Source organism: Scyliorhinus canicula, chromosome 7 (genome assembly GCF_902713615.1).
Source record: "Scyliorhinus canicula chromosome 7, sScyCan1.1, whole genome shotgun sequence".
Taxonomy (NCBI): domain Eukaryota; kingdom Metazoa; phylum Chordata; class Chondrichthyes; order Carcharhiniformes; family Scyliorhinidae; genus Scyliorhinus; species Scyliorhinus canicula.
The window spans coordinates 105,685,462-105,757,550 of record NC_052152.1 but is presented as its reverse complement, the minus strand read 5'-3'; positions in this window follow the sequence as shown (position 1 = coordinate 105,757,550).

Below are 72,089 nucleotides of genomic sequence, written 5' to 3'. Positions count from 1 at the left end.
AAAGCAAAATACAAACCAATGACATGAAACTGTAAACAAGCAACAGTACAAGGAAGTTACCAACATAGCACCCTTACAAAGGAGACCAACCAGAGAGCAAAACAACAGAAAACAATAAACAAGCAACAAAATAATGCAAGCACATAGCCCCCAGATAGCCGCAGTACCTCTCACCATACTCTTCTCAAGCTCCAAGAAGGCTATCCTCTCTCCCCCCCCCCTCCTTCAGTCTGGTAGCAAGGCAACCGAGCTACACTGCTCCCCCCCCCCCCCCCCCCATCCACCCCCACCCCAGCCAAAGAGGTAGAAGTGGTAGCAAAGGTTAAACAGAGTGAAGCTGCAACCAGATGAGAGCAAGAGCCTCAATTGCAGCCACTAAAGAACTGTGAAACCGCAGACTGATGTAACCTGCCCGGACTCGAATGGTTAGGGACAACCGATTACCCCTTGGAGAGGAATTCAGCCTCGTGACAGTTCCCATGTTCAACGGAAATAAAGCAAATCATAAAACAATAACACAAAACAATAAACAGGCAAAAAGACAATGAAGTCACCAAGGAGACAGTGAAATACAGGACAGTAACAAGTAACACTGCTATAAAGTCACCAGCGTCAGGGCAGCACGGTGGTGCAGTAGTTAACACTGCTGCCTACCGCGCTGAAGATCCGGGTTTGATCCCGGCCCCGGGTCACTGTCTGTGTGGAGTTTGCACATTCTCCCTGTGTCTGCGTGGGTTTCGCATCCAAAACCCAAAGATATACAGGTTAGGTGGATTGGCAACATTAAATTGCCCCTTAATTGGAAAAATATAAATGGGTACTCTAAATTTATAAAAATTAAAGACACCAGCAGCAAAGTCGACCCGCTGCTTCTCTCTCTCCAACAGCACCCGGCCGCAGGGCATGGTAGAAGAGCGGGCCCTTTCCGGATACTAGACTTAAGACAAAAGGGGTCGCAGCAGACAAGCACTCGATTGCCAGCCAATGCTGCTGAAACTCTTCTCTCCCCCCCCCCCCCCCCCCCCAATCCAGAGTAGTAGACCTGCATCAGTGGAAAACACTCCATCGGAAAAGTCACACCAACAAGGAGTATAGCAGAAGAGAGAGAGAACACCCCATTCCCCCTCTCCAGCACTGGCTGTGGTTCCAGGTACTCCAGGCCACAGATCAAAAGGGGCTGCAGTGTACAAACCCACAGCCTCTAGGCAACAAACATAAACAACAATATGATAACAGGCATACAAAATCCAAACACGAAAGATAAACAGACAACAATACAAAAAAGCACCAACAATGTACACTGCCTCCCCAAATTCAAAAAAAACACCAGCAATGTACACGGCCCCCAAATTTGGAGCAGAACATAGTCATCAACGTATAGAGTCACCAGTGGCCCACAAAGGTATCTCGCCACAACCTCCGAATTGCGCAGTGGAATCAGGCCACCACCTCTCCTCTTTTGCAGTACTGGCATCTGGTCACCTGACACCATCCAGTCCAAGGTCCGGGCCACGGGAATAAAGGAGGCAGTAGCAAGTAACACACACCTTCCAAAAATGAAACAACAAAAGTCAATAAACGAGCAACAGTCCAACAAAAAAGAACAGCAAAGAGCAAGCGCAGGCCGCCCCCTTTCTTCAGTCCGGTAAGAGGCCAGCCAAGTCCTTCCCTTGCCTCACCGCAGGTCAAAGAAGCAGAAGGGACAGAAATAAGCAGGCACATAGTCCCAAGTAGTCACAATGGTAATCCTCTCGGCCCCTCTGGCAGTCCCCAACAGCAGACTTTCAAGGCAGAAAAAATGATTATCTGAAGCCACACAAGCACAGAGCATAGAAGAGGGGCAAGAAAAGCACGCTGCCTCTGTCTCCAGTCCGGTAGCAGGCCAGCCAAATCTTCCCATGCCTCAATCCAGGTCAAGGAAGCAGAAGGCACACAGTCCCAGCATCAGTGCTAGCTTCACATTTTTAAGTAGGTATACTGAAGGGCATCCGTGTGATCACTCGCTGGGGAGCCAGTTAGATCATGGGCGGAGGTTAGATAGGGGGTCCATTCTGTTAACGATGTGGAGATTGGCCTTAATTGATGATTATTGGTTTATGACCACGTTGCGGTGGTATCCAGACCGCGAGCGGACCGGTTAGATCAGAAACCCATCAGTGCCCAGCATGGATCCTGCATTCGGCCTCTCCCGTGAACTAACCGGCAAACTCGAATTCTGGTCAGGTGCAACGTGGCAATTAGATCGTGCCCGAAAGGTTTGAGATAGGGGTCCCACACGTTACAGAATGCATCAGGCTTAGAATGGGTTAAAGGCTTTTTAACAGCATTCTAAGTCCATAATTACTTTTGAATAACACCACTGACCTCAAAATAAAATCATGGTATTTATGGAATGTCAAATATTCCCCTGTGATTAAAAAAAAATTCCAGTGGTGGGGTTCTCCGTCCCTCAGCACCTGGTGCAGCGCGCCCTCACTAGCAGCGGTATTCTCCACCCTGCCAGCTGGCCAATGGGAATTCCCATAATGGGCAGTCCCGAGGCGTCAGGAAATCCCCAGGTGTGGGTGTGCTGCTGGCATAATGGAGAATCCCAACAGCAGAGAATCCAGCCCCATGTTTTTAGAATGGGGTGCGGAATTCTCTGAAAATAGGGCTATTGCCCACACCCGTGAGAAAATGGGCGTGAATCATTCTAGACTTTTCTCTAGATAGTCCAGAGTGATTCTCCTTTTTGAAGGGGGCTGGCAGGGCCCTGGAGTAGTCCTCGCAGCTCTGGTTGTCGATACGGAGCCCTGCTCTTCCGGCTGTGCATGCGCGGACCCACACAGCGGGACGGCCCCGACAATATGGGACCGCCCACCCCCCGATCGCGCCTGTCCCTCCGATCGTGAGCCTGGCCTGCAGGCCTCCCCCCCCCCCCCCCCCCGCCATGACGGATCCCCCCACCAGGACGACCGCGGATTAGGTCCGCAGCCACCACTCCAAGCTCTCGCCGGGTGGAACCATGAGTGAACCACGCCGGTGGGAACTCGGCCAGCTGTCGGCGGAGAATTGCCGCGGGGGTCTCTTTCAATGGCCCCTGACCAGCGCCACCTCGACCACGCGCGACTGATCGTGAGAAGGAGTCGGACACCGATCGCGGGTCTGATGCTCCATTCTCTGCCCCCGTGCCGAGCACGATTTCGGCGCGGAGGGTTGGAGAATCCCGCCCTTGATATTTCAGCTTCTACCTTAATTGCACGCATGTGTACAATCATTTTTTTTACTGTCTGTAAAATGATATGAAAGAGAAGTGTAATCGGTGCATTTTATTTCCTGCTTTGCTCTCTGAGGAATCGTCAATGTGACATGCTGCTTGATGACATATTTTCTGGATGCCTGGAAATCCCCTTGACTTGGTGCTAAATTAAAATGAATGTCAGAAAGGTGAAATCCACAGCGCCGAGATTTTAGATCTTTGTAGGCGAGTGTGTGCTATGCTTTGCCAACGAAAGCAAAATCTGGGTTATTACTTGTTCAGTTATAGGAACAAACTTTCTATTGTAAAGAATCTCAAACTCCATCTTAAGTCAAGTTGAACAAGTTGCATTTTCAGGGTTTCAGTATCATGGGCAGTTATTAATAAATTTGGACAAGCCGACTTCCGGTTGCGGCTATGACTAGCTAAGCCGCACATTTGGAAGCTCCTGCAACAAAGGTGTTTTTGGGCCAATTGGAGGGCCCCAACGGCGCTGAAAAAACGAATCCCGGTGGGGGAAGGTCCCCTGAGGAGAACTAGACCGATTTTATGGTCGGTACCCGGAGCGGAGCGGCAAGAAAAACGGCAGCAGCTCCCCAAAAAAAGCGGGGGAAGAAAATCAAAATGGCGGCCGGCGGTGCATCGGAGGAGTGGAAGAAATGGGCGGAGGAGCAGCAGGCCACTCTCCTCCGTTTTTTCACGGAGATGAAAGTGGAGCTCTTAGAGTCCATGAACGCGACGGCCACCAGGTTGGTGGGAGCCCAGGCGATCCAAGAGGCGTCGATTAAAGATCTGCAGCAGGAGATGACCGCGAGGGAGGAGGAGGCCACAGTCATCGGGGCAAAGGTGGAGGTGCACGAGGCACTCCACATGAAGTGGCAGAGCCGCTTCGAGGAGCTGGACACTCGGATGAGGAGGAAAAATTTGAGGATCCTGGGCCTGGAAGAAGGCCTGGAGGGGTCGGATCTCCCGGGATATGTGGCGGAGATGTTGAGCTCCCTGATGGGGGAAGGGGCCGGTCCGGCGCCCCTGGAATTGGAAGAGGCATACCGGGTCATGGCCAGGAGGCCTAGGGCAAACGAGCCCCCGAGGGCGGTGCTGGTGCGGTTCCAGCGGCTAAGTGATCGAGAGAAAGTCCTGAGGTGGGCAAAAAGGGAGAAAAGCAGCAAGTGGCAGAACTCGACGGTAAGGGTGTACCAGGACTGGAGTGCGGAGGTGGCAAAGCGGCGGGCCCGGTACAACCGGACAAAGGCGGTGCTACACGCGAAAAAGATCAAATTTGGAATGCTGCAACCGGCGCGCTTGTGGGTCACCTACAAGGACCAACATCATTATTTCGAGTCCCCAGAGGAGGCCTGGACCTTTGTACAAGAGGAAAAGTTGGACACGAACTAAAACCTGGGAGCACCGGCGGTCGTAGCCGCCGGGGGACTCTTGATTGAGCAAGTGGCCCTTTTCTTTTTCAGGCCAGGTCGGAACTGGGTAACAGTTTCGTGGATTGTTTGGGGTGTTTTTTCTCGAACGGTTGACTTTTCTGAATATTTTGAAGGTTTCGAGTTGTTGGGTGTGTCTGTATATTTGTACTGTTGAAATCTCTATTGTGGGTCGTTGGCTTCTTATGGGGTGTTTCTTCCCGTTTCCAATTTCCCTTAGTTATTTACCCCTCTTACCCTTTTTCTTTGGGTGCTTGGGGGGGTTTTTGTTCTTTTTTTTCTTTTCGGGTTATGGTTATCTGCGGTTATTTATACTGTTTGATGGAGGGTGATGGTTGGGCACACTGTTAGTTGATAGCTAGTTAATTATTTTGTTATTTAAGTATGTAGTTAAGTATTTATGTATTTAGTTGCCATTGGGTATTTATATCGTTAAGTTGGGGAGACGGGACGGGGGGGGAGCGGGTTGATTATGCGGGTCTTTCTCGGGGGTTTTAAGGGGATCTTTCACGGGCGCAGATGGGGTGAACCGGGAGGAGTCGGAATGTGGCAGGAGCAGCCGGGTCAGCGGAGACCAGCTGACTCTCGGGAGTACGATGTGGGGTACATCGCGGCTAGGAGGGGTCCTAGCCAGGGGGGGGGGGGGAAGGGGGGGGGGGGGCGGGGGGGGGACACCGGGTTGCTGCTGGAAAGACCAGGGACGAGAAGGGGAGAGCCGGGGGGGTGGGGGGGGGGGGGCCATCGCTATGGGAAGCGGGTCAGAAAAGAAGGGATGACCCGGGGCGAGCAAGGGACAAGACATGGTTAATCGACAGGGAGTAGGGACGGGTCGCTCTGCGACCCGATTGATCACGTGGAACGTAAGGGGGCTGAATGGGCCGGTCAAAAGATCAAGGGTCTTCTCACACCTGAAGGGACTGAAGGCTGATGTAGCAATGCTGCAGGAGACTCATTTGAGGGTAGCAGATCAGGTCCGCCTGAGAAGGGGGTGGGTGGGACAGGTGTTCCACTCAGGCTTGGATATCAAGAACCGGGGGGTGGCGATTTTGGTGGGAAAGAGGGTGTCGTTTGTGGCGGCAGAGGTGGTGGCAGACAAGGAGGGCAGGTACGTGATGGTGAGGGGTAGGCTGCAGGGAGAGAATGTGGTACTGGTAAATGTGTATGCCCCGAACTGGGACGACGCGGGTTTTATGAGGCGCCTGCTGGGCCTCATCCCGGGACTGGAGGCAGGGGGCCTGATCATGGGAGGGGACTTTAATACGGTGTTAGACCCTGGGCGGGATAGATCGAGTTCCAGGACGAATAGGAGGCCGGCAGCGGCAGAGGTGTTAAGGGGGTTCATGGAGCAGATGGGAGGGGTAGACCCATGGAGATTTGGTAGGCCTAGGGCGAGGGAGTATTCTTTTTTCTCCCACGTCCACAGAGTGTACTCTAGGATCGATTTTTTCGTATTGAACAGGGGGCTGATACCGAGAGTGCAGGACACGGAGTACTCGGCCATTGCGATATCGGACCATGCACCACACTGGGTGGACGTGGACATGGGGGAGGCGCGGGACCAACGCCCGTTGTGGCGCCTGGATGTAGGGCTGTTGGCAGACGAAGAGGTGTGCAGAAGGGTGAGAACGGGCATTGAGAACTATCTGGGTACAAATGACACAGGTGAGGTGCAGGTGGGGACGGTCTGGGAGGCCTTGAAAGCAGTGATTAGAGGAGAGCTGATCTCCATAAGGGCACACAGAGAGAGGAAGGAGAGGCAGGAAAGGGAGAGGCTGGTGGGGGAGCTCCTAGAAGTAGATAGGAAATATGCGGCGGCACCAGAGGAGGGGCTATTAAGGGAGCGGCGTAGCTTGCAGGCCAGGTTCGACCTACTGACCACTAGGAAGGCGGAAATGCAGTGGAGAAGGGCGCAGGGTGCGGCGTATGAGTACGGGGAAAAGGCGAGCAGGATGCTGGCACACCAGCTTCGTAAGCGAGATGCAGCCAGAGAGATTGGGGGAGTGAGAGAGAGGGGTGGGGACGTAGTGCAGAAGGGGCAAGAGGTGAATAGGGTCTTTAGGGACTTCTATAGGGAATTGTATAGGTCTGAACCGCCGAAGAGGAGAGGGGGAATGAAGAACTTTCTCGATAAATTGGGGTTCCCAAAGGTACAGGAGGAGCTGGTGGAAGGGTTGGGGGCGCCGATAGAGCTGCAGGAGCTAATTAAAGGGATAGGTCAGATGCAGGCGGGGAAGGCGCCGGGGCCGGATGGGTTCCCGGTGGAGTTTTACAGGAAATTTGTGGACTTGGTGGGTCCAGTGCTGGTGCGAGCCTTTAATGAGGCGCGCGAGGGGGGGGTTCTGCCCCCAACAATGTCGCAGGCCCTGATCTCCTTGATTTTGAAGCGGGACAAGGACCCGGTCCAGTGCGGGTCCTACAGGCCCATCTCCCTCCTGAATGTTGACGCCAAGCTGTTAGCAAAGGTCCTGGCAACCAGGATAGAGGACTGTGTGCCAGGGGTAGTCCATGAAGACCAGACGGGGTTCGTGAAGGGACGCCAACTTAACACAAATGTCCGGAGATTGTTAAATGTGATTATGATGCCAGCAGTGGAAGGGGAGGCGGAGATAGTGGTAGCGCTAGACGCGGAGAAGGCATTTGACAGGGTGGAGTGGGAATATTTGTGGGAGACGCTGGAAAGGTTTGGGTTTGGGGAGGGATTTATCAAGTGGGTAAAACTGCTCTATTCAGCTCCGATGGCAAGTGTGGTAACAAACGGGAGGAGGTCAGAATATTTTGGGCTCCATCGAGGTACTAGGCAGGGATGTCCCCTATCTCCCTTACTCTTTGCATTAGCGATTGAGCCGTTGGCGATGGCACTGAGGGGTTCAGGGAGGTGGAGAGGACTGACAAGGGGAGGGGAGGAACATCGGGTCTCGCTCTATGCGGATGATTTGTTGTTGTATGTGGCAGACCCGGAGGGGGGAATGCCGGAGGTAATGGGGATACTAGCGGAGTTCGGGGACTTTTCGGGATATAAATTAAATCTGGGGAAAAGTGAGGTCTTTGTAATACACCCGGGAGACCAAGGGGAGGGAATTGGGAGGCTCCCCTTCAAAAGAGCAGTTAAAAGTTTTAGGTATTTGGGGGTGCAGGTGGCAAAGAACTGGGGGACCCTCCACAAGTTGAACTTTTCCAGACTGGTGGAACAGATGGAGGAGGAGTTTAAGAGGTGGGACATGGTGCCGCTGTCGCTGGCAGGGAGGGTGCAGTCAGTTAAAATGACGGTCCTCCCGAGGTTCTTGTTTTTGTTCCAGTGTCTGCCCATCTTCCTCCCCAGGGCCTTTTTCAAGAAGGTAACGAGTAGTATCATGGGGTATGTGTGGGCACATGGCACCCCGAGAGTTAGAAGGGTCTTTTTGGAGCGGAGTAGGGATAGTGGAGGGCTGGCGTTACCCAACCTTTCAGGATATTACTGGGCGGCAAATACATCGATGGTACGAAAGTGGATGATGGAAGGGGAGGGGGCAGCCTGGAAGCGCATGGAGAGGGCGTCCTGCGGCAGCATAAGCTTAGGGGCACTGGTAACGGCACCATGGCCGCTCCCTCCCACGAGGTATACCACGAGCCCGGTGGTGGCGGCCACCCTCAAGATCTGGGGGCAGTGGAGGCGACACAGGGGGGAAGTGGGAGGTCTGATAGGGGCACCACTAAGAGGGAACCACAGATTTGCGCCGGGAAACACAGGAGGGGGATTCCAGAGCTGGCAGAGGGCGGGTATTAGACAACTGAGGGACTTGTTTATAGAGGGGAGGTTTGCGAGCCTGGGAGAGCTGGAGGAGAAATTTGGGCTCCCCCCGGGGAACACGTTCAGGTACCTCCAAGTGAAGGCATTTGCCAGACGACAGGTAGCGGGGTTCCCCGCGCTCCCCGACAGGGGGGTGAGTGATAGGGTGCTATCAGGGGTCTGGGTCGGGGAGGGGAAGATCTCGGACATCTATAAGATTATGCAGGAGGTGAAGGAGGTACCAGTAGAGGAGCTGAAAGATAAGTGGGAGTTAGAGCTGGGGGAACAGATAGAGGACGGGACATGGGCAGACGCCCTGGAGAGGGTCAACTCGTCGTCGTCATGTGCGAGACTAAGTCTCATTCAATTTAAGGTACTGCATAGAGCCCACATGACGGGGACAAGGATGAGTCGGTTTTTCGGGGGTGAAGACAGGTGTATTAGATGTTCGGGAAGCCCTGCGAATCATGCACATATGTTTTGGGCATGTCCGGCACTGGAGGAGTTCTGGAAGGGGGTGGCAGGGACGGTGTCGAGAGTGGTGGGGTCCAGGGTCAAGCCAGGATGGGGACTTGCGATCTTCGGGGTTGGGGTGGAACCGGGGGTACAGGAGGCGAGGGAGGCTGGAATATTAGCCTTTGCGTCCTTGGTGGCTCGGAGGAGGATCCTGATTCAGTGGAGGGACGAAAGGCCTCCGAGTGTTAACACCTGGTTAAACGACATGGCAAACTTCATCCAATTGGAAAGGATCAAATTCGCCCTGAGAGGGTCGGTGGCAGGGGGTTTTTCCAGGCGATGGCAACCCTTCCTAGACCTCTTGGATCAAGATAGAAACTGAGGCCGTGACAGCAGCAACCCGGGAGGGGAGGGGAGGGCGGGAGGGAGGGGGGGAGGAGGGGGGGGGGGAGGGGGGACCAAAGACGAAGGAAAGTACGGTAGCGGTGGTGGCACGGGCAAGGCCTGCCGAGGACGCTGCTAGAAATGATAAGTTGGTCTGACTGTCGGTTCGCCGGCGTGGGTGTGGGGGGGGGGGGGGGTGGGGGGGGGGGGGGGGGGGGGGGGGGGGGGGGGGGGGGTGGGGGGGGGGGGGGGGGGGGGGGGGGGCGCGCGAGTAGGGGGGGGGGGGGGGGGGGGGGACCTTTTTTCTTTTTCTTGTTAAGTAGGGGGGGTTTGACTTTGTTTTGTTATAATTTAAATGTAAATGTAGGGGGGGTTAAAATGTTTGTATTTTGAAAAATTTCTTCAATAAAATTATTTTAAAAAAAAAATAAATTTGGACAAGCCATTATTAAATATTATACTCATCAATTACATTATTTAAAGAGGGCAATATTCTAGCAATATTCATGAGGGCAAAAAGAAGCAAAGATCAGGAAAAGTGAGTGTGTGGTCGGTTCTGACGGATCATAGATTACAATTTAATTAAAAGGCAAAATAGAGGACAGGAGGTTGAAAAATGACTACAGAAGGATCAAAATGATGAATGTGTTTGTGTTTTTAATGATAAAAGATAAGGCAGCCAAAATAAACAAAAACAAAGGGCTACATTTGTCTTCAGATTTCCCCAACAATACACAATTTCTTGTTGTACGTTGTTTAATCTGGTTTGCCTTTTGGGTAAATGTTACATTGAACAGGTGCCCAGTTTATGCCCTCAGTACAATTTTAGATCAAAATTATTTCTAAATATATTTTTCTTTTCATGCACCCAATTCAAAACTACAAACCGCAAAGAAGGAAAGTGCAGGGTGGAGTACTTTCATTGCAAAATAATCCCACTTCAGTTACTCTGAAAAATAGTTTAATTTCTGGCCACATGTTGGTATTTTTAACTTGAATCCTTTTTGATCCAGCTCACTGAGAATGCCAATTGGGTTTTAGTAGAAACCTACACTCCTGGTATGGGAGGCTTCCACAAATGCCCCCATGTGGACAATCGAGTTGTCAGTGTCTATGGCTTTGACCTCGATATAGAACCTAAACTTGGAAAAGTCTCTATTGTTTGCATTGTGCTGTGAACTTGGCCAGTTCTGAATTTTTCCACTTCAGAATGTTAGGAAATAGAAATTGGTTAAGTTGTATTTGAGTGTTAGAAACAAGATATAGCTTTAAGTTTAATTGAAATTCTTTATTTGTGAATTTAAATGGTGAAATTGGTCCCGTTCAATTTGAGTGGAGTCAGCAGGTCTGGAGCCTTTTATGTTCTTGCATTTTTTAATGGAGTTTTATGACTCTTAAAGTTAAATCAAACATGGTAGAAAAAACTGCTGTTGCCTAGCAACAGAGGTCTAGAGAGTGGGACCCACAGAGACAGAACAACATTTTTTAGTTCAGTTGGTGATTATGCTCTCAGGTAAAAGGGGGAGTTTAAGTCTCTCTCTCAATCTAGTCATGCTAGCAGATTGCTGAGGAAAATAAGTCTTCAGTGAATGTCGAGTGAGACCTGGATCTCAAGGGGGATATCAATTTGTCACTGGGAGAGGGAACTGTATGGAGTAGGTCGTAAAGGAAAAGGAGAAATGTCCCAAAAATAACTTTTTAGGTTAAAGGAAAAGAACATGAATTTAGAAAAGTCCTGTTAAGTGAAATCAAAAGCGAGGAGCAGAGGAATGCTCCAAGTTTGAAGTCTGGAAGAAGACTTGGACTAAAATGGGCTTGCAAGAAGCCAGAATCCTGATGTGGAGAATATGTGCAAGAGGTGCTTAAGGGGACCAGCAAACCACATGCATATGTTTTGGTCCTGCCCGAAGCTGGTCAGGTTTTGGGCATTGGTATTTGGGACTGTGATTATGGGCTGAGGCTGGAGCCATGCCTATTGGTGGCAATTTTTGGCATATCAGAGTTGCTGGAGCTGCGAGAGGGGAAGGTGGCCGATACCTTGGCCTTCGCCCCTCTGATTGTCTGGTGACGAATCCTACTTGGATGGAGGTCGGCGGTGCCACCCAAAACTTTGGCATGGTTGGGGGATGTGGCAGAGTTCCGGCAACTAGAAAAACTCATGTATGCCCTTAGGGGATTGGAGGAAGGGTTTCATTCGAGGTGGCAGCCATTTATCTAGGTCTTTTCAGATCTGTTTGTCGCCAGCTATGTTGTTAACAATTAAGAGGGGAGGGGATGGGGGTGGGGTGGGGTGGGGGAGTGGGGAAGAAAGGGGGAATGGAGCTTTTGTTTGGGTTATAATTGGTTTACAAAGATGAAAAATGACAAACTGTTGCAATGTGCCAGTATGTGTTTTATATGATTGTGGGATTTTCTGTATTGTTTGATTTAAAAAATATATATTTTATTCCAATGCAAAACAGGTACAGTACAGAACAAATGTCATTGCAAACATAGGAACAACCAAGACAGGATCAATTTAGAACAAAGATTTAAGGAATTAGTGCCTCCAGTTTTGACATCAATTCAATCTAAAAACAGATTCATATTAAGGGGGAAAGGAGGATAAGGCCACATAAATATGTAAGGCTAACAGTTCAGGCCACGCTCCTTTATGTATTGCGAGATCAAAACTTACAGTATGGTTCACAGAAACCCAACAGGAGTGATTCAAATAAGGTGGAGCCGATAAATTTAAGTTAGGTATCCCATACTTAGGGAATGTATCAGACTTAGAGGAGATCACAGATTTCAGGAATCCCAGAGGGATACATTCCATAACTATTTTAATGCCCGTTTTGAATTGAAGGATATTTGTAATTTACCCAGGAGCATAGGATATTCTTGTGAGCTGCAAAAGTTAGGGGATGGGATTCGCCATTTCTGAGACTAAGTGCAGAGGAACCGTGGTGTTTTACGTGGACTAAATCAGTGGCACCGATGCTGCGACCGCGCCAGGTAAAACACCTGGCCTCCACACAATAAATGGCCGTAGAATTGCCGGGTCTGTGGTCGTGCATGCGCACAGCGACGACCAGCAGTGGTCATACCGTACAACATGGCACCGGCTGGGGGCGGACCCGATTTGCCAGATAATGCCCCCTAGACATCCCTCACCATCCCCCACCAGTCCCCCCCCCCCCAGCCCTCACCGAAGGCCCCCCCCCCCCCCCCCCCCCCCCCCGGCCAGCAGCTCGGCTCCCGCCCAACTGTGGCTTCGCTGGACACAGTCCACAACACCACGCCGGGTTCTCGGACGGCTGGGACCACACGTCCCCCGTGCCATCGTGAACGCGGCCCAGTGGGGGCGGAGCATCGGGGGAGGGCCTCCAGGTGACGTCCTGAGGTCATCCAAATGGTGCGCAGTGCGCGCCGCGATGACGCCGTTTCAGAGGGGGCGTAAAATGCAAAACCTGCATAAAACAGACGCCGCCCCCGATTCCATCATAAAAAGGGATTCTCTACCTGATTGCCGATTATGAAATCAGCATCGGGAAACGAAGCATCTCGCCCTAAGTGTTGACGGAAGAATCCGTGGACTTTTACGGCAGAAAAACTGCCGCTGGACTTGGATCGATTCAGCAGCTGTAGAGGAGCTGGCACCGGTGACATGTAGAACTCAATCGATTCCAATGAAAAATGATGAGGAATTCGCAGGGTCCGTGATTGAGGGGGGGCTGACAAACTGCAACCGCATATACACATTACAATCCCACACACACTCATCCCAGCCAAAGCGATGGTTGTGCTGGAAAGTGCCCATACATTCTAGGGTCGGCTGGGGCCAGAGGGCACCCAGGGGGGTTTCCTGGGGGGACACCTGTATGACCCGTGGCACTAAGTTCAAAGTGGGCTGGTTGTGGTGTGCACAACTGCATGGCTGTCTTGGCAGCTGCGGCAATGGTGTTCCGTGCCCATCCACCCACCCCCACAGCCCACCTTGCCACCATCCCACTACTCATGGCCCTGGCCGAAGCCCCAGAGCCAGCAGCAAAACTATGGCAATGTTGGACACTTTCCATACCTCCTCTCTTTCCCTCAGCAAATGCCATGACGGTTTCACGATTTTTAAAAGCACAAGTGAACCACGCCATCGGGAACTCGTTCCATCGGAGGTGGAGAATCGTAGAGGCCCTGGAGAATACCGGTCGGTCCCGCTAATAATATGCAAACAGTGTTTCCAGTAGGTGCATTCCGGAACGTATTAACGCCAGTGACGAGGTGCTGGAGCATTGCGATTTGGCGTCAAATCGCCGTCTGCCGCGATTTCGGCGTCAGAACTGATTCTCCGCCCAATCGCATTTCCCAATTTTGCCATCAGCTAATGGAGAATCTGGCCAAGGAACGTTTACAGCTTTTTTCATCAGCCTAAGTAATTCTCCCATTTGGAAGACCCGGAATTAGAAATATAGAACTTAAGGCTCTGTCAAAGATCTTCGCCGGTTCTCTGACTGCACCAGATCAATAGGATTGAATTTCAACATAAATTCATACACAGTATATAATCACCCTCGACCACCAAGCACATTAGACACATCGGGATATAGCAGGATCAAACCGCGTCTAAGACGAGATGTGATATGAAAGTGGTGCAGTATCTCAAATTGAGTCTCCTTCATTCTACTGCAAACAGAAATAATCCCATATACTGCTCCATGTCTCCTCATCAATATTAGTTGCCGAGTCTTTTACCCAATGTACTAACACAGAATCTAGAACATAAAGTACCATAAAACTTGCAGATTAACTGTTTAGGCTCCACAGAATTCAGGATGTTTTTCCACTGGGGAATAGAGGAGTCAAGATGCAAGGTTGTCTTTGTAAGGATAAAGGGCGGGATGTTCCACATCCCAACCATCAGGGGTGCCAGCTTATCCTTGAATTTTTTATAATGTTCCACCGGAAACCCATCCGGCCCTGCCGCCTTTCCCGACTGCATCCTCCCAGTCGCATCTTTTATCTCCTGCTCCACTATCGCTCCTTCTAATGTAGTCCTGTTCCCATCCACTAACCTTGGGTGCTCCAGCCCATCTAGAAATTCTTGCATGTCCCGGCCTCCCCCAGGTGGCTTTGACCTGTACAACCTCTCATAGAATTCCTTAAAGACCTTGTTTTTTGTTTTTGTTTTTTACTAAAAATAATTTTTATTGAGATTTTCAAAAAATATCAAAAACAGAAAATAACAACAAGAAAACAGTATTAACAACAACAAAAAGAAAAACACAATAACCCCCAAAACCAAACCCCCCCCCCCCCCCCAGTAACTACAAAAAGAAGAAATATATAAGCACCCGGCATATTCAATATACACATTTCTCCCCCCCCCCCCTCCCTCTCGCCCCCCCCCTCCCTCCCCCCCCCCCCCCCCCCCCGGGTTGCTGCTGCTGCCGGCCTATTTTCCTACTGTTCTGCCAGGAAGTCAAGGAAAGACTGCCACCGCCTAAAGAACCCCTGTACTGATCCCCTCAGGGCAAATTTCACCCTCTCCAATTTGATGAACCCCGTCATATCATTGATCCAGGCCTCCACGCGTGGGGGCCTCGCGACCTTCCAATGAAACAAAATCCTCCGCCGGGCTACTAGGGACGCAAAGGCCAGAACACCGGCCTCTTTCGCCTCCTGCACTCCCGGCTCCACTGCAACCCCAAAAATTGCAAGTCCCCAGCCTGGCTTGACCCTGGATCCCACCACCCTCGACACCGTCTTTGCTACCCCCGTCAAAACTCCCCCAGCGCTGGGCACGCCCAAAACATATGGGCATGATTTGCTGGGCTCCCCAAGCACCTAGCACACCTGTCTTCGCCCCCAAAAAACCTACTCATCCTCGTCCCAGTCATGTGGGTCCTATGCAGCACCTTGAACTGTATAAGGCTAAGCCTCGCACAGGAAGAGGAGGAATTCATTCTCTCCAGGGCATCCGCCCACATCCCCTCCTCAACCTCCTCACCCAGCTCATCTTCCCATTTCCCCTTCAGTTCCTCCACCGAGCCCTCGTCTACCTCCTGCATTACCCGGTATATGTCCGAAATCCTCCCTCCTCCAACCCACACCCCCAAGAGCACCCTGTCCCGTACCCCACGTGGGGGCAGCAAGGGGAACCCCTCCACCTGCCGCCTGGAAAACGCCCTAACCTGCATGTACCTAAACATGTTCCCCGGGGGGAGCCCAAACTTCCCCTCTAGCTCCCCCAAGCTCATGAACCTCCCCTCCACAAACAGGTCCCTCAACCGACCACATGTCCTTTGAGGACATCCCGGACCGGGCATGCAGGAGGAGACTGCAGGTGAGCAGGGAGACTGTCAGACATATCTGTCACATGGTGGCACACCTGGCACCGCATGGGAATGGGGGAGGACACCTGCTCCCGGTGGCCATCAAGGTGACGGTAGCGTTGAACCTCTACGCGACGGGGTCTTTCCAGCTGCTGAGTGGGGACCTGTCTGGAATCTATCAGACATCGGCGCAAGCTACATCCGCACCATTATGGACGCCATGTATGCCCTTGCAGACCAGTACACCCAGTACCCAGTGCACCGCGCCCACCAGGGTGCCCGGGCAGTGGAGTTTGTTGCCGTCGCCGGGATGCCCCGGGTCCAGGGGGTAATCGATGGGGTGCATGTCAGCCTATGGTCACCAGCGGTTCACGAACAGGAAGGGGTACTACTCCATGAACATTCAGGTGGTCTGTGACCAACAGCTGCGGATCCTGTACATCTGCGCCCGGTACCCGGGCAGTGTACATGACTCCTTTATACTGGCACAATCTGTGATCCCAGCATGTTCCAGAGACACCCCCATCCCCTGCTGCGGGGCTGGTTGCTGGGTGACAAGGGTTACCCGTCACGGTCATGGCTAATGATGCCTATATGGAGGTCGCAGACCAACGCAGAGCACCGCTACAATGATGCCCATTGTGTGACCATGGGTGTTGGCGAGAGATGCTTTGGGGTCCTGAAAAGCACTTCAGGTGCCTAGACCGCTCTGGAGGCGCCCTCCAGTACGAGGCCAAAAGGGTCGGCAGCTTTGTGGTGATCTGCTGCGTTCTCCACAACATAGCCCAGCAGGAGGATGAGGGGAAAGGGCCGGCCTCGTCAGACAAGGAGGATGAGGGGGAGGGGGCAATGAGCGGTACATGGGCCTGGCCAGACTCCGGAGGCTGCACAACGGTACTGCCAGGGCCAGCGCGCATGGGACACATTAATCGAGACACGTTTCAGCAACTAGGAGCGAGGAGGTTTGCTGGTCAGGGGCACGGACACCCCATCACCACCGAACACCCTCACCTCCCACACCACCAAATACCCTCACCTCCCACACCACCAAACCACCCGCATGCACACCTCCCTCCGTTACATATACCTGCGGCACCGAGAGCCGGAGGCACTGGGTTGGCAGTGACCGCGGGTCTGGTCCATGGGATGGACTTTGATGTCAACCCGCTCTGCAATGAGCTCCATGCTCAACATCGTTTGACAATGCCCACAGTAGCACCTTCCACCTGGGTGATCACTGAAAACGACCTGGCCAGTCCATCACACGGCCCTATCGAATAGCTGGGGACAGAGTGATGGGGACAGTCGGGGGAGGGGGGGCCAAACGGTCCACCCACTGGGCTTCACTCATCCACCACCCCTCACCCCAGGGGTCATCACTGATTGCCCCACCCCCACACCCATCAGACACCAAGGCTGATTTTCACGGTGTGAACATTTGTTTATTCTGAACAATTATATACAGACTGTGCCCTAGCCCCTATATCTAAGCTGTGCCTTGCACCCGTGCCAACTTAACTGGTGTCTAACTTTCTGGCCTTATGGGCCATACCACTATGCCTTTGTGTTTCCCCAGACGGTACAGCAGGAGTGGAGGCGGCCTGCTGTGACTCCTGCCCTGCGTCTAGGGCCCCCGTTGGCGCATGTCTCCTGGGGCGGCCCAGCCTGGATGCGCCTGGTTGGTCCTCGGGCGTCCTGGGTGGTGTGGTGCCGCCTGTTCTGCCCTCTGCCCACCTGATGCACCAGGGACAGGAGGGGTGAGGGGAGTCCGAGGTGCTGTGGTTTTCCGGAACCTCCCCTGCAGGATTCACCGGCACGGGCCCCATCACCTTCTCCTCCGTCGGGGTGCCCGATGGTCCCCGGCTTCTCCATGTTTCAGGGGTGCGAGCGGAGCCATCCCCCGAGGCCCCACCACCACCTGGCCCTGACAGTCCTGGAGGCCCGCTCTGGTACCGATAAGGGTCTGAATGTTCGCAACCATGGAGCACAGGGAGTGGAACATCTCTGTCTGGGGCTGCACCACATCACTTTGCGACTGTGCCATGACCCTGAGGGTCTGTGCCACATCAGCCAGAGTGGACCACCTCCCTCTGGGACTAGATCACCTCCCTCTGTGTCTGTGCGACGCAAGCCAGCACCTGGGCAATGCCACCGATGCTCTCAGCAATGGCCTGCTGTGACTGGGCCATCTCCTGGGAAATGCCACCGATGCTCTCACAATGGCCTGCTGTGACCCGGTCGCACAGAGGAGCGCCGCTCCACTCTCCAACTGGCTTCGGGACATGGTTCCCGTGAGAGGTTTCGGCCTGGGTGGCACGCATGACCAGCATCAGCCCCTGCTGATGGACGCCTCCACATGCCCTCGCAGGTGCTGGAAGCCAGCTGTCATCCCCTCCTCTCGTCCCTGGATCTCTGAGTGCACCTGCACTATGAGTGGGACTGAATGTTCCATGAGCCCGGGACCCGTCTGGGCGGCAGCTGGTTCCTGGGGCCTCTTTACTGCTCCTACCTCCACCTGCTGTACCGGAACAACTGTGTGGTGCACATCAGTTAGTGTCCCAGGAGCCTCTTCACTAATTTCGAGGTGATAGTCTCGGAGATGGTGGACAGTGTAGGAGACAGCTGTGACGGAAAGTCAATGTCCTCCTCTGACCCGAACGCCGGGGTCTCCTGGGTCTCGGGCAGAGGGCTGGCTTTCCGGCTGCTCTTCTCCTCGGTGCTCGGCTATCTGGGGAGCACCGGCTCTGGCACTTGCTGGGAGCGGGGGCCTCGGGTGGGCCGGGCCCATCCCCAGTTGATCCTGTAAGACATAGATGGCATGTATGGTTAGACAGCGGGACGGGTGAGCGTGAGGTGGTGAGGGCTGATGTGATGGGTTTGGGGGATGGGATGACGGGGTTTGGGGGGGTGGGGTGAGGGGGGTTAGGGGTGGGGTGAGGGGTTGGGGGTGGGGTGGTGGGGATGAGGAGGGTTGGGGGGGCACACATGTGTCATGAAGATCTGCAACTGGGCAATGGGTCTCACTTTGTGGCACGCTGCCGACCTTCGCGTCAGTGACCTCCCACTCCTTCGGCCCGCTGACAATGTTTAGTGCCCTCTGCTCGGGCACGGTGAGGGGACGTAGGTCTGATAGTCCCACTCCGGTCTTCTCCCGCTCCTGGCGGTTGTGAGTGGCCTTGCCTGGGCTGGGGACACACAAATAACAACACTGTTAGATAGTCCGGCGCATGCAGCCCAGGGTTTAGGTATCTGATGGCATCTGTGGCCAGGGCATACGGCCATTGTGGCTGGCATGGGTGCTGCATGTCCGGGTCACATGTGTATAGGGGTAGGGTACTCACTGTGGCCGCCCTGAGGACATTGTGCAGTTTCTTCGTGCACAGGTCTCCAGTCCGGGCCACCTCCCCGACGGCGCTGACGGCGCCTCCCACCTCCACCCAGGCACGGTGAATGATGGCGCCTGGTGACCTCCTTCCCAGCCCGGGGTACAGCACCAGCCTCCTCTCCTTCACGGAGTAAAAGAGGGTCCAGTTCGGCGTCCCGGAGCGCGGTGCTACTCTCTTTGGCGGCAATGTTGGCTGCAACGCTTATGTGTGGGAGGGGAGAATGCATTGTGTCCAGCCGCGGCGGAGCGTCAATCATGGAACCAGTGAATCGGCCGCCGTTCCGGTAATGGAGTGTGGCGTTGCACGTTACGCCTTGGGAGCGGTTGAATTGCTGCAGCTGTGGACCCGATCATGCCATCGTGAAACTCCACAGTTTTCACAACGGCATCAACACTTGTCTCCAGAATGGAGAATTCAACCCATGGTGTCTGTATGTCACTGGAGTAGCCTGGGGCCAAAGATCTTGACACTTTTCTAAGAATTATTTGTTGATTCACTTATGTTGCGACTCTGGGTCAAGGGGGACTGGAATTAACCGCGCAGTCACCCAAGGTATTGTAATAAATAAGGTATATCATAGAATTTACAGTGCAGAAGGAGGCCATTCGGCCCATCGAGTCTGCACCGGCTCTTGGAAAGAGCACCCTACCCAAGGTCAACACCCCCACCCTATCCCCATAACCCAGTAACCCCACCCAACACTAAGGGCAATTTTGGACACTAAGGGCAATTTACCATGGCCAATCCACCTAACCTGCACATCTTTGGACTGTGGGAGGAAACCAGAGCACCCGGAGGAAACCCACGCACACACGGGGAGGATGTGCAGACTCCACACAGACAGTGACCCCAGCCGGAATCGAGCCTGGGACCCTGGAGCTGTGAAGCCATGGTGCTATCCACAATGCTACCGTGCTGCCCTCAAATGAAAATCGCTTATTGTCACGAGTAGGCTTCAAATGAAGTTACTGTGAAAAGCCCCTAGTCACCAAATTCCAGCGCCTGTCCGGGGAGGCTGGTACGGGAATCGAACCGTGCTGCTGGCCTGCTTGGTCTGCTTTATAAACCAGCGATTTAGCCGAGTGAGCTAAACCAGCCCCTTAATTATATAATTGCAATCTCACTGAAACAAATCGGCTTCTGAGTGGACATGGCAGGATAGATGCTGAACTGTTGTATCCCCTGGCTGGAGAATCTGGAACTAGGGGGAAAAGTCCAAGATAACGGGTTGGCTATTTCAGACGAAGAAGAAGATAACTTTGTTCACTCAGAGGGACGTGAAATTTTGGAGTTATCTATCAGAGGATACTCAGTTATTGAGTAAATTCAAGGCTGAGATGAATAGATTTTTGGACTCGAAGGGAATTAAGGTTATATGGAAATTGTGCAGGAAAGTATTGAGTTGAGATTGAAGGCAAGCTGCGGTCTTCTGCCAGAACAGGTGTAACAGGTCTACAAGCCTCCTGCTAATCGTGGGACATGTCTTTGAATGCAAACTAGGTGCTTTCAACAACTTGTCATTCACAACAAATCCATCTCCTCAAGAGCATTTATAATGTCATTTAGGATCAATCCCCATTAATTAACTAGACATGAATTCTCTTATGTTTTTTTAAGCTAATTTTTACAGGATATTTGGCGTCGCTGGTTAGGCCAGTATTTATTGCCCATCCCTACTTGCCCTTCAGAATGTGGTGGTGAGTTGCCTTCTTGAACCGCTGCAGCCCTTGAAGTGTAGCTACATCCACTGTGCTGTTAGGGAGGGAGTTCCAGGATGTTGCCCCAGCAACAGTGAAGGAGCAGTGACTTAGAGGGCAACCTCCACGCGGTCTTGTCCTTCTAGATGGTAGTGGTCATGGGTTTGGAAGGTGTTGTCTAATTAACCTTTGAGTTACTGCAGTTCATCTTGTAGATGGTACACAAGGCTGCCACTGTTCGTTGGTGTTGGAGGGTTTGAATGTTTGTGGAAGGGGGAGCAATAAAGCGGGCTGCTTTGTCCTGGATGGTGTCGAGCTTCTTGAGTGTTGTTGGAACCGCACTGGTACAGCCAAAAAAGCAATATGGCTGAACCCATATTTTCATCTTCATAAATATTACTTGTGACATAATTACTTGCAATATTCTGGCATGGAACACAGTAAACTCTGCACTATAATTTTCTGTATATAGCATTTTAAAGGAAAATAAACTTGGGCTATTAATTATCAAGTTAAATTTCTGAAGAACTCTTTATTTTCATTACAAATATCATCAAATCCCCCTTCATCTAACGTAAAAACAGTAAGTTAAGGAACATAATCATAAATAATTTTCTCCAAGAATTACAGAAGAAATGTTATTGCTTTCCTGGCATTATTCAAAATACATATAATGCTTTTCTATGAGGCGATGCAACACAATAATAGACACTAGTCTAAAAATAACAGTTGATCCCAAAATATCGACTTCTGGGTGAGAAGTGCTCTTGCTTGCCATATTGGTCAAAGCAGAAAAAGACATCAAGGGTCCCTGCCTGAAATCAGCATTGGGTCCTTTCCATGTACCTGTTTGAAGGTCCTTTTACAAAATTAGTCTGCCTTGAATGCAGCCAACACTCAGCCTGGCCAGCAGTCTTACTGAATTTGGAGCCAGGAGGAAGAAGGGTGATTCTCCCATCTCCACCATTGGGCTGAGAAATGTTGCTGCTACTGCTCCCCCCCACCACAATCACCTCTCTCTCCCATCACCTCCTCCCTTCAGATCATCTTGTCTTTCCCAATTGACGCCTACTCTCAGTCACTTCCCTAAAATACCTGAGGGTCACTTTCAGGAATGAAAGCTTATTTGCTGGCAGGCTTCTAAGGATGCCTCTTGTGTGTCTGTAGCTTGTCAATCTCATTTAAATAAGACCTAAGACCCAATATGAAGCCTGCCTTGGATCTCTGTCTGTTCCAGTGCAGGGATTATTCCTTGCACCAAATGGCCAGTGCAAACATTTCTGGGCAGCAGGATCTAATTATTATTCAATGACATCAATAATGCCCAGGAGCCTTTCTGCACCAAAGTGTATCTTGTGCACAACCTTAAGTGTCAGCTGCTGGTAGACAGTTGCCAGCATGTGGTTTTGACACCAGAAGTGACCTCATGATCAGCAGTCCAAAGACTCATACCTATGACTGTGCATTTCAGAAGAAAGCATACTATCTGTATTGCAAAGCCATCAGACTAACTCTTTCTCACCACAAATAATGTTAAGACAATTTATTTTAGCTTATATATTCAGTTAATTTTGTTAATTTCAGTTAACAATAACTACAAAAATTACTAAAGTTCTGCATGTGGCAATTTTAGTAACTTGTGGCACGGTCGCACCATTACTAACTGAGCTGGCTGAGCTCTGAAGGACACATCTGCCAGACTGAGCCTACAGCACATGGAACACAAGGGTGGAGGGGGAAATGGTGGGGAGATTGGGGGGAAAGGAAATGGTGGGGATGGGGGAGGGAGGAAAATGGTGGGGGGGATTAGGGAGGGAGGGAAATAGTGGGGGGGGGGGGTATTGGGGGGAGCGAAATGGCATACGCTAAGAGTGGGAGAGATTTCAGATCGGCATGTGGTGGAAAAAACTTTGGAACCTCTACCATATGACTAGAGCGAGGGTAGGTCCGATCAAGGACAGTAGCGGGAGATTGTGTATTGAGTCTGAAGAGATAGGAGAGGTCTTGAACAAGTATTTTTCTTCAGTATTTACAAACGAGAGGGGCCATATTGTTGGAGAGGACAGTGTGAAACAGACTGGTAAGCTCGAGGAGATACTTGTTAGGAAGGAAGATGTGTTGGGCGTTTTGAAAAACTTGAGGATAGACAAGTCCCCCGGGCCTGACGGGATATATCCAAGGATTCTATTGGAAGCAAGAAATGAAATTGCAGAGCCGTTGGCAATGATCTTTTCGTCCTCGTTGTCAACAGGGGTGATACCAGAGGTTTGAGAGTGGCGAATGTCGTGCCCCTGTTCAAAAAAGGGAATAGGGATACCCCTGGGAATTACAGGCCAGTTAGCCTTACTTCGGTGGTAGGCAAAATAATGGAAAGGGTACTGAGGGATAGGATTTCTGAGCATCTGGAAAAACACTGCTTGATTAAGGTTAGTCAGCACGGATTTGTGAGGGGTAGGTCTTGTCTTACAAGTCTTATTGACTTCTTTGAGGAGGTGACCAAGCATGTGGATGAAGGTAAAGCAGTGGATGTAGTGTACATGGATTTTAGTAAGGCATTTGATAAGGTTCCCCATGGTAGGCTTATGCAGAAAGTAAGGAGGCATGGGATAGTGGGAAATTTGGCCAGTTGGATAACGAACTGGCTAACCGATAGAAGACAGAGAGTTGTGGTGGAGGGCAAATATTCAGCCTGGAGCCCAGTTACCAGTGGCGTACAGCAGGGATCAGTTCTGGGTCCTCTGCTGTTTGTAATTTTCATTAACGACTTGGATGAGGGAGTTGAAGGGTGGGTCAGTAAATTTGCAGATGATACGAAGATTGGTGGAGTTGTGGATAGTGAGGAGGGCTGTTGCCGGCTTCAAAGAGACATAGATAGGATGCAGAGCTGGGCTGAGAAGTGGCAGATGGAGTTTAACCCTGACAAGTGTGAGGTTGTCCATTTTGGAAGGACAAATATGAATGCGGAATACAGGGTTAACGGTAGGGTTCTTGGCAATGTGGAGGAGCAGAGAGATCTTGGGGTCTATGTTCATAGATCTTTGAAAGTTGCCACTCAAGTGGATAGAGCTGTGAAGAAGGCCTATGGTGTGCTAGCGTTCATTAGCAGAGGGATTGAATTTAAGAGCCGTGAGGTGATGATGCAGCTGTACCAAACCTTGGTCAGGCCACATTTGGAGTACTGTGTGCAGTTCTGGTCACCTCATTTTAGGAAGGATGTGGAAGCTTTGGAAAAGGTGCAAAGGAGATTTACCAGGATGTTGCCTGGAATGGAGAGTAGGTCTTACGAGGAAAGGTTGAGGGTGCTAGGTCTTTTCTCATTAGAACGGAGAAGGGTGAGGGGCGACTTGATAGAGGTTTATAAGATGATCAGGGGAATAGATAGAGTAGACAGTCAGAGACTTTTTCCCCGGGTGGAACAAACCATTACAAGGGGACATAAATTTAAGGTAAATGGTGGAAGATGTAGAGGGGATGTCAGAGGTAGGTTCTTTACCCAGAGAGTAGTGAGGGCATGGAATGCACTGCCTGTGGAAGTGATTGAGTCGGAAACGTTAGGGACCTTTAAGCGGCTATTGGATAGGTATATGGATTAGGTAGAATGATGGAGTGTAGATTAATTTCTTCTTAAGTGCAGCACGGTGCATTGTGGATAGCACAATTGCTTCACAGCTCCAGGGTCCCAAGTTCGATTTCGACTTGGGTCACTGTCTGTGTGGAGTCTGCACATCCTCCTCGTGTGTGCGTGGGTTTCCTCCGAGTACTCCGGTTTCCTCCCACAGTCCAAAGATGTGCAGGTTTGGTGGATTGGCCATGATAAATTGCCCTTAGTGTTCAAAATTCTATGATTAACCTAGGACAAAAGTTCGGCACAACATTGTTCTGTGCTGTATTTCTCTATTTTTTTATTTTCATACACTATCCTTAGCTCCAGACTACAACATGCATGTTGTGGTGACTTGCCTGAAAGCAATATTGTAGATAGCTGGTGGTGTGACCTCCAGCCAGCAGGTGGCAGTACAGACCCACCATGCCGTCTCGAGACAGGGATCATTGACAAGACACTCGGATATAAGTGCCGGCACATCCGGTGATCAAGAGATGGTTATAAGACGTACAAGAGGACAGTCGTGCCTAGTTGGTTCCAGGGGAGTACAAAGAAACTCCATGATAACTTGCTCTGTAACAGATCGCTATCTTATCGCGTGTGATTCAATAAAGATCCTGGTTTGGACAAGTCAGAGGTTGTTTGGTAGATTCCTGGCTAGATATTGAACATCGAACACAACATGGTACCAGAGCACTGAATAATAATAATAATCTAGATTTGAAGATAACGATGGCAGTGACAAAGTTGAGAATTCGACAGAAAGACCAATCTTTTGAACCTCAACCTTTGGCAACTCGACGCACTAGAAGACACTGAAGCACGAGATGGAAGGGTTGAAAGCCCACCACCAGCTTCAGATATCCGGTAATGTAGATGAAAACTGGTAGCTCTTCCAGCAACAGTTCAAACTCTGTGTTTCGTCCCTGGGCCTGCAGGGCCTAGGCAGATGAAGGCAAATCGGTAGCTGGTGCTCAAGCAATTGAACTATATAATACATTTGCATTTGACAATGAGGTGGATAGCAAGAGATACGATGAAGTCATTGGGTACTTTGATCAGCATTCCTCCCCAAAATGAATGAGACATTTGAGAGATATATGTTGCGTAAGTGTACCCAGAAACCTGGCAAATCGTTCAACAGTTTTTTCACTGGGTTGAGACTGAAGGTCCAGTCATGCAACTTCAGTAGCCTGAAACCTTCTTTGATCCACAACCAAATTGTCTTTGGTATAGTTAATGATAAGCTCCTTGAGAGGTTGCTGCGGGAAGAGGATTTGGTATTGGGACAAGCAATAAAGATTTGCAAGGCGAGCAGGGTAGCTGCACAGCAAATCAGCACACTCTAATCAAAACATTTTGTCGCCAACTCAAAGGAAGATGTCAATGCCATTAGTGCTATGACGCACGTCATGAAGAAACATGGGGCTGGATTCTCCGCACTCCGACCCCGAAATGGCGCCGGTTCCCTGATTCTCCGGGCCCCGAAAAATATGCCACGCTGGGTATCACCTACCTACGGCCATTGCTGGAGGCGTGCTCTGCCATTCTCTGCCCCAAACAGGCTAAAGTCCCGACAGCGTGGACCAGTCATAGTCCTGGCAGTTGGGATACAAGGCGTGGCGGCTGCGGACTCAGCCGCCAGCCACCATGATCGGGGGCGGGCCGATTGGAGGGCAGCGAGGACCTCATATGGGCCCGGGGTATTTTTGACCGGGCGGTCAGGGTCGGGCACGCGGCCGATCAGAGCCACTATTTGGGAGGTCCAGCTCCGCAGTCTGAGTCGCCATGGAGCATGGCGCGGCCGCTGGAGGCCGCTGCATGCACAGCCTCTGACCCGGAGGTGCGGGGGCCCGTATTTACAGCTAAAGCTGCTAGTTTCGCACCAGGTCACTGCGCGCCACCTGCAGGGCTATGAATATGTGGCCCTTTCACGCCAGTTTTTCTGTTGTGAAAGGCCACAGTTTTCAAGACAGTGTGGGGAAGTGGTCCCAAAAAAAGAGAATCCAGCCCTTGGTCTCAGCGCGGGCGGCCATTTTATGTGGCCGCCAGGATCCCTATCTTGTGCCAAGAGTGTGGCACTCGACATGGCTCCATGGCAATGTCCAGCAATGGAAAAGTCTGTTCAAGGTGCGGCCGTATTGGGCATTTTGTGAAACAATGTTTTGCGTGTTCCACAGTGGACCATGTCAGATCAGTGAATGTAGTTGATGAGATAAATATCGATGAACAGTTCTTCATCAATCTCATTGCAACTGAGGATCAGAAGAGTCTGAAGAAAAAGGATGAAGACACAATTTCAAAAAAGACTGAAACGAGTAAGAACTCTCCAGAAACCATTAAAACCAGGCTGAAATCGATGGGGCGGAATTCTCCGCAAGGACCGACGCCGTCGTGAAACCCGGAGAGGTTCACGATGGCGTCGGAGGTCACTCCTGGCCCCCTATTCTCCCCCCCCCGGGGGGCTAGGAGGGCCGTGCCCCATACTCACCTTTGGCGCGCTGTTCACGCCGGCAGCGACCAGGTGTGGTTGCCACCAGCGTGAACCGGTCGGGAACGGCAGGCTGCTCGGCCCATCCATTTTGGGGGGGGTGGGAGAATCGCGGGAGGGTGCCAGAGCGGCCCTCCCGCGATTCTCCCACCCGGCGTGGGAGCGGAGAATCGCGCCCATGGTGTTCCTGAATATCTCATTATTACGATGTGACTTTGACACTAAAACGAAACCCAACCAGTTTCGAAACCCAACGAAAACCAGTCGGCCTGCTTTGCACAAGCTGAACACGCAGCTGAAAGTTGCTGATCGGCCGGGGCTGCCGCTGTATTACAGAACATGTTAAGTCCATCATAAGAGCAGGATTAATGTTGGAACTTAGTTGAGGAACTGTGTGGCCCAGAAGACGGCTGGCTGGCTGAATACTACAGTTCCCTCCAAGATATCAGTGTGATATGAGGATTCAGAAGAGATCCAGGCAGTGGACGACAAATCAGACAAAGAGCTAGAACAGCCAGAGAGCATACCGCAATTCTGGTTAACAGTCTTCAAGAACCTGCACGTGCTCAGTGGCATGATACAGGAGCATGACGAGCCCGTATTAGAACATGAGAAGCTGAGGAGCTTCACTCTGGAGTTTAAGTTCAAGCCCAATGAGTATTACACAAACGAGGTGATTACGAAAATCAGATGGATTTGCGGCCGCTTGAATCATTCTTTGATGAACCAGAAATCATGGGGTGCACAGGCTGTAAGATTGACTGGAGGGAGGGGAATAATGTCACCTTGAAAACAATTAAAACTAAACTGAAGCGCAACTCGCAGAACAGTTAGGAAAACTGTACCAAATTAATCGTTCTTTAATTTCTACAGTCCTCCTGAAGTTCCACAGCGTGGAATGTTAAGCAAAAACTCGGCAGCCAAACTTAATGCTGACTTTGAACTTGGAGACCCCATGCGTGAACACATAATTCCATGTGCAATGTTGTATTTTACAGGTTAAATCATCGCAGACGATGATGAATCCGATTATGAATACTATGAATATATGTTTGAAGACTTTGAAGAGGATGCAGAAGGTAATAGCGTGGGAGGTGAGACAGATGAAGACCAGTATCAACTGCTCGTAAATCTTTTTCACAGGAGCAAGGAGGGGCTTAATGAGAAGGCCCAAGGAGCCCTACTCCGGTGGTTTGGAAGGAATGAAGAGGTGGTCACGGGTTCTCGCCCAGACCATTGTGGACACTGAGAAGAGCGGAAGCTCTGAGATGGCGCACTCAAAAATAAAAACATGAGATCGAAGTTGCTGATACCACGGAGGACCAGCCACTGAACAAGCTAGAACCGACAACACCATCCCAATCTTAAAGAAGCTTGCTCCAGAGGTACTTGGTGAATCGTTTCAGGCCTCTTAAATGATTCCCGTATTTGATTCCCTGATCCTTGAGGACGCTGAGGATGAATGGGAAGACATTGATTCTTTTTTAAAAATTTACCCAAATATTTTTTTTTCCAATTAAGGGGCAATTTAGCGTGGCCAATCCACTTAAACTACAAATCTTTGGGTTGTGGGGGTGAGACCCGCACAGACATGGGGAGAATGTGCAAACTCCACACGGACAGTGACCCAGGGCCGGGATTCGAACCCGGGTCCTCAGCGACGTAGGCTGCAGAGTTAACCACTGTGTCACGTGCCACCCTGTGGGGGGGGGGGGGGGAGAGAGAGAGAGAGGGGGGGGTGGGGGTTGACGTTGATGATACATACGATGATAGCAACTCTGATGTTGAACAGATTGACGACTCCAAGAATGAAACAGCAGAGATCTTTGAGGATACTGGGGATGAGTGGGAAGAAATCGATGATGAATACGATGATAAGAACTCTGATTTTGAAGAGATTGACACCTCTGAGAGTGAAACAGTGGAGGAGCTGATGACTATCTTGCTATGCAGCTCAATGGATCAATCATATATTATCAAACAAGACCATGATGACCCAAAGCCTGGATCATCATGACCAGAGAGTGTCAGCGTAGTTATTTTCAGTGACGAGGAGCCATTGAACGATGCTCCAGTGAGCCAAGAAGGGGTGGCACCTGTGTTCGTAGATCTAACCTCCACCCAGGCACCAGAAAGCAAGGTGCTCCAACAACCCATTGATGCGTGGTCACACCCAGTGATGACTTATTGGTGCCTCAGGAACCACCTGAGACTCCTCAGACCTCCAAGCACAGGGTGCAGACCAGCACCGAACCAGGGGCTGCCAAGCCCAAACATAAACACAGAAGAATTTGCAAACTATTTATCGAAACAAGAAGGAGAAAAAAGAGAAGACTGGGAGAGCTATCTCATCCCACTGACAAAAGTAAAAAAGGAAGGTGAGGTCATGTCTGATAAACCGGAGACAAAATAAACAACAGACACACAGAGAAGCAGCAAACAGCGATGTGGCAAGAAGCGAAAAAGAAAGAGGCTGGTGACATACGCGTTGCAATCATGGACACAGGCCTTCCAAAGGCACAGAGTAAAGAGGAGAATGAGCAAGAGGCTAGCATGCAAACCAGTCTTCAAAGAGGCTGGCAACAGTTCACATAATCACAGAGGTGACCCTGTGAGGGAGGCACAATGACCTGTGCGAAAGAGGCAGACACTGACCAGGCATATCACCTTTACGGACACCCTTGTTAAACTTGTTTACATTGTTTAAACATATCACAAATGTATAAAGTTAAAATAGTAATAATGGTTGTAAACAAACAATGTTTTCTGAGGAAGTGGGATGTGGTGATATGCCTGTAAGCAATATTGTAGATGGCTGGTGGTGCGACCTCCAACCAGCAGGTGGTGGTACAGACCCGCCATACAGTCTTGAGACGGGGTCGTATGACAAGGTATTCAGATATAAATGTGGACACATCCGGTGATCGAGAGATGGTTAAGACATACAAGAGGACAGTCGTGCCTAGGGGTAGTTCCAGGGAAGTTCAAAGAAACTCCATGATAACTTGCTCTGTAACAGATCGCTAGCTTACCATGTATGATTCAGTAAAGATCCTGGTTCTGTAGATTCCTTGCTCGACACTGAACACCAAACGCAACAGATGTAAATGCATGCTGCCATAGTAACTCGGACTTCTTGAGTGAACTGCAGTATGCCACTGCCACACAAGGTAATAGTTCATTGTGTTGAGGTAATATATCAGTATGGATACATGATTGACTAACAAGAAACAGTTGGGATAAATGGATATTTTTCAGGTTGGCAAACTGTAACTATTAGGATGCCACTGGGATCAGTACTGGAGCCTCAATTATTGCAAATCAATATTAATAACTTGGATCAAGGGGCCAAGTGTATTGCAGCCAAATTTGCTGACAGTACAAAGATAGGTACACAATCAAGCTGTGCAAAGAATATAGGAACCTGCAATGGGAAATAGATTGATTCAGTGAGTGGGCATAAATTTGGCAGATGGAGTATAATGTGAGAAAATGTGAGATTTTCCACTTTGGTGGAGGAATAGGGGAGCAGAATATTATTTAAGTAGAGAGAGTCTGCAGAATGCTGTGGTTCAGAGAGATCTGAGTTTCCTCATGACTCACAAAAAATTAGTATGCAGGTACAAGTTATTTGGAAGGCAAATTAAAGGTGTGTCCGGATTGCAAGTGTGGGGAGTGTAATATTTGGGAGGTCTTGCTGCAATGTAACAGGGCATTGGTGAGACCGCACCTGGAGTAGCATTTTGGTCTCCTCACTTAGGAAGGGATCAAGTTTCATTGGAGGCAGTTCAGCAGGCTGATTCTGTTATGAGGAGAGTTGCCTTACGAGGGAAGGTTGAGCAAGTTGAACCTACATTCATTGGAGTTTAGAAAAATAGTAGGTAATTTTATTGAAACAGATCAGAGTTTGAGGGGCCTCTGCATGCTGATAGATTCCCCTTGTGGCTTGTGGGGGAATCGAGAACGAGGGGCACAATTTAAAAATAAGGGGTCTCCCATTTAAGACAGAGATGACAAATGTCTTCTTTCAGGGGTTAATTAGTCTGTGGGATTCTTTTCCTCAGAGAGCAGTGAAGACTGGTCATATTGAAGGCTGAGGTAGGCAGATCTTTGATCTGCAAGGGCACCAAGGTAAATGGAGTGGGCATGGGGGTAGGTGGGTGGCAGGGGAACAATTAAAGCCGCACAGTCTGATCATCCATGATCCTATTGAATGTCAGAACTAGCTTGAGGGGCCGAATGGCTCACTCCTCATATTTCTTCTGTTCTTATGGCATAAGTAATTTTGGTCATTGAAAAATTAAGGCTAATAAAGTGACAGTGATTTAGCAGGCAGTAATCTCATGAAAAGGTTCTTGCTCAGATGACACAAACAAACTAAGGTTTTCCCACTTTAATTTTGGAGATATTTTTATGCTCTTTTAGATGAGAGATGTTTGTGTTTTTTATTTATTTGTTATCAGCATCAGACACCCAAAACAGGTTTTGTGTAGCCAAGTGTAGATTACAGTTATGTCAACGCGGTCCTGAAAATGTGTTTCAACATCAACCACAGCAGGGCACACCGTTCACTTCAAGGACATTTCCAGTCGCTACGCCAGCCACTCTCTTGAAATTAACGGTTAAAATCAACGCAGAGATGTCTGTGCTCTGAGCTGACATGAATTGGGTTGAAGCTTTCAGAAGCTCAAAAATTAATTAAGACATTAAACGTGGGTCGGCTATGTGTTCATTCTTTGATATATTGAATAATTGTCACTACGGAATATAGCAAAAAACAAGAGTGAAAGGAAAGAGCGATTCTGATGTAGGAACTGGAGGTACGTGCCATTGCACGGTCAATGTTGTGAGGGTTTTCAGCTCTATTTGGAATTTCAAAGGGTCCTGAATGCACCTACTGTTTATTATTTAGTTCTTTTATTGAATGGCTGTTTTTACATCCATAGAGTAGAATTCCTGAAGCTGAATGGGGTTTGCATATTACTAAAATGGTGATGCCTGGGATGCAGACAGCGTTGTCAATCCGGTAGTTACTGCCCATCCTAGTCGGATTTTAGAAAGTGGTAGTAGCGGACCTGCGCAGCACTGAAGTCGATTTGTGACATATGTTCCCCTAATGCTATAGTGGGGAGTTCCAGGATTTTGACCTAGCAGGAATGATATGAAAAGTTCGATTTTAAATCCTGGCATTTCGAATCATATGTTCTGCTTGGCATGTTATTGATGTTCTAATCTAATCTCAACGATCTCTGTAAAATCGAATCATTTGGATTTTAATGCCAAATTCACCCCATAGTATTTATGCTGGAGCGCAATCAAGGCGCATGCTGTAATTACTATAACTGAAGTCATATGCTAATTCCCTGTTGCGTGTCTTAAACTACAGATAAAACATTCCCGATATCTCCTATTGGGAATCTTCTGAAGGGGTGTCGCCACATCAAACGGGTGAATTCCTTCTGGAGGGAGTTTCCAGTATATAGTCACATTCATAAAAGTGGAGAGGCAAACATTCTTGCAAATTTAATTCTAAAGAAAATATACCACCCAGCAATCTTTTCCCTCGCCCTATATCGCCCTATATAATTGATGCATCAGTCAGGATCGGAGTTCTGCATGATTCAATAGTTTAGTGTTCCAGTAATTCCCTTTTGAATCCTTCATTTGGTTGCCATAGTGTCAAACAAACTGAAAATATTTGCCTATAATATGATAACAACCTGGTGGGAACCAGAAAAATACACCACTGCTTTAGGAATATTATGTTGTTGTCCTTTCAACTTCTAGAATGTTACAATTTGTCTACTGTATAATTCCTTACTCAAAACCCACGTTCATTTCAGTAATGGACAGAACGGCTGATATTAGTTCTAGACTTGCCTTGAGATGAAGACCTGCCCACAACAGTATGAAAACTGTGGCATCGAAACTGTCCACCACATTGAGTTTGCAGAGTTCTCGTCACTCTGTATGCTATTTGACACTCGACTCTGAAGATTTTCCCTGGTCTTGATGAGCTATTTCCGCGTTGGCGTGTTTTTTTTTAACGGTTTCGGTTTGGCGATTTTCTCATAAAGGGCAGATGTGATATTTTTAGTTTGAAAAATGTATATTTAAATACAGACCTGATCAGAGTGTACTAATTAAAACGATACAAATTCCTATAGCATCGTTGCAACTATAAATCCTTCACCGAGAACTAGTTATTAAACATATCAATATTATATCGCCTGCATTGGTGAATAAAACATTTAAAACAATCAGCACTTTCATTTTTACATAAAGCCCTTGGGATAGAATTCTCTCAGTTGCTGTCTTCTACTATGTCCTGAATGAATGCATATATTCAGTACAATTTGTGACCATGTTATTAACAAAATTGCTGATTTTGAGATATTCTGTCTAATTCTGGAGAGCTATCTAACGAAGTTAATGTTGTAAAGTTTTGCCCAAATTAACCAAACTGTACTTGGAAATTCGATTGGATTTGTGGGGTTCTCAGTGTCTGTGATCGTAGCAAAAGAGGCAGCCATTCAGCCGCCATGCTTGTGTTGGTTTTTTTTTGAAAGAACCATCTAATTCACCCCACTCCCCTCTCCTTTCCCCATTGCCATCCAAATTCTTCCTTTCCAAATATCTGCCAATTTCCTTTTTAATGTTACCATCTGTGATCCAACTTCAATCGATCAAAATAAGTGCACATCACCTTTAGCATTCTGGACCTGGGAATAATACAGAGCTACAATTTGAGAGAGTTGAACAGTACTGAAAGTAAAATTGAGCAGGATTATTTCTTACTTTCTGTGGTATTCGATGATAAGTTTCATACCTTCCTGTTTCTTTTCTGTGAGGTCATGTGGTGCCATTGAGTTTGTATCTGAATTAAATGGTCCTGTCTATCGAACGAGGCTTCGCTGTATTGAGGGGCTAGGAGACAACATGGACATTCAGTATTACTTTCGACTGTGAAAAAGCCGTTTAAATTAAACCTTTATCACGCTGTCTTGAATTTAATGGAGCAGTGTGTTTGTGTCAATCAGCTGTGTGTTATTCTTTTGAAGGGCTCTGTTCAGAAGGAAAGAGGAAAAAGAAGACAGCTGAACGTGAGCAGAAATGAAACGTTCTGAGATTGCTCAGAGGAAAACTATTAGACATAAGATTCCAACTGGCTAAATGTCAAATTGTATGATAGTCCGTAATATTGCAGCATTTTACATTTAAACCAAAACAATATTTTACAGTGCAGATAATTTAACGCTGCACGGTTGTGTGAATTAGCTTGCCTCACAAAGTTCCTTGTCAGACACGCCAGGGAAATAGAGCGAGATTCCTTCCACTCCCTTTTCCCAACACTTCCTCATCTGAATGGCATCGGGAACAAATTTGGGAGCCGCATTCTCAAAAAGAAGAAATCACCGAGAGGAAAGGGTAAAGTGAAGTCAAAATGAACAAAAATAATAATTCTACGAAAACAAAACTGCGGATGCTGGGAATCTGGAATTAAAACAGGGAATACTGGAAATGGAGGTCAAACAGCGGTTGTGGAGCGGGAAACAGCTAATGGGTCAGGTCTCATGAGCTTTCATCAGAACACCAACTCTACTGACTCCCTTTTTCGTGGCCCTTCGAAACTCCTTGGTAATTGGGACAACAGAGGTCACATTAGCAGCAGGAATGGGGCGGTGTTTTTTGCTCTCGGATAAGTTACAGGCCCCACCGATCTCTCACGAGAGCACCGTGTCATTACGTTGTCGAGAGTTGGAAACCTGACCAAAAACCTGCAGGGAGTCCAAAGGCTTTTAGCATAAACTTCTGCCGAGTTGGCTTTGAAATTAAAATAGAGATACCAGGAAGGACTGATGGCAGAGGCAAGATAACTATACGATGCATAGATGCAAACTGATAATAATCGCACCAAACCGAAGAGGCCCTTTCACGCTGCAACAATAGATGCCATTTGGCATTACTTAATACTTCTACACAATTTTACTGCTTTTGAACGGTTGTAAATCTCGATGGCAAACAGATAAGCAGCAAGCAGCCAGCCATCCTGCACACGCTGCGGTTGTAGCTATTTTTGGTAATCCATCTTTTACAGCTCTATTTGACTCAATCAAAAAGTGGACGCCTTACTCTCATAATCCTTTTTAGTACATTATTGCATGGAACGTGGGCGTCGCTGGCTAGATCAGCATTTATTCCCCATCCCTAACCTTAAGAAAGCTTCTAAATTGAGATTTGTTTGGATTTTTTTTCACCCCCGCCTCCATTCTCATATTCGCTATGAATTTCGAAAACTGGTTACGAACTTAAAACTGCCGTTTTGAGGGGATATTGTAACTACTTCAACTTCTAACAGCTTTGAACATAAACGAGTTCCAAGTAATGCAGGCAACATCAACTAGCTCAGGCGCAGTGCTCAGGCGACGTGGTGTCAACATTGAACACATTTACTATTTAACGAAATTGCAGTCCTTGAGATCATCATTGAAAACGTGTTAGTTGGAAAACGACAAGGTGGTACCAGTCATGCTTCTGAACCTTTTGTTTGGAACCATTAGACTACAGCAATTTTGTTTTAATTTATCGGGTGACGAAAAGACAAACCTGCAGAATGAGAATTATTTAAAACATAGAAATACTCAACATGCGGGGACGCATCTGCCCAGATTTAATAGACTTTAGCTTTTCAGGTATTTCGTCTTCCACCAAGACTGGGGAATAGATTTATCAGGGGAAAAACAAAATGTAAGAATTAAGAATGATCTAATTGGGGTATTTAAGATGATCCACAAGAATGAGTGGATATAAACGAATTCCTTTTATGGAGAAGTCCGGAACAAGGAGACATAGCCTTAAAATTAGAGGTGAACTCTTCAGGGGTATGTGTGAGGGTAGTGAAACTGTGAACTTACCCGCCCCCGCCTCCACCTCACCCCAAGAGTTGTTGGGCGAGGTCCATTGAACATTTCAAAATTGAGATTGATGGATTTGTGTTGGGGCCAAGGGCTGCAAAAACAAAATAGACTGGAGGAGTTAATATACAGATCAGCCGTGATCTAATTGGAGGGCTGACCGTCCCCCTCCTGTTCCTGAAATAAGAGGACTGTGATTTGGAGGGGGAAGCTGCAGGGTTGGTTAAATGACCGACTTCCAGGCAATGGGCGAGTTTGGCCCCAGTGGCAGGAGGCACCTGGTGCTTGAAAGGAAGCCGAGAGACGGTGCTGATTGGTAGTTACACCCGGCCCCACCCCACCCAGCGCCACACGTGACTCTCGAGCGGAACGATTCCGCGCGCGGAAAGCTGATTGCGCTCCACATGCCAACCGAGAAGTGGCTGTCCCTGGTAACGATTCAGAAAAGGTCAAGGTGACATTTTTCCTGTGGCGTTAGTAATATATAATAATCCTAACCAAACCACGCAAGTGGCAGTAAACACGATGGCCGAAATAATTCAGACATTTGAATTGAAAAGATTTCTCACTGACAAGACTAGCTAGGAATAAAGCGAAATAAGAGGGTGTTTGTGATGATTGTCACTATGTGTAATAGGCTGTATTGATGCGCCATCATCCTGACATCGGTATAATGGAACCCGGCTCCCCGACGCTGTGAGGCTGCAGTGCTAACCACTGTGCCACCGTGCAGCCAACGGTCATGGGGGGGGGGGGGGGGGGGTGTTCAAAAATAGTTTGCAAAAGTTTTCAAATCTAAGGATTCCCCATAAAGGAATGCAATGGTGTTATCTGCGCTGCTTCTAGCGAACACCTTGGGGTATCTGTCGAATATCAGAACTTCATAGAAACGTCTCAGGTGTCTAACATAAATGAGAGATTTGGATTATGTCTATAAGAATGAAAATGAAAGTCACAAAAAAAATCAAACTCTTGGCGCCGACATGCTGCTCAGTATTAGGTCAGTTCATTCAGAGTTTCAGCTGACTTATCAGAGCTGTAGGCAATACATTCCAGATCTAGGATCTCTGCTCTTATTGGGAGCCAATGCTGGGCTAATTCAATTACAATTGAATTCGCTGCTTGTAATTTCCCCGCCTTTGCCCTCGCCCGTTCTCCCCTTGAATACAGTATTAGTTCTTTACCTATTCACTATTTTATCACATTGTGATTTTTTTTGATACATCAGCTTATGGCTCCGACACTTTTTATAAACCGATGAATGATGTTAACAAACACACTTTTCCACTCCTGCTGTCAAAAGAGTCCCCGAAATGAGGTAAAACACACACCTCCTGCAAGATGGTAACATAACTGGACGGCTCTCCAAAGAAAAAAGAGGCATCATATTAGACTTACTCCTACTTGACCCTCATTGTTTTTGGAATGGAAAGGGAAATAGTCATCGGCAGGAGCTGCTGAATGGCGATACATCATGCATGGCTCCGTTGCTGAAATCACTGGATATATTTATTCCCCATGTTTCACCTAAATCCGTTCTTTGTACACATTTTTCAAGCTGCCGGGTACAATCTCGAATAAATACTGGAAGTGCTGGATAAACTTAGCAGGTCTAACAGCATCTGTGTAGCATTTTCCCAGCATTGTCTGTTTTTATTTCTGATTTCCAGCATCCGCAGTATTCTGCCTTTATTTGCGATAAATCTGGATCCATATCAAGATCAGCCAGATAGCAGTTGTAATAAACAATCCGTTCCCAGTATAGGAAGAGTAGAAGTGCCTTTCTGAAGTGCGCTTGGAATATTGACCTGTTCGAGATTTCCTAATCCTTCGAACACTTCGCGCATTGCATGTATTCCGAACCAAGCGGAATTTAGGCCAAATGCTTGTCGTTTTAGCACCACAAGAGCCATTCTAGGCCAGGCGATTGGAAATAGTCAGGATGGGCGGGGGCGGTGGTTTTATTAGTAAAATTTCGGGGAGACTGGTGAAGAAGGCAATTAGACCTATGCTGCCTCTTATTTTGTCGATTATTCTTTTTGTCTACTGTGTCCGTACTGTGTACGTTCCCTTGGCCGCAGAAAAATGTTCTTCACTGTACTTCAGTACATGTGACAATAATAATAATCTTTATTGTCACAAGTAAGCTTACATTAACACTACAATTAAGTGACTGTGAAAATCCCTGAGTCGCCACAATCCACATGGAGGGAGAATTTAGAATGTCCAAATGACCTAACAGCCCGTCTTTCGGGACTTCTTGGAGGAAACCGGAGCACCCGGAGGAAACTCAAACTCCGCACAAACAGTGATCCAAGCAGGGAATTGAACCTGGCACCCTGGAGCTGTGAAGCAACAGTACTACCCACTGTGCTACCTTGCCGCCAGTCAATCAATCAATCTTTGAACAATCCATTAGTCCCACTGCTCTTTCCTCACAGACCTGCAAATTGTTCCTTTTCAAATATTTATTCAATTCCCTCATCAACATCACTATTGATTTTGGCTCCACCAGCTATTCAGGAAATGTATTTCAGATGTCAATTACGACGCGAGAGCGAGGTCGGTAATCAAAAGGCTTTAATCTACAGAGAACTGAACAGCATCCGAGAGAAGTGTGCTCACCACATGGAGCCTTATCCTATATACCGTTTCCTGGGGGCGTAGCCAGAGGTGGAGTCCCCCAGGGTTCCAAGCATCTTAAAGGAGCAAGGTATTAAAGGTCAGGTACCGTTTCCAGCAGTTATTAATACCATTCATCACTTTCACCCCCTGTTTAAAAAAAACACATAGTCCGTCGGGGGTGAAGTGGAGTTATAAGTTCAGTCTTTGTGGTGGTCTGATCGTCCGTGCTGACTTTCGCTGCTCTGGTGGAGGCGCCGTGGATGCGGTCGGTTCCGCTGGTGGTATATCCGGGAGCACGGTTGACTGAGCCTTTGCCCGCCTTGGAGTGGGGGGGGGGATCAGGGGTGATTAGGATGATCGGTGCTGGCGCCGGCTGGGAGGCAGGGGGCGCTATGTGGGGGGCGCTGTCGGAGTCGGCGGTCGGGGCGGGGAGCGTCGGTAGAAGGGGGGGGTCGGTGGTGAAAATGTCGGGGTCGGCGGGAGAGTCGGTGGGGTCGGTGGGAGAGCCAGCGGGTGCTAGGTCTCGCAGGGAGACGGTATCCTGCCTGCCGTCGGGGTGCTCGACGTAGGTGTATTGAGGGTTTGCGTGCAGCAGGTGGACCCTCTTGACTATTGGATCCGCTTTATGGCTCCTCACGTGTCTCCGGAGTAGGACTGGACCCGGAGTCGTCAGCCAGGGTGGAAGTGAGATCCCAGAGGTGGACTTCATGGGGAAGACAAACAAACGATTGTGAAGGGTCTCGTTCGTGGCCGTACAGAGGAACAACCTAATGGAGTGCAGGGCATCGGGTAGGACCTCCTGCCAGCAGGCGATTGGGAGACTCCTTGACCGTAGGGCTAGGAGGACAGCCTTCCAAACTGTCGCGTTCTCCCTCTCCACTTGCCCGTTTCCCCGCGGATTATAGCTCGTTGTCTGCTCGAAGCGATGCCCTTGCTGAGCAGGTACCGATGCAGCTCATCGCTCATGAACGATGTACCCCGGTCGCTGTGGATATAAGCGGGGAAACCAAACAGTGTGAAGATGCTGCGCAGTGCTTTGATCACGGAGGCTGAGGTCATATCGGGGCAGGGGACAGCAAAAGGGAAGAGGGTGAACTCATCGATGATGGTGAGGAAATAGATGTTGCGGTTGGTGGACGGGAGGGGCCCTTTGAAGTCCACACTTAGTCGCTCAAAGGGCCCAGAGGCCTTTATCAGGTGGGCCTTGTCTGGTCGATAGAATTGCGGTTTGCATTCTGCACAGGTCTGGCATGCCTTAGTCATGGCCTTGACCTCCCCTGTGGAGTAGGGTAGGTTGCGGGACTTGATGAAGTGGGCAAGCCGGGTGACCCCCGGGTGGCAGAGGTCATCGTGGATGGATCTCAGGCGGTCCAATTGCGCGTTGGCGCATGTGCCGCGGGACAGGACACCTGGGGACTCGTTGAGCTTCCCCGGGCAATATTTAATATCGTACGTATAGGTGGAGAGCTCTATTCTCCACCTCAGAATTTTGTCATTCTTTATTTTGCCCCGTTGTGCGTTATCGAACATAAAGGCGACCGACCGTTGGTCGGTGACGAGGGTGAACCTCCTACCGGCTAGGTAGTGCCTCCAGTGTCGCACGGCCTCCACTATGGCTTGTGCCTCCTTCTCGACTGCAGAGTGCCGGATTTTGTTGAGGATTCGGGAGAAGAACGCTACTGGCCTGCCTGCCTGGTTGAGGGTAGCAGCCAGGGCGACGTCTGATGCGTCGCTTTCTACTTGGAAGGGGATGGCTTCGTCCACCGCGTGCATGGCGGCCTTGATGATGTCGGCCTTGATACGGCTGAAAGCCGACTGGGCCTCAGCCGTCAGGGGAAAAAACGTGGTCTTAATGAGTGGTCGGGCTTTGTCTGCATATCTGGGGACCCACTGGGCATAATAGGAGAAAAGCCCCAAGCACCGTTTGAGTGCCTTGAGGCTACGGGGAAGGGGAAGTTCCTTAAGGGGATGCATGCGGTCGGGGTCTGGGCCTAGGACCCCGTTTTCCACGACGTAGCCGAGGATGGCTAGCCGGGTTGTGTGAAACACGCATTTCTCTTTGTTGTATGTGAGGTTGAGGGCCCGGGCAGTCTGGAGGAACCTCCTCAGGTTTGCGTCATGGTCCTGCAGATCATGACCGCAGATGGTGACATTGTCCAAGTACGGGAAGGTGGCCCGTAAACTGTACTGGTCCACCATATGATCCATTGCCCTCTGGAAAACGGAGACTCCGTTTGTGACACCAAAAGGGACCCTGAGGAAGTGAAACAGCCGACCGGCTGCTTCGAAAGCCGTGTAGGGGTGGTCCTGTGTGCGGATAAGGAGTTGATGATAGGCCGATTTAAGGTCGACCATGGAGAATACCCGATACTAGGCGATTTGGGTCACCATTTCTGCTATGCTGGGAAGTGGATACGCATCGAGTTGCGCAAAGCGGTTTATGGTCTGGCTATAATCCACGACCATTCGCTGCTTTTCCCCGGAGTGGACTACCAATACTTGAGCCCTCCAAGGGCTGTTGCTGGCCTCTATGACCCCCTCTTTTAGTAGCCGCTAAACCTCTGACTTGATGAAGGTCATGTCTTGGGTACTGTACCGGCGACTCCTGGTGGCGACGGGCTAACAGTTGGGAGTGAGGTTCGCGAAGAGGGAGGGTGGCGCAACTTTGAGTGTCGCCAGGCTGCAGACCGTGAGTGGGGGCAGGGGCCCACCGAACCTCAGTGTCAGGCTCCGGTGGCTGCACTGAAAGTCCAGACCGAGCAGCAGGGGGGCGCAGAGGCGAGGGAGGATAAAGAGTTTAAATCGGGTGTATTCAGTGCCTTGAATTGCGAGGTCAGCGACACAATACCCCGCGATTTGTACCGAGTGGGACCCCGAAGCGAGGGCGATAGTTTGGGAGTTGGGGTGGGTGCACAGGGAGCAGCGCCTTACCGTGTCTGGATGGATAAAGCTCTCCGTGCTCCCGGAGTCGAATAGGCAGGGAGTGTTGTGGCCGTTGACTTGAACCCGCACCATCGAGTTCCGCAGGTGCTTTGGCCGCGATTAATCGAGTGTGATCGCTCCTAGTTGCGGGCCGTCAGAGTCGAACTCACAAAATGGCCGCCCGGAATCACAAGATGGCTGCCGCCGCCGGTCGAACGTGTCGGGTTTCGAAGATGGCCGCCGCCAAGATGGCCGCTCCCATGACTCGCACGAGGTCGATGACGTGTCGGACGTGGGCGTGCCCGGCTGCAGCGCGGCCGCGTTGCGGGGTCTGTGAGACCGGGAGCTTGATTTCTGGGCCTGGTGAGGGTTTCGTTTGTGGCATTTTTGCCCAGCCAGGTAGACATTAGCGAAGTGCCCTTTCTTCCCGCAGTCGTTGCAGATCGCGGAGCGGGCCAGGCAACGCTGACGTGGGTGCTGGCCTTGCCCACAGAAATAGCATGGGGAACCCCCAGAGTGAGTGGATCGCCGCGCGGCACAGGCCTGTAGTGTGGCCGAGTCTGGAGGGAATCGAGAGGGGTTCGCAAGGTCCGCGGAGTACGTACGGAGGTTATGGTGGGCCGTTTCGAGAGAAGAGGCGAGCGTTACCGTGTCCTGGAGATCCTTTGCCCCATCTTCTAGGAGCCGCTGCCGGATGTACGAGGACCTGATACCGGACACAAGGGCGTCGCGAATATGCAAGTTCCTGTGGACTTCTACGATCACTGCTTTGTGGTTGCAGTTCCTCGTGAGCGCAGTGAGTCTTTCCACAAACTCGTCTAGTGTTTCGCCGGAACGCTGGCTGCAGGTTGAGAGCAAATGTCTGGCGTGTACCTCGTTAGTAGGTTTTATGTAGCGTTTCTTCAGTATTTCGACCGCCGCATCATAGGTCGTAGCGTTCTCGATCACGGCGGAGAGTCGGTGGCCCACCCGGCCATGTAGTAAACGCAGCTTGCGAGTGCTGTCGACATCAGTCGTTGAGGAGTCCAGATAGTCCTCGAAACACCGGAGCCAATATTTAAAACTTTCCAGGGCTTCCGGCGACCTGGCGTCCAGGTTGAGTTTCTCCGGTTTTAGAGCGCGGTCCATCTTGATGTGTCTGTAGATTAAATTGAGGCACCCTCAATTACGACGCGAGAGCGAGGTCGGTAATCAAAAGGCTTTAATCTACAGAGAACTGAACAGCATCCGAGAGAAGTGTGCTCACCACATGGAGCCTTATCCTATATACCGTTTCCTGGGGGCGTAGCAGAGGCGGAGTCCCCCAGGGTTCCAAGCATCTTAAAGGGGCAAGGTATTAAAGGTCATGTACCGTTTACAGCAGTTATTAATACCGTTCATCACAAGATGATAATAACTTACGTAAAAGAAAAGCCTCATTCCTTGCTGGCTCCTTTTCCAATTATTTTAAATTTCTGATCACTGCCCCTCCTGCCAGTGGAAAGGATTTATTCCTGTGTGTTCTATTAAAACCCTTCAAAATTTGAACACCTCTATTAACCCTCCTCACCATCGTGGTCTAAAGCTTCTCTCCACTTACTGGAATTTCTCTCTCAATCCTGATTCCATTCTAATAAATCTTCTCTTTGCCCTCTTCATGGCCTTGGTATTCTTTCTAAAGCATGATGCCTCAAATTGGACACAATACGCAAGCTGGGGTATAAAGTTTTAGCAAAACTTCCATGTTTTGGGACTCTATGCCCCTCATAGAATCTCTACAGAATCCCTACAGTGCAGAAGGAGTCCATTCGGCGCACCGAGTCTGCACTGACCCCCCCCGAAAGAGCACTGTACCTAAGTCTACTCCCCCACTCACCCCGACCTAGCCCTGTAACCTAACCTGCACATCCCTGGACACTAAGGGGCAATTTATCATGGCGAATCCACCTAACCTGCACATCTTTGGACTGTGGAGGAAACTGGAACACCCGGTGGAAACCCAGGTAGACACAGGGAGAATGTACAAACTCCACATAGACAAGTTCGAAAGGAAACCTGGGTCCCTGACATTGTGAGGCAGCATTGCTAACCACTGTGCTACCATGCCACACCTATTTATATAACCACAAAGTATTATTTTTTTTTAACCATTTTATCTGGGTATTTATAGTTTTTATAATAATAACAATAACAACGACATGAACATAGTATATGACACCCACCCCCCTAGATTTCTGCCTCTGCTGACATTTAATTTTCTCCAAAAAAGTCGACAAGCGGCTGCCACCTCCGGACGAACCCTAACATTGACCCTCTCAGGGCGAACTTTATTTTTTCAAGACTGAGAAACCCAGCCATGTCACTAACCCAGATCTCGGATTTCGGGGGCTTCGAGTCCCTCCACATTAACAGTATCTGTCTCCGGGCTACCAAGGAGGCAAAGGCCAAAACGTTAGCCTATCTCGCCTCCAGGACTCCCCGCTCTTCCGACACTCCAAAGGTAGCCACCTCTGGACTCGGCACCACCCTTGTTTTTAGCACCGTGGACATGGCATCAGTGAAACCTTGCCAAAATCCTCTAAACTTGGGCATGCCCTAAACCTGTGGACATGATTTGCTGGCCCTCCTGTGCACCTCGCATACCTGTCCTCTATCCCAAAAAACTTGTTCATCCGGGCCATCGTCATGTGTGCCCGGTGGACTACCTGAAATTGTATGAGGCTAAGCCTGGCACATGATGAGGATGTGTTAACCCTGCCTAAGGCATTCGCCCACAGATCTGCCTCTATCTCTCCCCCTAGCTCTTCCCACTTGCCCTTTAACTCCTCTATCTGAGTTTCCTCCGACTCCATAAGCTCTTTGTAGATATCTGATACCTTCCCCTCTCCCACCCCGTTCTGGAAACTACCCTGTCCTGTATCCCTGGTGGTGGCAGGAGCCACCCCCACTACCCACTTCCTAATCATGGCTATCCATATTTGTCGCCCAGTAGTAGTTACAAAAGTTCGGCGGTGCCAACTCACCCTCCCCCCGGCTACACTCCAACAACAGTTTCTTCACTCGTGGGATTTTACCCGCCCACACAAAGCCCCAAATCACCCTATTTACTAGTTTAAAAAAGGCCCTCGGGATAAAGATGGGGTGGTACTGAAAGACGAACAGAACTCTGGGGAGGACCGTTATTTTCACGGTCTGTACCCTCCCCGCCAGTGACAGCGGAAGCATGTCCCATCTCCTAAAGTCCTCCTTCATTTGTTCTCCAAACCAGGACAAGTTTAGCTTGTGCAATGTCTCCCATTCCCGTGCCACCTGGATTCCCAAATAACGAAAAAACCTTCCCACAATTCTAAAACAGCAGCTCTCCTGGTCTTTCCTGCCCCCTTGCCTGGATCGCAAGCGTCTCACTTTTACCCATATTCAATTTATACCGCGAAAACCGACCAAATTCCCCTAGGATCTGCATAATCTCCCTCATCCCCCCTAACGGGTCAGAAATATACAGGAGCAGGTCGTCTGCATAAAGCGAGACCCAGTGTTCCACCCCCCCCCCCCCCGACCCGCCCCGCCACCTGGACCAGCCCATTCTAGTTCCTAGAAGCTCTTAACGCCATAGCCAATGGCCAGAGCAAACAACAGCGGGGAGAGTGGACACCCTTGCCTTGCCCCCGGTGCAGCTTAAAATAGCCCGACATCAGCTGATTTGTTCGCACGCTTGCTACTGGTGCCTGATATAGTAACTGCACCCAATCAATGAAGCCCTGTCCAAAACCGAACCTTCCTAACACCTCCCACAAAATTATTCCACTCCACCCGGTCAAAGGTCTTCTCCGCGTCCATCGCAACCACCACCTCCATCTCCCCCCCCCCCCTCCTCTGAGGGCATCATGATAATGTTTAGGAGCCTTCTAACATTGGCCGTAAGTTGCCTGCCCTTCACAAACACCGTCTGGTCTTCCCCTATCACCTCCGGAACACAGTCCTCTTTCCTTGTGGCAAAAATTTTAGCCAGCAGTTTGGTGCCACATTCAATAGGGAGATTGGCCTGTATGACCCGCATAGCTCAGGGTCCTTCTCCCGCTTCAGAACCAATAATATCGAAACTTGCAACATTGTTGGGGGAAGGACACCCCACTCCCTTGCTTCATTAAATGCCCTCACCAGCAGCAGGCCCAACATCTCCGAGAACTTCTTGTAAACTGGGTAGCCATCCGGTCCCGGGGCCTTACCCGACTGCATGGCCTCCTGCCCCTCCGCTATTTCCTCAATTTCAATTGGGGCCCCCAACCCTTCCACCAGTCCTTCCTCCACCTTCGGGAACTTCAACTGACCCAGGTTCTGCCTCATCCCCTCCAACACAGCCGGGGGTTCTGACTCATAGCTTGCTATAAAACTCCTTAAACACCCCATTCACCCCTCCTAGGTCCAAGACCGCATTCCCACCTCTGTCCTTTATTCTCCCTATCTCCCTGGCCGCCTCCCTCTCCCTCAGCTGGTGTGCTAGCATCCTACTGGCCTTCTCCCCATACTCATGTACCGCCCCCCTCGCCTTCCTCAATTGCTGTACCGCCTTCCCTCTAGATAACAGACCAAACTCCATCTGTAGCCTCCGCTGCTCCTTCAGTAACCCCGCCTCCGGGGCCTCCGATTATCTCCTATCCACCTGGAGTATCTCCCCAACCAGTCTATCCATCTTTGCTCATTCTTTCTTTTCTCTATGGGTCCATATCAAAATTAACTCACCCCTAACCACTGCCTTCAGAGCTTCTCACACCGTTGCTGCCGCGACGTCCCCCGTATCATTTATTTCCAAATAGTTCTGGATGGACTTGCTCACCCGCCCGCACACCCCCTCATCTGCTAATAGTCCCACATCCAACCTCCATAGCGGGCGCTGCCCTCTCTCTTTACTCACCCGTAAATCACCCAATGTGGGGCATGGTCCGACACAGCAATCCCCGAATACTCGGTATCAACCACCTCCGCCAGTAACGCCTTGCTCAGGAGAAAAGAGTCAATCCGAGAATATACTTTGTGCACATGGGAGAAAGTGACAGTCCTTCTGCCATCTATATAGTGAAAGTGCTCTCACAGTGTTGATAGGTGGGGACTTCTCCTATGTTAATACAATAAAGATGAAGGAACTGCAATGTATGTCTAAGTCAGTGACTTGGAAGGAAAGTTGAAGGTGAGTGTGTGTTCCCATATGCCTCCTTTTAGGAGGTAGTGATCATGAGTATGGGAGGTGCTATCAGAGAGTGCAATCACAAACCCAGTATTTAAAAGACATATGTCAAAGGTATAAAATATAGGACTTGAAATAAATGTAACATTGATTTTCCAATAAAGAGACTAAATGAAATCTCAGCTAGTGGTGGTCCTTAGCTTTTTAAAAATTCATTTACGGGAAGTGTGTATCGCTACTGCCCATCTCTAATTTCCCTTCAGAAGGTGGTGGTGAGCTGCCTTCTTGAACCGCTGCAGTCCCTGAGGTGTATTTACACCTACAGTGCTGTTAGGGAGGGATTTCGAGGCTTTTGACCCAGCGACAGTGAAGGAACGGTGATACATTTCCAAGTCAGGGTGGTGAGTGACTTGGAGTGGAACCTCCAGGTGATGGAATTCCCAGGTATCTGCTGTTCTAGATGGTAGTGGTCATGGATTTGGAAGGCGCTACCTTGGCGAGCTATGGCAGTGCTTCTTGTACATGGTATACACGGCTGCCACTGTTCGTCGCTGCTGGATACTTTGAATATTTGTGGAAGGGGGAGCAATGAAGCAGGCTGCTTTGTCCTGGATGGTATTGAGCTTCCTGAGTATTGTTGGAGCTGCACTCATCCAGGCAAGTGGAGAGTATTCCCTTACCCTCTTGGCTTGTGCCTTGTAGATGGTGGGCAGACTTTGGGGCGGGGTCAGGAGGTGAGTTACTCGCCATAGGATTCCTAACCTTTGACCTGCTCTGATAGCTATCGTATTAATATGGCTAGTCCAGTTAAGTTTCCGATCAATGGTAACCCCCAGGGTGTTGAATGTGGGGGATTCAACGATGGTAATGTCATTGAATGGCAAGGGGCGATGATTACATCCACTCTTGGTCATTGCCTGCCACTTATATGGCGTAAATATAACTTGCCGCTTGTCAGCCCAAGCCTTCAGAAGGTCGCGGTGAACTGTCTTCTTGAACCACTGCAGTCTATGAGGTGTAGGTCCACCTACTGTGCTGTTAGGGAGGGAGATCCAGAATTTTGATCCAGCAACAGTGAAGTAATGGCGATATATTTCCAAGTTGGGATGGTGAGTGACTTGGAGGGGAAGCACCAGTTGGTAGGGTATTCAGAAGGTGGTGGTGAGTGGCCTTCTTGAACTGCCGCAGTCTCTGAGGTGTAGGTGCACCCATAGTGCTGTTAGTGAGGGAGTCTGGGGGCAGAGTTGAATATGGTTGCCATCACAAAGGAGAAGGTGCTAGAGAAACTAAAAGGTCTGAAAATTGATAAATCTCCGGGCCCAGATGGGCTACATCCTAGAGTTCTAAAGGAGATAGCTGAAGAAATAGTGGAGGCGTTAGTTATGATCTTTCAAAAGTCACTGGAATCAGGGAAAGTCCCAGAGGATTGGAAAATCGCTGTTGTAACCCCCCTGTTCAAGAAGGGAACAAGAAAAAAGATGGAAAATTATAGGCCAATTAGCCTAACCTCGGTTGTTGGCAAAATTCTAGAATCCATCGTTAAGGATGAGATTTCTAAATTCTTGGAAGTGCAGGGTCGGATTAGGACAAGTCAGCATGGATTTAGTAAGGGGAGGTCGTGCCTGACAAACCTGTTAGAGTTCTTTGAAGAGATAACAAATAGGTTAGACCAAGGAGAGCCAATGGATGTTATCTATCTTGACTTCCAAAAGGCCTTTGACAAGGTGCCTCACGGGAGACTGCTGAGTAAAATAAGGGCCCATGGTATTCGAGGCAAGGTACTAACATGGATTGACGATTGGCTGTCAGACAGAAGGCAGAGAGTTGGGATAAAAGGTTCTTTTTCGGAATGGCAACCGGTGACAAGTGGTGTCCCGCAGGGTTCAGTGTTGGGGCCACAGCTGTTCTCTTTATATATTAATGATCTAGATGACGGGACTGGGGGCATTCTGGCCAAGTTTGCCGATGATACAAAGATAGGTGGAGGGGCAGGTAGTATTGAGGAGGTGGGGAGGCTGCAGAAAGATTTAGACAGTTTAGGAGAATGGTCCAAGAAGTGGCTGATGAAATTCAACGTGGGCAAGTGCGAGGTCTTGCACTTTGGAAAAAAGAATAGAGGCATGGACTATTTTCTAAACGGTGACAAAATTCATAATGCTAAAGTGCAAAGGGACTTGGGAGTCCTAGTCCAGGATTCTCTAAAGGTAAACTTGCAGGTTGAGTCCGTAATTAAAAAAGCAAATGTAATGTTGTCATTTATCTCAAGAGGCTTGGAATATAAAAGCAGGGATGTACTTCTGAGGCTTTATAAAGCACTAGTTAGGCCCCATTTAGAATACTGTGAGCAATTTTGGGCCCCATACCTCAGGAAGGACATACTGGCACTGGAGCGGGTCCAGCGGAGATTCACACGGATGATCCCAGGAATGGTAGGCCTAACATACGATGAACGTCTGAGGATCGTGGGATTATATTCATTGGAGTTTAGGAGGTTGAGGGGAGATCTAATAGAAACGTACAAGATAATGAATGGCTTGGATAGGATGGACGTAGGGAAGTTGTTTCCATTAGCAGGGGAGACTAGGACGCGGGGGCACAGCCTTAGAATAAAAGGGAGTCACTTTAGAACAGAGATGAGGAGAAATATCTTCAGCCAGAGAGTGGTGGGTCTGTGGAATTCATTGCCACAGAGGGCGGTGGAGGCCGGGACATTGAGTGTCTTTAAGACAGAAATTGATAAATTCTTGATTTCTCGAGGAATTAAGGGCTATGGGGAGAGAGCGGGTAAATGGAGTTGAAATCAACCATGATTGAATGGTGGAGTGGACTCGATGGGCCGAATGGCCTTACTTCCACTCCTTGGTCTTATGGTCTTATGGTTTCAGGATTCTGACTCAGCGACAGTGAAGGAATGGTGATACATTTCCAAGTTGGGGTGGTGAGTGACTTGGAGCGGAGCCTCCAGGTGGATATTGTCCAGGTCTTGCTGCATTTGGACATGGACAGCTTCATTATCTGAGGAGTCATGAATGGTGCTGAGCATTGTGCAGTCATCTGCAAACATCCCTACTTATGACCTTATGAGGAAGGGAGGTCATTGATGACACAGCTGAAGATGGTTGGACTGAGGCACTACCCTGAGGAACTCCAGCAATGATGTCCTGGAGCTGAGATGACTGACCTCCAACCACCACAACCACCTTCCTTTGTGCCAGGTATGACTTCAACCAGCAGAGAGTTTTAACTTTGATACCCATTGACTCCAGTTTTACTCCGGCTCCTTGATGCCACATGCGGTCAAATGCTGCCTTGATGTCAAGGGCAGTCACTCTCACCTCACCTCTGGAGTTCAGTTCTTTTGTCCATGTTTGAACCAAGGCTACAAATAGGTCAGGAGCTGAGTGACCTTGGCATAACCCAAATTGAGCATCCATAAGCAGGTTATTGCTGAGCAAGTGCTGCTTTATAGCACTGTTGATGACTCTGTTGTACCTGTTAAACCTCAGATACTTTTGACCAAAGAACAACGAACAATACAGCACAAGAACAGGTCCTTCAGTCCTCCAAGCCTGTACCGGCCATGATACTACCCTTGGCTAAAACTCTCAGCACTTCCCAGTGCCGTATCCCTCTATATCGATCCTCAATCCATGTATTTGTCAAGATGTCTTTTGAACGCTGTTAATGTATCTGCTTCCACAACCTCCCCTGGCAGCGGGTTCCAGGCACTTACCATCCTCTGTAAAAGACCTGTTAACTTTTAACTCCTTTTAACTTTGCCCCACGGACCTTAAACCTCTGCTGCCTAGTGACTGGCCCCTCCACTCTGGGAAAGAGTGCTTGCCCATCTACACTATCCATGTCTCTCAGAATCTTCTAGACCTCTATCAGGTTGCCCCTCAATCTCTGTCGTTCCAATGAAAAGCGTCTGAGTCTATTCAGCCTCTCCGCATAGCTAACACCCTCCAGACCAGGCAACATCCTGGTAAACCTCCTCTGCACCCTCTCCAAAGCCTCCACATCCTTCTGGTAGTGAGGCGACCAGAATTGTGCGCAATATTCCAAGTGCGGCCTTACCAAAGTTCTATACAACTGTAACATGACTTGCCAAATTCTATACTCGATGCCCCATCCAATGAAGGCAAGCATTCCATATGCTTTCTTGACTACGTTGTCTACTTGTGTTGCCACTTTCAAAGATCTGTGGACCTGTATGCTCAGATCAATCTTATCAGTTCACTTACTCAAAGATTTTACCTAGGATGCCTATATTTACGAGGAAACAAACCACAAACACAAGTTCAAAGTTCAACATTATTTATTGAACAAAATTATGCCATATATTACTCACAAAATACTAGAGGTACCCAAGAACACTGTATACTACCCATTAGGTTGGCTTGGTAGGGCAATGGGTCTGACGCTGGAATTCCTCTGGCCCGTCTTCATGAAGGTGGTTCTTACTGGTGGTCCCTTCCTTCCTTCTGGTCTGGTTTGGTCTTGTCTTCACTTTTCCGGTCTGGTCAAGGTCACCTCGCATGCCGAGTCTTCGCTGCCGAGGGGTCCAGAGTGCCTATTTTTATCCCCCTCTGACTTTGTGCCTTTTTCCCACTTCCTTTTGCCAATGGAGTACCAAAAGGGGCTTTTAGTGTCCAATGATCCGATTGATGTCCCATTGACAGGTCACCTGGGCCCGCCCCAGATGTCCATCTCCAGGTTGCGCTTGCATACAAGTACACCTTGCCAAATAAGATGATGGCGGCAACTCTCGGCGCCTGAGAGTCTGGCCTCGCCTGGGTTTGCAACAACAGGCCGGTGCATATCAATCAGATTGATTATCTCTTAATGGCCGATTGACAGGGCAGGTCCGGACATGTCTTGGCAGCCTGTCTGACCTCTAGTGTATTCAAACTTGGCCAGTCCGAATTCCTATGAGGCTGTGCTGGAGCAACTGGCTTGTTTTAAAGTGCCCATTCTTTAATTTAAAATGCCCAATTTCAATCGGGCCTAAACGCTAGGTCCTAGTAGGTCACCACAACTCCTTCCATCACTTTACTCATGATGTAGAGTAGACTGATAGGGCGGTAATTGGCTGGATTGGATTTGTCCTATTCCATGTTTATAAGACACATAAGAACATAAGAACTAGGAGCAGGAGTAGGCCATCTGGCCCCTCGAGCCTGCTCCACCATTCAATGAGATCATGGCTAATCTTTTGTGGACTCAGCTCCACTTTCCGGCCCGAACACCATAACCCTTAATCCCTTTTTTCTTCAAAAAACTATCTATCTTTACCTTAAAAACATTTAATGAAGGAGCCTCAACTGCTTCACTGGGCAAGGAATTTCATAGATTCACAACCCTTTGGGTGAAGAAGTTCCTCCTAAACTCAGAAAGATCCTTAGGATGACCTGATCAGATACCATCAATAAAATCAGGCTATGGGAGGAGATAGAACAAGACCTAATGATCCTCCAAATCAAAAGGCAAAAGTAGAATTGGACAGGCCATAGTTTGAGGAAGCCATGGAAGAACATTAGATGGAAAGGTCTCACATAGAATGCAGAAGGAAAGAGAAAGCAAGACAGACCAAGAAACATAGGAGGCAGGACAGGAAAGGGGATGAGAGGCAAGGGCTATAAATAGCAACAACTGGAGTGTTTGGCTCAAGACAGGATTAGATGGAGAGAATTTGTCCGTGGCCGATGTTTCATCTAGGAGTCAAACGGCAGAAGCAATATTAGTGATCTGTTCATATAACATTTCTCTATTTATTGTTTTAACAGATATTTATCAATTTAAAATAACTGCAATGATTTCATGACTGCTTTTAAAAATAACAGCCAAAGTAATGCCATACAAATACATTAAGCATAGGCCCCTTAATATTGCTGACATCAATCATACATTTCTTTGAATGAGTGAAATTACATTTATACTGCCTATTATTCTTTAAGCCGAATACAATAACAGATACATAGGGCTTGCTTTAGTGATGGACTCAAACTTGGTTGAACTCTGTTGAAGTTGAGTCAAAGGCTTCAAAGTAACACAAGCAATGATTATTTTAAAATAGTTGGCTCTCAATTATATAATTTTGGTCTTGACAAGACAGCTGTGGAAGATTAAGAAGCTTTATCAGTTGGTAAGAGATCTTGAGAATGCTATGAAGCAGAAATATCTTAACCTCATTTTAACTGTTTCAATTTTAGTAATCAAATGGCTAAATTCAACTCTGACGTCATTGAAGGTCAGGTTTCACTATACTGATATTGTAAATACTGTACATTAAGTGGTGCAAAATTATGCCAAAGCTTAAAACCTCAAGACTAAGATCTTTGAGTGAACCTTTGGTCACTGTTTATACTTTCTCCTTCTGACTCGGTGTCCATTTTCTTTACATTTATTTGTAATATACCTTGAGATGTTACTTATGATAAAGCTGTTGGATTAATGCAAGTTGTTGTTGAATGCATAATAACTGGCATTCACCATGTGTAAAAGATTACAATTTGGCAGAATGCAAAAGATAAGAGCTCGAATGGTTCAAGGATGTTTTAGATTTGGAGAAAATTGTTTGTTTCAACACCCAAAATATCTTCCATAACCTCTGCCAAATTGGTACAAGAATTTTCTCAGTAAATTATTATTGATGCTCTTGCCATGTATTCGAGCAGTGGGCCTATTTTGACAGGAATGTGGAGTTTATCCACATGTTTACTGCTCTTGTGATGACCTGTAAGTTATGAGTGCTGCCCAATATCAATTTTTTACTGATGGTATTAGATGTGATAATGAACACTGATCAACTTAAGATCTAGAAGAAAGCCACTTTAGTTTTTATTAAGCTCTGACCTATTTTAAGATGATAGGAGCAGAAGTAAAATTATCATCAAAGCCAGGTAATATTTCCATTTTACTCTGTAACGTTGCTTTCATACTGGATCCACAATGTCGTTCCACCTAAGTGGTGCTTAAAGGGCAGGCATTTGTCTGAGCTAATTTATTGATTTTGAGGATCATGAGTCTTAGAGCCTTGTGCATGCATATTTGAGGCTATGGCATGAACACATTTATATGTTTCCATCCAGGAGTAACAATCTATTTGATTTGCTTTCTAATATACAGGGAATACAAGTTAACATTTCAAGCTGCTCATGCTTATTTACATTTTCACTTTTGTTATACAGGAAAGAGAAAAAGTGGGAATTGACAGAGAGCAAAAAAAATCCTTAAATTTAATCGTTAGTACATAAAGGGTTGAATTCAAAATCCAACCTGATGTTGCATGTACGACCGAGGCAGTGCTGTACTTTTGGCAGTGCCATCTCTCGGATCAGACATTTGAATAATCTGCCCTCTCTGGTGGATTCCTTAGAATAAAAGATTCATTACAGTATTGAAGAAGAACAGGAGAGTTCTCCCTGTTGCCTGGCAAATATTTATCCGTCGACTAATATCAGTAAAAACAGAGGACATGACTCTACGGAAAAAGTTTCAAGTGGTGTAGCGAGTGGGGATTGCCACGAGTTTCCCGGCGCTTGGCCCAGGAGGCCGGCAACACTATTCAATGTTAATTGGTCCACTTAACGAGTCTTCAAGGGCTTCTTGCCCTGAATGCCAGCTCGCCAACTGGTTCGCTGGGACCTCGCTTGCCAGCCCCCGCTAACAACGTCAAGCAGCACTTAGGCTGCACTTGTTCAGCCAACCCCAGCCAGCTCACAGCAATGGCGCCGAGGAGACCAGCCTTGAGATTTGGGGATGCTAACCTGGGGAGGCGCCGAGGGTCCCGGAGGGTGAGCCATTAGGCAGCCTGTGTTACCTGGACGAGGTGGCAGCAGCAGTCAACTTGGGCTGTGTGACCAGGAGGACTGGCCTCCAGTGTCGGAAGAAGGTAAACGACCAGCCAGAGGGAGTAGATACCAACCCCCCATCCCCCCAACCCCCCAAGGGAGCAGCCCCCCCAGGTGACCCCCAACCCTCCCTACATCCCCCTCCTCCTTCAGCACTCTCTTCACCACCCCTTCAACCCTCCCTTCACACCCACCCGTATAACTGAACCACACGTGTGGCTAACAATGCCCTCTCAGCAGGAGAGGGTCTAGACTGGCAGTGGGGTGCCGGATTTGAGAATCCTCACCTCCTTCGAAGAGCGATCCTGGAGGTGACTGGTGTGGCTGAGGACAGGGCGGTCACCAATGCAGAGGCTGGCGGACGCCGCAGATGTGAGGCACCACCAGGCTCCACCCGAGGGCCAGTCAAACGTGAGTAGTGATTGCCTTACTGACTGATCTATCCCTCCCACTGACCACATGTCCATTTTCCTGCAGCTGATGACGCTGGACCATCCCGGGCAGCCCCCTCTCCTGACTCCGAAGAGAAAACCTCGAAGGAGAGCTCTGAGGATGTAACTGTTATAGTCACGGCACAGCTGTCATCCCCACCAGCGCAGATACACACACCTTGGTGGGACATGTTAGTGGTCAGGCTTCTGGGGCACAATCTGGTGAGCAACACACTGCTGCTGATGTACATTTGGTGGAGGAAGGAACCCCCAGGCGAGACAGCAGTTAGAGGTCTGCTGGATCCCTGGACCCAGCTGGGTCCCAGCCTGATGCTGAGCCTCTGGAATGGAGTTGCCCGGGGGATGATGGAGACGATAGGGACCAACCTGAACGTTCAGAGGGTGATGTCAGCATCACTCCAGCAGATCCATAACCGAATCGAGGAGTCCCAGAGGCTACGGGTGCATGAAATAATGCCTGCAATGAGAGGCACCGAGGCCAACACTGCTAGGGTGATGACCACAGTGTAGAGCCTGGCGTACGATGATGGCACCATGAGTGAAGGTGTCCAAGGTGCCGTGCAGTCAGTGAGGGCCATGGCTGAGGGTCTCTGCAGTATGTCTGCCTCGCTGGGGGATGTCACCCAGCACCAGGCTGACCTTGATGGGATTCTGCAGGATATGTCCCGCTCTCAGGTGGGAATGGCCGAGGCGCTGCGGAACTTGTCCCAGTCACAGGTGTGATGAGGCACCGCATAGCATAGCCTGGTCACTGGGGGATGCGACCCAGTCACTGAGGAGCATTGCAGAGGCGTGAACACGATGGTGCAGACTATGGGGAACCACCAGGACTGGCAGAGCCAGATGATGCGGGAGCAGCTGGGGCTCAAACCAGCTGCCCCTCCATCCCAAGATGAACCCCAGGGCCCTATGGGCACCGATTGGGAGGAGGGGGGCACTGAGTCCCGTCCCATGGGGCGGCGACGGCGGCCATCAGCTCCCCCGAGTTCCACATTTCTGATGAGGCCATGTCTCGGGATGAGCACACGGGACAGGGCGACATGGCTGTGCATGTGCCGTCGACAAGTGAGCCGGGGCCCTCTGGTACCAGAGCCCCAAGAGGACACCCGCCTGGGGCATCGAAGGCCATGGGATGAGTTGAGCTGCCTGCCTCCACCTCTGATGTGCACCCTGGGGAAACACCAAGACATAGTGTTAGAGCTAGGAGGGCCAGACACGTTGAGCATCACTGAGGGCACCGGGGTAGGGGGGAGGGGTTAGGTAGGGGTGGGGAGGGCGGGCTAGAATTGGGGCCTGGGGGGGTGTTGGGGGGTGGTGGCGGCACTACCAGGAATGGGGTGTTGTACAGCACATTAAACAACTTTTTGCACACACATTATGATGCCTCTGTCACTTTCTTCTGCAATTAGGGCTGACGCCCAGACCCTTTGCCTCTCCAGGCAAACCCCTCCCCGTGGCACCCATCCACTCTCTGGCCATGGCCATGTCCTGGGAGTTATGTCCCATCCCCTGGGTGATTGGTTGCTGTGTGTGTGGTGTTGACTCTCACACAGTGTCCAGGCATAAGGTGCGATCAGAATGCCAGGTAATGACTCCCATATGCTACATGGCCTGCCTACCCACAGGAACGCACTTGGCATGTGTTAAGTGCTCATTTAACCACGATTACCAATTCCTATTAGTGATAGCCTTCAGCCGTGCAGTCAGAGGTCTCAGCAGTCGGTGGGGGTTATGACTGATTGGTGCGGCAGATGGGCATGGACAAGGGTTGCCCTCGGAATGGGGTTGGGATCGAGCGGTGATGCTGCGTGCGATTGCCCCAGCAGTTGCCTCCCCAGCACCTCCCCCCACCCTTTCATGGCGGCCCACACCTGCGGACGGTCCCTCATAGCAATTGGCTTTCTAGTTAGCTATAGATGATATAGGTAAAAGGTTTAATTGAGAACTCATTAAGAATAATTAACCAAAATTATATTAACCATGAGAGTATGGGAATTAACCTTAGCTGGGAACCTTTGCATATTGCTTGAGACTGAAAGAACAGTGACGTCAGCTGGCTGAAAGGCCCCATTGTGTGAAAGAATGGTCAGTTCCATTTCTATGGAAACAGCCAGTCTAGAGAGATACTTTCTTGGCAAAAGCTATGTTTTTCCAATAAGGTCTTGATGCATTTGTGGATAAGTTAGAAAATTGGCAGGCTATGGTATGGGAAAATTTGTATCAATGGATTTAAATACATATCTCTCTTAAATTGACGGACATACAGTTTGGCTGCATTGAGTGAATTATAAATTAGTTAAAGCCAATCAGAGCTGTAAAGAAGGAGAGACCTTAAGATAATCATCTCCTTAAGAATCACTTGTTGGGATGGGAAAATCCATTCCGGAATCAATCTATCTCTTTCTGAAACCTATTTTCTTTGCTTGCTTTTGCTAAATCGTTATCTTTCTTTTGTTTAAATCACTCAGTCATTTTATGCTGTGTATCATGATTTGAAGAATTACCACGATTTATAATTGAATGAAAACTCAACTACTGTATTCGCTAAAAACAATCAATCTGACCTAATTTTGTATTGACAAATGAAGTTTACCAGCGGCACAAGCTGACAAATAAAGTTCAACTGAACTTTGCCAAAAAGCGCAGACTTGACCTCTGTTATTTGAGAACTGAGAAGGGATTACGGATATCCAGGGTTCCGAATTGACACAGAGATCCACCAATCACCCATCCCCTGCCAAGAACAGGGGCAGCAATTTCAGCACCCCCGGGCTCTTTGCCTGTGAGCAAATATTGCTGCTCCCTTCCTCGGTTCCCCATAGAAGCCCTTCTGCCAGGTTCACGTTTTTAAAAGGAGTACTAATTGGCGTCAGCGTGACCACTTGCTAGGGAGGCCGATGAATGATGGGGGGACATTGGATGATGGGTGGCTCTCATTAATTGTATGGAAATGGGGCTTAAGTGGTGATAATTGGTTTCTCGCCACGCTATGGCAAGATTCAAAATTCGCCTACATGAGAAGGCCGATTGCATCGCAAACTGTTTGGTGTCTGGTGCGGTTCCTGTTTATGGCCTCTCCCGCTATTCACCGGCCTCGTTGCGCTTGAGCGCAAGTGTAATGAGGCCGGAAGATCACACCCAGAATAGCTGGTCATTATCATATTGGTGTTTGTGGCACCTTGTGTGTAAATTGACAGCTGCAATTTTTACATTCCAGCAGTGATAACACACTAGAAGTACATCATTTGCTTGAAAGCACTGGGATCTCCTGAGATTGTAAAAGATGCTATATAAATGCAAGTTTTCTGCAGTAAATTAAACACCAGGATCCACTTCAGTTGCCCAAGTAATTACTGCATAAGTATACCTGGGTGTAAAAGCATGTAAAGTAAGTTGAATATCACAAATAAATTGACTTAACGTGGCATAGAGTTGCCCGTTAAAGATTGCTCTGCAAGTAAATTATTATACTGATATAAGAACATCTGGAGGTGGCTGTGTTTGGAAGTGTTCCCAGGAGTTTGGGTGCTATCTGGGACTGTTATCCTACTTTCATTTGGAAGTAGTTTTCGGAAACAACAATGTGGTTGCCACTCAGCAATGATTACTCTAGCACCGTAGGGGTATCAAGCATAAGCTTCATATTTTAGCTGAGGAATTAATTAAAAGTAATGGGCAAAGTATGGGCTCAAAGTGCTTACAGCTTGCATTCCGATTTGTAAAGAAAATCAAAGTAATTTAAACAACAAAGTCACTAGTTAAACCAAAGCCATGATGGTTTTATTACCATAGATCATGGCGTATAAGTTGACCCAGCGTATAAGACAATCCAGATTTTTTGGCACCAAGATATAATTTTAGGCCTTTCCCAACATATAATTTGACTCCCATTTTTCAGCTAATAAAAGCATGTTTAGGCCTATACTCGCATTAAGAGCTGGCCTCAATTTTTCAACTCAGAAATAATAATAATAATCTTTATTAGTGTCACAAGTATGCTTACATAAACACCGCAATGAAGTTACTGTGAAAATCTCCTAGTTGCCACACTCCAACGCCTATTCGGTACACAGAGGAAGAATTCAGAATGTCCAATTCACCGAACAAGCATGTCTTTCGGGACTTGTGGGAGGAAACCGGAGTACCCGGAGGAAACCCCCACGCAGACACAGGGAGAACGTGCAGACTCCACAGAGGCAGTGATCTAAGCCGGGAATCAGACCCGGGTCCCTGGCGCTGTGAAGCAACAGTGCCAACTACTGTGCTACCGTGCCACGGGTTATACTCAACCTTTTTTTCATTCATTCAAGGGAGGTAGGCTTCACTGGAGAGGCCAGCATTCATTGCCCATCTCTAATTTCCCTCGAGAAGGTGGTGGTTGTGGTGAATGTAACTTGGTAATTTACACTGTATCTTTGTAAGCGCAGTAGCGTTATCCAACCACTAGGGGAGTAGCTCTGGGAATGCTCAGGAGTTTGATCGGGGCTCCACCCTTGGCTCCGCCCACGACTCCTCCCCCTTGTGCTGCTGTATAAATACCCTTGTCCAGAGTCAGCCTGCAGTTCACTGAGAATTCATCAATGGGTAACAGGCTGGCTCTGTAGTAAGTAGATTAAAACCACTGTTCATATCGGAAAGCACTTGTCTGGTGAATTGATGGTTCCATCAATTTAATCTACTTAAGAACAGTCAAGATCGATCATGGAATCAGCCCTCAAGCCTGGACGCCTGGAACTCGACCCACAGGATGCAGAGGCAAAATAAATCTTCTCCCACTGGCTGCGGTGCTTTAAGGCCTACCTGGCAGAAGCGAGCACAGCCAAAACGACAGAGGAACAGAAGTTAAGTCTACTGCACGCGAGGGTGAGCCACAGAATCTCTACGCAACTAAACTCGGCCGGTTCATATACTGCAGCGCTAGCGGTACTCGATAATATATATGTAAGGCCCATTAACAAAGTTTACGCACGCCGTGTGTTCACGACTCGCCGCCAGCGGCCTACAGAATCACTCGCTGAATTTTTAAGGGAACTCAATAATTTGTCAAATGACTGTAACTATCAAGCAGTTACCGCGGCTGAACACAGAGAACTTGCTGCACGCAATGTTTTTGTAGCAGGCCTCAGGTCTAATTATGTGCGCCAACGACTGCTGGAAAAGGGGGCCCAAGATTTAGAAACAACTGTGTAAGCTGCTACCATGATGGAGGTCTCCTTCTGCAGCCTTAACTCGTTCCCCGCGGACCCCGCGACCCAATCATGGGCCCCCGACCAGCGACTCCCCCAGGCCTGTGCGACGCGGCCGTCCAGCCACCATGCTGCCCCAGCCAGCCACTGTGCTGCTCCAGCCAGCCACTGTGCTGCTCCAGCCAGCCACTATGCTGCTCCAGCCTGCCACTTCTGCGGCCAGAACCAGCACCCGCAGCAGCACTGCCCGGCCCGCAACGCGACCTGCAGCAGCTGCGGGCGGAAAGGCCACTATGCAAGAGTGTGCCTCGCAAAAAGGGCCCCAGCTTCGAACTCCCCAGCGGCACGAAGTAATCGCTTCCCACACCCGCAGGCCCGCGGGGCCCGAAACGCTGCGACCTATGCCCCGACTCCGCCCCCTCCCGCCACGTGCGATCCATGGGGGCCGCCATCTTGGCAAACCTCCACCACGCGGCCGGCCACGGGCGACTCATGGGGGCCTCCATCTTGGACGCCATCTTCCTCGCCGCCCGCCACGTTCGATCCATAGCTCCGACCTGCATCTCCACGCTCGGACAACTCATCGGAAGAGTACGACTACGAGCTCAGAGGGCAGTTATCACGGGGCCACTCCAGCACAGCTGATCAAGCCGCCAACTACCCGCAACTCAGCGCAGTCACTCTGGACCAATCACGCCCGAAGCATCTGCGAAATTCGATGGCAGAGGTCCAAATCAACGGGTACAAAACGCCATGCCTCTTCGACTCCAGGAGCACTGAGAGCTTTATACATCCAGACCTGGTAAGACGCTGTTCGCTCCCAGTTTTCCCCGTGCGGCAAACTATCTCGCTTGCTTCAGGCTCCCATTCGGTCCACATCCAGGGGCGCACCGCTGCGGCACTCACAATCCGAGGCGCTAGCTACTCAAAATTCCAACTCTATGTTTTGCCTGACCTCTGCGCGCCACTCTTATTAGGCCTAGACTTTCAATGTAACCTTAAGAGCCTCACCCTCAGCTTCGGTAGGCCCCTGCCCCCACTCACTATCTGCAGCCTTGCTACGCTGTGAATCCCCCCCCTCCTCTCTTCGCCAATCTCACAAAGGACTGTAAACCCATAGCCACTCGTAGCAGGCGATACAGCCTGCAGGATAGGGTATTTATCAGAACAGAGGTCCGAAGGCTTCTCAGTGAGGGGATTATAGAGGCCAGCAATAGTCCCTGGGGAGCTCAGGTGGTGGTTGTTAAGACCGGGGAAAAATTCCACGTGGTTGTCGACTATAGTCAGACCATAAATAGATTTACGCTCCTCGACGCGTATCCCCTCCCCAGGATTGCAGACATTGTAAACCAGATCGCCCAGTACCGGATCTTTTCCACGGTGGATCTGAAGTCTGCATACCCCCAGCTCCCAATCCGCCTGGAGGACCGCCACTACACGGCATTCGAGGCCGATGGCCGCCTCTTCCATTTCCTCTGGGTCCCTTTCGGCGTCACTAATGGGGTCTCGGTGTTCCAACGAGCAATGGACCGAATGGTGGACCAGTACGGGCTGCGGGCCACGTTTCCGTACTTGGACAATGTCACCATCTGCGGCTATGACCAGCAGGACCACGACGCCAACCTCCACCGTTTTCTCCAGACGGCACAGAAACTGAATCTCACGTATAACAAGGAGAAATGCGTTTTCCGCACAACCAGACTAGCCATCCTCGGCTACGTCGTGGAAAACGGAGTCCTGGGCCAAGACCCAGACCGTATGCTCCCCCTCCCCCATTTCCCCAAGGCCCTCAAACGGTGCTTGGGCTTCTTCTACTACGCCCAGTGGGTCCCTCAATATGTGGACAAAGCCCAGCCACTCTTTAGGACCACACGATTTCCCCTGTCAGCTGAGGCAGGCCAGGCCTTCGACTGCATCAAGGAGGACATCGCCAAAGCGATCATGCGGGCGGCGGATGAATCCACTCCATTCCAGGTTGAGAGCGACGCCTCAGAGGTAGCTCTAGCAGCCACTTTAAATCAGGCAGGGAGACCAGTCGCATTTTTCTCCCGCACCCTCTCCGCTTCAGAACTCCGACACTCCTCAATCGAGAAAGAAGCACAAGCCATTGTGGAGGCTATTCGTTACTGGAGGCACTACCTCGCAGTTAGAAGGTTCACCCTCATCACCGACCAAAGATCGGTTGCCTTCATGTTGGACAATTCGCAAAGGGGCAAAATTAAAAACGACAAAATTCTGAGGTGGAGGATCGAACTCTCCACCTACAATTACGATATTAAGTATCGACCCGGGAAGCTCAACGAGCCTCCGGATGCCCTATCCCGCGGGACATGCGCCAGCGCGCAGATTGACCGATTGAAAGTCATCCACAATGACCTCTGCCACCCGGGGGTCACCCGGCTCGCCAACTACATCAGAGCCCGAAACCTGCCTTCCTCCAACGAGGAGGTAAAAGCAGTCACCAGGGACTGCCCGATCTGTGCGGAGTGCAAACCGCACTTCTATAGACCAGACAGGGCCCACCTGGTCAAGGCTTCTAGTCCCTTTGAACGCCTCGCGATTGATTTCAAAGGGCCACTCCCCTCAACTAACAAGAACGTTTACTTTCTAAACGTCGTAGATGAGTTCTCCTGTTTCCCATTCGCTATCCCGTGCCCCGACATGACCTCCCACACAGTCATTAGGGCCCTGCATAGCATCTTCACCCTGTTTGGTTTCCCCAGCTACGTACACAGCGACCGGGGTTCGTCCTTCATGAGCGACGAGCTGCGTCAGTACCTGCTCGACAAGGGCATTGCCTCGAGCAGGACTACCAGCTACAACCCCAGGGGGAACGGGCAGGTGGAGAGGGAGAATGCGACGGTCTGGAAGACCGTCCTGCTGACCCTCCGGTCTAGAAAGCGCCAAGTCTCCCAGTGGCAGGAAGTCCTCCCAGATGCACTCCACGCTATTAGGTCACTTTTTTGTGCACAGCGACCAACCAGACCCCTCACGAGAGGCTCTTCATTTTTTCCAGGGGCACTACCACGGGGGTCTCACTTCCGGCATGGCTGAGGACACCGGGCCCCGTACTCCTGAGGAAACACATCAGGGCGCACAAAACCGACCCCCTTGTTGAAAAGGTGCGCCTGCTCCACTCCAACCCCCAGTACGCATTTGTCGAGTTCCCTGGCGGCCGTCAGGACACTGTATCCCTCCGGGATCTGGCACCCGCCGGATCCAGCGCCCCCTCTACCCCCACAGAAGGACCCCTCACCCTACACCCCATGCTGCCGCCCCCTCGCGCTCCCGAGCCCGCGAGCACGTCCACCAGTTCCGCGCACCCCCGCCGGCCAGCCCCCAGCGCTCCCAGTCCCTGGTCGAACCAGGAGAGTATGAAGCTCGGATACAACCCTCCCTGGAGTCCGCCATCGTACCCCAGCACACAACACCCATCCAGCCACCGCAAGAGGCTGCAACCCCGGTGCTCCGCAGATCACAGCGGACAGTTCGACCACTGGAAAGACTGACTTTGTAGACCACCACCCCCGCCGGACTTGATTTTTTTTGCAGGGGGTGAATGTGGTGAATGTAACTTGTTAATTCACACTGTATCTTTGTAAGCGCAGTAGCGTTATCCGACCACTAGGGGGTAGCTCTGGGAATGCTCAGGAGTTTGTACGGGGCTCCACCCTTGACTCCGCCCACGACTTCTCTCCCTTGTGCTGCTGTATAAATACCCTGGTCCAGAGTCAGCCTGCAGTTCACCGAGAGTTCATCAACGGGTAACAGGCTGGCTCTGTAGTAAGTAGATTAAAACCACTGTTCATATCGGAAAGCACGTGTCTGGTGAATTGATGGTTCCATCAGTGGTGAACTGCCTTCTTAAACCGCGGCAGTCCATGTGGTATATGTGCATCCATGGTGCTGTTAGGAAGGGATTTCCAGGGTTTTGATTCAGCTTTTAAGTCAACACATGAGATCAAGGAGGCCATATAGGCTGTGTTGTCAACATGATACATGGGAGTTTAAGACACATCCACACAGAGCAGGCTGCACAGGGCATGATGAGTAACAAACAGAAATGGGTCCTCCAGCAAAACAAATGAAATACAAAGCTGTTTTCAAGCTAAAAGTTGTAACATTTGCTAATTCGTCAAATAACTATGCTGCAGTGAGGTAATTCGATGTTAGTGAAAAATTAGTGAGAGAATGGAAGAGGAAGGAATCTGCCCCGAAGAAGATTCCCGAATGCACCGTGAGAACAAAGACCAGCCATGGATCAGATTTTGAAAAGCATTTATCAGAATGGGTCCCTGAAAATCGTCAGAATGTTTACATCATCACTAGATATGCAATGCATACATGAGGAGATTCATGGTGGTACCACCCTGCCTGGCCGACAAAGCAAAATTGAAGCTTACAGTAATTTTCAAAGTTACAACCATGCTGAAAATCAAGTTCCCTTCAGGAGTTTCTGTGCAACAGTTTCCATAGACGAGGATGAAGTGAAGTGAAGTTTTGCATGTGTATAATAGGCATCCTGATGGCCTACTCAAAGAATGCAGCTTATTCGTGTGGAATATATTAGGACCCCATGGAAGAAATAACACCCATATTGCAGTTATACCAGAGGGTCTCGCTGCCATAGCTCAGCCTTTGGGTGTGTGCTACAACAAGCCATTCAAGGAGCACGTTCAAGTCAAATGGAATAGGCGATGGTTGACTGAGAAAAATACTTTCATATAGGTGGAAATATGCATGCTTCCCGCTTGGCAGTTTGTGTGGATTCGGCTCCAAATTGAGGGATGTTATTAATGCGCAAACTGTCATCAGATTCTTTAAAAAATGTATAATATCCAATTCAATGGATGGAGAGGAATCTGACATCTTGTGGAGGGATAATAATGAAACCAAAACCACCATATTTGACTCAGAGTGGGATCCTGACAATGACACAGCCAAAGTGACTATGATGAATTTGCCGAACATTTTACGTCAGATGCCAAAGACAATCAACTGGATTCTCCATTCCTGAGACTAAGGGTTGGCGCCAGGGCAGGAGTCGTGGGCTTCCACGACAGCAAAACTGGTGCCACACCTGAACCGATTTAGCGACCATTGAGAGGATAGCACTGGTACTATGTGGAATACAATCAATTCCAATGAGAAACGGTGCGGGATTTGCCGGTCCGTGATTGACACTCAGGAGACTGACAAGCTGCAGCCGCACATACACACTTCACCCTCCTCACACACCATCCAAGCCAACAAGGTGGCAGCAAAACGCATGGGCTCACGGTTTACCGACGGGGAACTGGAGACCCTGTAGACGCCATGGAGGAGAGACGGGCGATCATGTACCCCAGGGTGGGAAGAAGGCTGCCTGATGCCACCGTTTGCTCGGCCTGGGCGCAGGTGACAGAGGTGGTCAGCGCCATGGGCAATCCACCAGTGTCGGGCAGCAGTGCCTGAAAAAACGGCACAACCTCCTCAGGGTGGCCAGGGTGAGTAGTCAGCACTGTGCCCCTGGCACTAACCCCCATCCCACACACCCGTAACCCCCCCCCCCCCCCCCCCCCCCACCTGGAGGGCAGCCGGCGCTCACCCTGCACCACATGCCACCAACTACCCATCCTCTGGGCTGCATGCTGTGGATGGTCCAGGACTGTGCATTTTCTGTTTCCCCCTCCCACCCGATAACTGCCAGGAGCGGGAGAAGACTGGAGGAGAACCGCCGGATTTGCGGCCCCTCACCACAGCAGAGCAGAGGGCCCTGGATGTGGTCGGCAGACCGAGGAAAGGGGAGTCACCAGGTATCCAGCGAGGAAGTGAAACCCCACTGAGTTGTGATTTCCCCATGGCATATGTGTCACCACCCCCACACAACCCTCACACCCACCACCACCCCCACATCACTCTTACGCCCACACCACCCCCACCCCTACACCATCCCACACCCCCCTCCACCATCACCGCCACCCCTACGCCCCCCCTCCCAAACACCCCCTCCCCAACATAGCCTCAACACCCCCACTCCACCCCCAGTCCACGATGCAATGATGCATCTTACCTTGTGTCTTGCAGGAGCTGCTGATGTTGAGGCTGAATCTTCTGGTGCCCCCGCCCGCGCCCCCAGACACAGTCAGAATCCCACGTGCTGATCAGCGATGAGGACGACACTGACATGGACGGGGGCCATCGACCCAAATCACAGGACACTGGCAATTGAGTCCGGGGATGACACAGATTTCCCATCACAGCTACCTCCAACAACCTCAATGACATTCATCCTCCTCATCCAGCACATCACCCCTCTGCTACGTGATGTTGTGGAGGATGCAGCAGGCCACCACAATGCTGGCGACTATCCCAGATTCATATAGGAAGGCCCCTCCAAAGCAGTCGAGGCACCTGAACCGCATCCTCAGGATGCCGAAGCACCGCTTGATTATGGACCTGATCACAGCATGGGCTTCGTTGTAGCGGGTCTCTGCGTCGGTCAGTGGTCTCCGGATAGGCGTCATCAGCCACGACTGCAGCAGATAACTCCTGTTGCCCAGGAGCCAACCCTCTAGCTGGAGGGGGTGCCTCAAAGAGGCCAGGGACAGTTGAGGTGCCAGGATGAAGGTGTCGTGCACACTGCCTGGGCATGAAATGCAGACCAGCTGCACGCCATCAAGTGGAACCCCTTTTGGTTTGTGAAGATTGTCTGTCATCTGCAGGGTGACATGCATCCCGTCAAACACCCCGTGGACTTGGGACATCTCGGCAAGGCGACCGTCATCTTGCTGGCCACCGGGACCGGGTGTCATCCCTCATACCCCCGCGGTGCCAGGAGTGCCATCATCTAGCTGATATGTCGCACTGTCCCCCTGCTCAGCCGGAGTCTTTGGCATGCCCAGTCTGGCAGGTTCTCGAATGGCAGGTGCTGCCGGTACATGCGTGTTCGCATCGGCGTCTTCTTTGCACCTCCCTGTCCTCAGCCTGTTGGGCGGCAGGTTCTCCATCCTCACCGGCTGCCTCCTGTTCCTCTGGGGTAGGCTCCGCTGCTGCAGCTTCCTCCTCCTCGAGCAGCTCCAGCTCGTACAGATGTAGGGCATCCCCCAGGGTTGCGGCGACGAGGAGGAAGGCCACCATTGCTGGTGGAATTCCAATATCCATTGTCTTCAGGGGATGAAAGGCCGACATGTTAGTATGGTGCATACCCCGTGCTCAACCAGGTCTACCGGACTACGCGGTGGGCCCGGTTGGCATTGGGGACTCTGCCCCCATGTGTACCCTCACCCTTGCTCCCCCCTGCCATCCTTGCACCCCTGGCCCATCGGTGTGTGACCCTGGCGCCCATCCCTGCTGCCAGGGGTATGGCAGGCTGGTGCTGCCCTTGCCAGCGTTACACTCTGTGGCCCCCATCCAGTGCCCCCCTTGTTGGGGCTGATGTGGGCATTGCCATCCGGTGAGTTGCGTGATGCCCTGCCGGCAGGTGGCTGCCAGTTGTGGGAGTGCCATGGCAGAAGGTGGGGTTCGGGGATGGAGGCTGGGGTGCAGGGCTCGTGGGGTTGTGACTGGGGTTGGAGGGGGGGTGGGGTGGGGAGAAGGGGGTTGGGGGCTGGTGTGTGTGCTGATGGGGTGGAGACACCCATAAGCCGGTCGCACTTTGTAGAACCAGGGGCCAAAGTGGGGGGTGAGTGGAATGCGCAGCAGGATGGCTGCCTTGCAGAAGGCGAAATAGCAGTCCGAGCCTGGACACAGGCCAAGTCTCATTGGGGGGTCACCCCGGCCACATGGCCCTTGCTCCCAACACCCAATGCCCCCCTCGGCCCTGGCAGGGTTGAGGCACGGGAGAATTGCGATTTGGCGTGAAACTGGCATCAAAACCGATTCTCCGCCCAATTTTGGGATCAGCCAATGGAGAATTCCGTCCAGTAAACTGACAGTTTTTAAAATGTTGTGATTTTGGTTCAAATTACACTTGTAAAATTGCTTCATTGAATTATATTATACCCAAAGATTGAATAACGAATGTTAGACCCGTTAATTTGAATTACTGATGCTATTTTTACTTACATTTCAAGATAATGACTACCCATTCCAATACCAGTGGTTAACATTTAGACTTGGTATACAAGATTATCCTTTGGCTGGACGCCAACGCAAAATCCGTGGATCTTCACGACAGAAAATCTGTCGCTACACCTGGACCGATTCCACTGCTGTTAAAGGGCCAGCACCGGCGCCAAGTGGAACACAATCGATTCTAATGAGAAACAGTGACGGATTCACCGCTTTCGCAATTGACACTCAGGAGGCTGAGAAGCTGTAGCTGCAGATACACACTTCACCTCCCTCACACATGCTTTCCCAGTCAACAAGATGGCTTCTGGAACAGACAGTCCCAACTATAGTGGAGATGCAGTCGCAGAGCCAGGGACTGCATGAGGAGTCCAACCGCGTGCAGCAGCAGGAGTTGATGCCGACCATGCATGCCACCCGGGCCAACGCCGCACGGGTGGTGTCCATGATGGAGGCATTGGGGTGATGGTTGTGGCTGTGGATCAGAATGTCCAAGGCCTGGGACATTCTGTGCAGCCGCTGGCCGAGCAACAGGACCCAGCCCACAGAGCAGGAGTCACAGCAGGTTGTCTTCACTCCTGCTGTACCACCTGGAGAAGCACCTAGACATAGCGTTAGGGCCTGTAAGGCCAGAATGTTAGACACCATTTGAATTGGCACAGTGCAGGCCACAGTCAAGGTATAGGGGCTCAGGCACAAAACTGTATATATTCACATTAAACACCTGTACTCACTGTTACAACCTGCCTCGGTTCTGCCAATGGGTGTGAGGGGTGGGCTGGTCTGGGCTGGCCGTGGGGGGAAGGACGTTGGGGGGGGGGGGGGGAATTGGGCACATCGCCCCCCCACACACCCCGAGGGCGTCCGCACTACCGTCACCCCAGGAATTTGACGGGGCCGTGTGATGGAATGGCCAGCTCGCATACAGGGATCACCCAGGTGGACAGTGAAAGTTCTACCGTGGGCAGGAGTCAGACATTGCTAAATGATGTGGAGCACCAGAGCTCATCGCAGAGTGGGTTGTCATTATTCTCCATCCCATGAACCAGACCCGCTGTTACTGCCAACCCACTGCCTCATCCCTGCAATGAGACAGGTATGTATCACAGAGGGGGTTGCATGCAGGGGGTGAGGTGGCCGAGGGTGGGGGTCGTGGGGGTGGTGTGTGGGAGTGGGATATGGTGTCCGTGTCCCTGGCCGGTCACCCCCACTCCACCACTCCCTTCCATCCACCCAGTTGGTGAATCTGGAGGCAATCAGATTGTCCCGTGTGCGTTGGCCCTGGCGCACACGTCGGCCACGCGTGCTTGCCTGGGCCCCATTTCCTGCCCACCTTCGTCCTCCTCAGTATCCTCCTCGTTGGACGAGGCCTGGCATTCCTCTTCCTCCTCCAGCACATCACCCCTCTGGTGCACGATGATGTGGAGGACGCAGCAGGCGCCACGATGCAGGTGACCCTCTCAGCTTCATACTGGAGGGCCCATCCAGAGCAGTCCAAGCACTTGAACCACATCATCAGGAGGCCGAAGCATCGCTCGGTCATAGACCTGGTCGCTGCATGGTCATTACTGTAGCGGGTCCCTGTGTCGGTCTGTGGCCTCCGGACAGGCGTCATGAGCCAAGATCGCAGTGGCTAGCCCCTGTCACCCAGGGGCCAACACTCCAGCCAGGGAGGGCATCTCGAACATGTTGAGAATCGTTGACTGTGTCAGGATGAAAGCATTTGTTAACATTGCACAGGTATCGGGTGCAGACGTGCATGATGTGCAGCTGATGGTCACATATGATCGCTGCTCCTGCCCTTTTCCACCGCTTCTGGCTTCCCTGCGGCCTCTTGAGATACTGCTTGCTGGCATATTGTTCTTTTTCTGTTTAAGGGTGGAATAGAATAAATCAGAATTCTCGGGCTAAATTTGTCCAAAAGTGCCTATTTTACTATATTACCGGAAGTCATCATCTTTTTTTTTGTCAATATCAATGTTGGTTGTGAGTCTGACATATGGGAGAAGGTCCTTTCTCACTTTGAAATAGTGCCATTAGATAGTTACATTCTGCTGAGAGGGCAGACGTTATTTAATGTCTCATCAGAAAGATATCGGGCGCGATTCTCCGCTCCTGCGGAAAATCGTGAAGGCCGTCGTGAAATTGGCCGACTTCCATGACGGCCTCCGAGCCCGCTCCCTGCACCTAATTCACCCCCACCCGGGGGGCTAGGAGCGGGGCTCCGCAACTCTTGGCGGCAAGGCGTCGCGCCGAGAATGACACGACGGCGGCGCAATGTGACGTCAGCCGCGCATGCGCAGGTTGGCTGGTTCCAACCCGCGCATGTGCGACTGACATCACAACGCTGACGGCACAAACACGCGCATGCGCGGTGGCCGTCTTTCCCCTCAGCCGCCCCGCAAGACGTGGTGGTTTGATCTTGCGGGGCGGCGGAGGGGAAATAGTGCGTCCGATTTGGACGCCGGTCCGACGATCGGCGGGCACCGATCGCGGGCCTGTCCCCTCCCGAGCACAGTCGTGGTGCTCAGAGCCCTGTACTCCCCCACAAGCCCCAAGCGGGCATATCTCGCCGTTTCCACGATGGCAGCGACTAGGTATGGTTGCCGCCGTCGTGAAACGGCCGCGAACGGCAGGCCGCTCGGCCCATTCAGGTCAGAGAATCGGCGTTCGCCGTGAAAAATGGCGAGCGCCGATTCTTCCGAGCGGGGGGGGGGGGGGGGGGAATCGCAGGGGGCACCACGGGGGGTGTCAATTTTGTCGGGGGGCCCTCCCGCGATTCTCCCACGCCGCGTGGGGAGCGGAGAATCGCGCCCATCACCTCTGACAGTGCAGCACTCCCTCAGTACTACACTGAAGTATTCGCCCAGATGATGGACTCAAGTCCAGTACATTGACTGTGAAGCGCTTTGGCACAACTGGAAGACATAGAAGTAGCGATATCAGTCCAAAATTAATTTTTATTCTGGTAGATTTGGGGGTAACATGGATTGATGATACTTTTAGAAATTATGTTTTTCCAGATTTTATCACTGTTATTAAAATAAACATGACCATGAGACAGTTTGGCAACTTGATGCCCTGGTCTATCTCTGGCATTGCAGATTGGCCCTTGTATTAGGGATAGATGGTCTATCCACCATGCCAGCCCTATGACTGGATGGCAAGTGATGTGTTATCAGTTAACCTATGTTGAATCAGAAAACCAGCACAGATGATGCCATCCAACACAACCATTTAAGATTAAGGCATTTTATAAATGAAATGGAAGGAGACGTACACTACACTTTGTTCCTTTTTAGTTGTTCTTACAAATGGCATGACAACCTATTCCAAATCATTGGAAGCTTCATCACAACATAGGGTGGAATTTTCCATTTTTGAGAATAAGTGCCATAGCAGGCGGGTTCCGCGGTGTGCTTCCTGCTGTGTGGCCTGGTGGGAAATTGCTTCTGAATTTGTGCTTGGAAGCTCACTACTTATGCATATGTGAGTTTCCTTTCAATTACATGGCAGGTCAGGAACCAATTCATCTGCCCTGCCGCCGCCTAATGGGCTCAAAGGCCAAAGTGCCATATTTAAACACCACTTTCATTCCCTCTCGCTAAGCTTTAAGAAAATATTTCTACATGGCTGTGTCAAAGAAGAGAGCTACCCCAAAGTTGAATAATGATTGCCTGAAAATACTCCTCAATGGTGTGCGGCAACACCGGGATGATCTCGACAGCTAGATGGCTCCAGGAAGCCCACCAACCTCACCTCCCGGCCTGGGAGACCATTGCAAGGGTGGGCAGCACATCAGGTAACCACCTGAGAAACGCCATCCAATGTAGGAAGAGGGTGAATGATCTCATGTGCTCCTCCCAGGTAAGGAAACCTTCAGCTCACTCTATTATACTCGCATAATGTCATCAGGCACTAAAAGGGTTACACTGCTCAGGGATCACCCACAGATCAGGTGCCTTTTATTAGGGCCTTTTCTGCACTGCATTTTCCTGTGATTCTGTGATTCGTGGGGACACATCACCACTGATTACCTCACGGGCAATTTCACATCCTCAGCATCTCATCTATCATGCGGCACAAACTCCATCCTCACCTCTTACCAGGGCGGGTTCATCGCACATAGTAGACCTTTCCAACCTCTCCGCCATCTT